Source organism: Pleurodeles waltl, chromosome 1_2, assembly GCF_031143425.1.
Source record: "Pleurodeles waltl isolate 20211129_DDA chromosome 1_2, aPleWal1.hap1.20221129, whole genome shotgun sequence".
Taxonomy (NCBI): Eukaryota; Metazoa; Chordata; class Amphibia; order Caudata; family Salamandridae; genus Pleurodeles; species Pleurodeles waltl.
Window position 1 is genome coordinate 1233124706 of NC_090437.1, and position 72089 is coordinate 1233196794.

Here is a 72089-nt window from a genome sequence, read left to right on the forward strand (position 1 = left end):
AAGGAAATTAAATTAATGGATTAAGTGACAACACATGATGTAATTAAGTTTTTAGAGGAATTGTGGGCGAGAGAAGGTGTGTCAGAAATCATTGTGAAATGCAATGGTGTACAGCCTACATCTCATGGTATGAATAATTTCTTGAAGGTGTATGGGGTAGAACATATTAGATCATCAGTATATTATGATCCCTGTAAAAAGATGATTTTAAAAAAACTTAAAAACAAAAGGTTTAAAGTAGGCAGTAAAATACGTTGGAACAAGAAACAAGTTCTATAAGTGCACTGGAATCACAGGTGGAGAGATAGCATAATTCATGTACTTCTAACAGATTAGGTATTTTTTGCTTGCTTTAAGATTCTCTCTACTCCCTGGAGGTATTTGACAGTTAGTGAAATTATTCTCGGGTCAGATGAGTTGAGGCATGTCAAAATGGCTTGTCTTAGGAGCGCTTCCCCAGCTGGTTCCAGATGGGATACAGCCATTTCCAACATCTAATGCAAAACTGCAGATTCATATGGTATGCATCAGATCTTCAGTTGCGGAGCCGCATATTCGGCAGTTCTTCTTTGCACCTCCTGTCCACAGCCAGGGGGACTGTGCATATAAGATGGCAGGATCCCTAAGCAATAGTTCAGATATCTGCTCTTGACCCTGCAGTTTAAAGCAATCCCAAGATATTCCTGCGATCTTAAGGCTTTGTAGCTGTTTAAAGTAGCCCATGCATGTGAGCGCTTTTCTAGAACTGGCTTATCATCTAGTGAACAAATAATTTTCATGGTTTTATTGACAGCTTTGTTTAAAGATAACATGGCTCAAAGCAATTGGCCACAGATTTGCTAATCCGAACAGAGTATTTGTTTTCTCAAGGTAAACCCGCGTCGATGACCATGGCCTTTTGATGATATCCTCCCATTTATCATAGTTTAGTGTGTGTGCTTCCGCGAATTTGAGCTGGTGACAGAAGAGAGCAAACGCTTCATGTCTTGCATGGGACTGCTTTACTAACCCAAACTCTAACCTGATCTGAGCTCGTGATGCGTACCTTGCGAGCTGAAAGATTTGTCTATATACTTGTGTTACTGTTGTATCCAAAGGTGTAAAGTCTCTCCCGCCAAAGGGCATCAGAGCCATATGTCAGGGTTGGTACTACCTGAACCCTGACAATTTCCAATATGGGACTAATGAGTGCCCAAGAGGAATCCCCTTTCTTTTAATTTCCTCCTTGTGCGATTTAAAATAGCCTCTGTTGTCAAACAGGAGGCCAAGGTATTTGTAGTCTTTTGTCTCCTCAAGGTTGTTTCCATCAAAATGCCAGCTGGCCTTTCCTTTTTTGACTTCTTCCGGCTAAAACCATGATCTTGTTTTCTTTGCTGTTTACTTTCAGGCCGTTGGCCAGCGAGTATTCTTCAGTCTCACCCAGAAAGTGCTGCATGCCGACCCTTCTACGACTGAGTAGCACTAGGTCTTCGGCATAGAGAAGAGATGACAGATGTGTTGCCCCTATCTTCAGAGGATCAAGTTTACCAAGTACAGAACTGGGGGAAGGTCAGCCAGGAATAAATTGAATAGTGTCTGTGCTAAGACACATCTTGCTTGAGGCTGCGTGCTGTTGGATTGGCCCTAGATAGGTGGGTGCCAGTACCCAGCTTAATTTTAACCAAAGTGTTGGAATATAGGTTTTTAATCACTCTCAAAAGGAGCGCGGGAATGCACCAGCCACTTATCCTTTCTCATAGCCTTTTGTGGTTGATACAGTCAAAGGCAGCTAAACAGTCAATGTAGCATAGAATGGCAGTTTCTTCATTTTTGTAACAAATTTGTAACAGTGCCGGTGTTCTTTGTAAAGCCTGTTTGGTGATGTTGGGCATGAGGTTGTTCGAGCTTGCCCAATTGCACAATATTTTCTTCATTGTCAATAAGGGCAATAAGCCTATAATTTCCAGGTTCGAGTTTGTTTCCTCCTTTGAAAATGGGTGCGATTATAGAGCCTCTCCAAGAGCCTGGGATCGTAGACCGTGTTGGAACGTAGTTGAAGAGTGGAGACATTGCTTCAGCCCAGGTTGTCGGATCTGTCTTATAGATGGCCTCAGGAATTCCGTTTGATCCTGGTGCGCCAGTAGTGCGCCCCTTTACTATCTGCCGATGAACATCATTGGCAGTAATAAGAGGGATGTTGGGGGAGGCCATAGGTTACTCTTCAAATGATCCAGTACCTTCCTGGTGTACTGTCCTTAGGATTTGCAGAGATGCATTTGGATTGGTCGGCGGGTGGAAGTGGACATATAGGTGGACGGCCCAAACATATTCTAGGATACTAGATCCCCGCATGCATGTAGTGTTGTTTTATAAGGCGTACGCTATTTTCCAGAACCTGTTGGAATTATGATGCTTAGGATTCCAAATGAATTTTGCTCAGAAGGTCTCGATGTTTTGCCTCTTTATTGCCCATGTGGCATTTCTCAGGTTGCCAATATATTCTTCATTGGAACATAACCTATGAACGTCAGTAGGGCCGTATTGACTTTCTGCTTTAGTTATTTCAGTACTCCTACCTTGTGCGGGTTTAACTAGACAGAGGGGTAGGTTGGTACTGGACCCGAGATGGTAAAACCTTTGAGGCAAACTGTGTCATAAAGCTTTCTGTGAAGGCCTCCCCTTGCTCTCATGCAGAGCACTCAAGTTGTTGGGCCTTAAGGAGATAGAGTGCAGCCTCTCGGACCAAGGGTTGTATTCTTTCAGAGGAGCATTTAACTCTTTTTAGGTCAGTTAATTAGGTAGACATAATAGGTCTACTGCTGGATTGTGCATGATCAGGTTGAATGAAAGTTCCAATTCCTGAGGGAGATGGTCACTTTGGGTCTTGAACCCATCGGGAAGGAGGCAACTGAGCTTAATAGGGGATAAAATACTAGTGTGAAATCTATTAATGAATTTCCGTGTGTTGAGTAAAACAAGTTCACTGGCAGGATATCCCCACTGAAACAGCCATTTAGAACCCGCAGTCCCAGGTGCTCCAGTTTTCTGAGGAGGGTTTGGCCCACTGGGTCTTTCCTACCTATGTTCATATAAATTTGCTTAGGAATGTTCCAATAACAATCCTGGGCCCTTATAACTTTGTTTCTTGGAGACTGGGCAAGCAGATTTGTATTGAAACCTTCTGTCACTATTAAGAGTGAACTTGGGTAGGATCCCTTTACTTTGAAAATGGATTCAATTCGTTTTTGGGAGACTTCACCTTGGCCCTTGCACGTCAGCGGAGAATTAATGTTTATTATAGTCACACCCTGTTTCATCCTGTTGTCATCAAATGTTATATGCAACATTTGGACTCTGTCTGAGTCTGCTTTTAGCACGTTGCTCATGGCCTCGATGCCTGTCAGTAAGTATATTCCTTTACTACGGCTGAACTTTGCATCCTTAGTAGCCAAAGTAAGATTGTGAGAGAAGTTCTGAATTGTGACTGGCTCGGACTCCCAGGCTTCCTCTAGGGCAACAACTGCAAAAGTTTGAAGGTATCTAAGTATTTCCAGGTCATCCAACTTGTCCCTCAGGCCATGGATGTTCCAGGGGCATAATCTTAATTTAGGCCCTCTATCTTCACATGCTTACCCGTTGCTGTTGACTCACTTACAGGATGGCGTTATGGGTTGCTGCTGATGTATGAAACTTGCGATCCACCCCTAGTCGTTTCTTGAAGGCTCCCCTGCGGGCTGGGGCATTGGTTGGAGATTTAGGCCTGGGCTTTTAGCTTTACCTCCTTTTGATGGCGATGACCATTTGGCACTCCTGAAGACCGAGAGGGACTAGAGGGATACCAATGCAATCTCTATGCAAGGGTTTTTAAGCTTCCTGATCGGGTGCAGATATCCGTGTTCACAAACGTTTTCCACTGCTATCCCCCATTCAATAAACTGCTTTAATTTAAGAATCTCTGGGCAGTGTCAGTTGATCTCCATGTAACTTTGGTTGAATTGCAGAAATGGCCCAAGACTGAGCTAATAAATTGAGATTCCGGCTAGTGTCAGTACCTGGCTTAGTAGTCGGAGTATGTTCCCTCGGTTTAGAATATCCTCATTGCCTAACAAGCGGTATTTGGGGCAGAACAAGGTTATGCTCGGTGGCCCTCCTCGTGGTTCCTTTAGGGGGTCCCTCTCTGCAGGTCTGCGATGGGTTAAGGTTCTGTGATCCTGGTTGTTATGGAGGCTGCCTGAGCCTTGCAAGAATTTTGGAGGACTGGTTCTGCTTGAGAGTAGTTGTCTGCATGTGGTATTGGTGGCTTCAGGCTTCTGAACATCGGTGTTGCAACCCGTGTCAAGGGGAGGTTTGTCGCTTGGGGCTCCATTATGAGTGGTGTATAGGACTTGTTGGGTGAGAAATGTATTGGGGAAGTCATCTCCAAGCCTGAGACGTGTTTACAGGGCTGCTTACGTGGGTGGCATAATTAGCCCACTAGTAGCATTTAATTTGCAGGCTCACTAGTAGCATTTCATTTATAGGCCCTGAGTAAAGGGTATACCACCTTACAAATGACTTACATGTAAATTGAATATGCCAATTGTGGATTCACCAATGTTATCATATTTAGAGGAGAAGCACATGCACTTTAGCACTATTTAGCAGTGGTAAAGTGCTCAAAGTCCTATGGCCAACTAAAAAAAACAGCAACAAAACAGGAGGAGAAAGGCAAAACATCTGGGGTAAGACCACCATAACGATGCCAGGTCGAACACGTGTTGCCCCGAGCTGAAAGTGGAGAAAGCTACTCAACCTCTAGGGAGTTATCATCACTGAGGTGGAAAAACCTATATAGACTGTCAGCATTGGTGTGGCCTACCCCAGGTCTGTGTTCCATCCCAAAGTCCATATCCTGTAGGGAAATAGACCACCTCAACAGTTTTGGATTCTCACACCTCATTTGTATTAGCCACCTGAGAAGCCTGTGGTCAGTCTGAATCAGGAAGTGATTGCCAAACAGGTATGGGCTCAACTTCTTCAGTGCCCATACCACAGCAAAAGCTTACTTTTCTATATTACTCCACCTCTGTTCCCGGGGAGGTAACCTCCTTGAGATGAAGGCATGTTAATACAGACCTTCTTCTTTTAGCTGTGATAATAGTGCCCTACACCATGCTCTGAGGCATCAGTTCGTACAATAAACTCCTTGGAAAAGTTGGGACCTTGAGCACAGGAGCTGTGCAGATGGCTTGCTTCAAGGAGTCAAATGCTTTTTGGCATGCCTCCGTCCAATTCAAATTCTGGGCTGTTTCATAAAAGTCAGCTCAGTCAAGGAGGCAACAAGGGTGCCATAACCCTTGACAGACCTTGTTGTTACCTCATTATGGGTTTTGAGGGGCTTCCAGGCCATGATAGTCTCAGTCTTGGCCTGGAGGGGCTGCACCTTACTTCTGCCCACCATGTGTCCCAAGTACACCACTGACCCCCTGCTCTATCTGGCACTTACTGGCCTTGATAGTCAGTCAGGCCTGCCTGTTGCAGGGCCATAAGCACTTTCCTGAGAAGGTAGAGGTGGTCCTCCCAGCTGCTACTTAAGACAGCTAGTTCATCCAAGCAAGCAGCAGAGAAGGCCTTCAACCCACTGAGTACTTGGCTCACTAGCATCTGGGAGGTAGCAGGAACATTTTTCAAACCAAAGGGCATCACTCTGAACTGGTAGTGGCCCTCTGGGGTAGAGAAGGCTGACCTCTCCTTGGCTCCATCAGTTAGGATGCTCTGCCAGTACCCTGAGGTGAGTACTTAAGTACTTGGCAGCCCCTAATCTGTCGATCAGCTCATCAGCCCAGCGGATGGGATGAGCATCAGTTTTGGTTACAGAATTTAGCCCTCTGAAATCCACACAGAACCTCAGTTCAGGTGCGATGCCCGGTGGGGCAGCTTTTGGTACCAGAACCACAGGAATGGGGCTACTGGAGGGTTCTATCACCCTCAGATCCAGCACCCTCGCTGTTGATGCAAGCTCTCCCCTTATCTGACAACCTGTAAGACTTGTTCTTAACAGGGAGATTGTCCCCTGTGTCCACACCTTGGGTACAAAGGTGGATAATCCCAGGAGTAAGGAAGAAAAGAGAGGAGACCTGTCCCAATACTTGGCAGCAGTCCTTCTGCAGTTCAGGAGTCAGGATGGGGGAAAGGATCACTCTTTCCACAGAGCAGAGGTTCACTCTCCTCCTCATCAGCTCCATCAGTCACCAGCAACATGGTGACCTCAGACATCTCAAAGTGGGGTTTGAGGAGATTGATTTGAAGCACCCTGTGGGGTTGCCTGGGTGGTCTTAAGGTCCACCACATAGGTGGCCATACCCTTCTTCTCAATCACCTCATAGGGCCTGGTTCAGCGATCCTGGAGGGCACCAGTTTCCACAGGTTCCATCACCCACACTTTCTGCCCAGGCTGGAATTCCACAGTGCTACAATTTTGGTTGCAACACTCCATTATAGCCTGGCAGGCTTCTAAGTTGTCAAAATCTTGCTTCCACAACTTAGCCATTTGGCTATGGAAGTCCATATTGCCTATGCCCACCCGTTTAAAGGGGGTGCTAATGACTGCAGTGGTTCCAGGGGAGCTTTCACATTTTCCCTGTTTTGCTACTGACCTGAAGATCACACAGGTCCTGCAGAATGTATCTGAGAAAGCCCTGATCTTAGGCCAATAAAAGGGGAGGACAAGCCTTGCAAATGTCTTGTCTTGACCCAGGTGTCCGGCCAGAGGTATCTCATGAGCCAGCCTCGGTAGGAAGGCCCTGTAACACTGGGGACCACCAGGGCCCTTGTCCCATGCACAAGAGCCTTAGGTTCACTGTAAAGGAGGCTGTCCTTTCAGTAAATGTGATAGCTCCCAGAGGCGTCAACTGCTGCTTGTTCTTAGGACTGTTGCCTCATGCCTTCAAGGGTTGGACACTTCCTCTGTGCCCTACAGAACTCCTCGTTGGTGGGCCCTTCTTTCACATACCAGTTAGCAGGTGATGGCGGGTCACTAAGGGCAGCAGTGCCCTCCTCAGTGGACTCCTGGGTGGCCATGCATGTGTCCCATCCTTCTTATTAGGGGTAAACTCAGGGGCTGGTTTACCACATTCTCTTTTTAACAGCTGTCTGGACCATTGTTCCAGGCAGCCATGGATCTGGTGGAGTAACCACAACATCTCCACATGAGCCTTGGTCCACCTCCTTCCAGGCAGAGGACTCTAGGTCATTTAAAACAAACAGTCTAAAGGCATGGCAGGGCTCACAGAAACCTTCAGAAGTCCTGAACCCCTCACCCCCGCCCCACTAAAATTGAACAAGAGGCACAGATAGTGACCCTCCCTGTTGTTAGCCACCACAACGTGGTGGAATGCATTGGAAATGACTTGCTCTGGGGACACCAGCTGACTCCTTACCATAGTCATACTGGCACCTGGGTCCCTCAGAGCCTCAACACCTTTCCCACTGATGGTGAACCATTGCCTATCCTTGGTAGTATTTGATGCCACATTGATCTTAGGAACCATCTCACCAGGGACACTGGAGTAACACCACTAAAAACTCCCCTTTTTCCTGGGACAAACTCCTCCACCCACACTATGCTAGACACTATGCTTGCTACCTCCAATGGGACTACTCTTTTCAGACACTTGGGGTCTCCCTTGTAGTGTCCATACTCATAGCACTTAGGTGTTTTGGGCTGCTACTTTTGTAAGGGTAGTTTTGTTTCTGGTGGTCTGTAGGAGGCTGGACTGGCTTGTAGTGAGTACCAAGGGGTACTTACACCTTGCACCAGGCCCAGGTATCCCTTATTAGTGTATAGGGTGTCTAGCAGCTTAGGCTGATAGATAATGGTAGCTTAGCAGAGCAGCTTAGGCTGAACTAGGAGACGAGTGAAGCTCCTACAGTACCACTAGTGTCATATGCACAATATCATAAGAAAACACATTACACAGATATACTAAAACTAAAGGTACTTTATTTTTATGACAATATGCCAAAATTATCTTAGTGAGTACCCTCAGTATGAGGATAGCAAATATACACAAGATATATGTCACAATACCAAAAATATGCAGTATAGTATTAGAAAACAGTGCAAACAATGTATAGTTACAATAGGATGCAATGGGGACACATAGGGATAGGGGCAACACAAACCATATACTCCAAAAGTGGAATGCGAATCACGAATGGACCCCAAACCTATGTGACCTTGTAGAGGGACGCTGGGACTGTAAGAAAACAGTGAGGGTTAGAAAAATAGCCCACCCCAAGACCCTGAAAAGTGAGTGCAAAGTGCACTAATGATCCCCAAAGAGCACAGAAGTCGTGATAGGGGAATTCTGCAGGAAAGACCAAAACCAGCAATGCAACAACAATGGATTTCCAGACGAGGGTACCTGTGGAACAAGGGGACCAAGTCCAAAAGTCACGACCAAGTCGAGAGTGGGCAGATGCCCAGGAAATGCCAGCTGTGGGTGCAGAGAAGCTGCTACTAGGCAGTAGAAGCTGAGGATTCTGCAGGAACGACAAGGGCTAGAAACTTCCCCTTTGGAGGATGGATGTCCCACGCCGTGGAGAGTCGTGCAGAAGTATTTTCCTGAAGAAAGACCGCAAACAAGCCTTGCTAGCTGCAAGTCATGCGGTTAGGGTTTTTGGATGCTGCTGTGGCCCAGGAGGGACCAGGATGTCGCCAATTGCGTCAGGGGACAGAGGGGGCGCCCAGCAAGACAAGGAGCCCTCTCAGAAGCAGGCAGCACCCGCAGAAGTGCCGGAACAGGCACTACGAAGTGGAGTGAAACGGTGCTCACCCGAAGTTGCACAAAGGAGTCCCACGCCGCCGGAGGACAACTCAGGAGGTCGTGCAATGCAGGTTAGAGTGCCGTGGACCCAGGCTTGGCTGTGCACAAAGGATTCCCTCGGAAAGTGCACAGGAGCCGGAGTAGCTGCAAAAGACGCGGTTCCCAGCAATGCAGTCTGGCGTGGGGAGGCAAGGACTTACCTCTACCAAACTTGGACTGAAGAGTCACTGGACTGTGGGAGTCACTTGGACAGAGTTGCTGGATTCAAGGGACCTCGCTCGTTGTGCTGAGAGGAGACCCAGAAGACCGATGATGCAGTTCTTTGGTGCCTGCGGTTGCAGGGGGACGATTCCGTCGAACCACAGGAGATTTCTTCGGAGCTTCTAGTGCAGAGAGGAGGCAGACTACCCCCACAGCATGCACCACCAGGAAAGCAGTCGAGAAGGCGGCAGGATCAGCGTTACAGAGTTGCAGTAGTCGTCTTCGCTACTTTGTTGCAGTTTTGCAGGCTTCCAGCGCGGTCAGCAGTCGATTCCTTGGCAGAAGGTGAAGAGAGAGATGCAGAGGAACTCTGATGAGCTCTTGCATTCGTTATCTAAGGAAATCCCCAAAGCAGAGACCCTAAATAGCCAGAAAAGAGGGTTTGGCTACTTAGGAGAGAAGATAGGCTAGCAACACCTGAAGGAGCCTATCAGAAGGAGTCTCTGACGTCACCTGCTGGCCCTGGCCACTCAGAGCAGTCCAGTGTGCCAGCAGCACCTCTGTTTCCAAGATGGCAGAGGTCTGGAGCACACTGGAGGAGCTCTGGGCACCTCCCAGGGGAGGTGCAGGTCAGGGGAGTGGTCACTCCCCTTTCCTTTGTCCAGTTTCACGCCAGAGCAGGGCTGAGGGGTCCCTGAACCGGTGTAGACTGGCTTATGCAGAAATGGGCACCATGTGTGCCCATGAAAGCATTTCCAGAGGCTGGGGGAGGCTACTGCTCCCCTGCCTTAACACCATTTTCCAAAGGGAAAGTGTGTAACACCCTCTCTCTGAGGAAGTCCTTTGTTCTGCCTTCCTTGGCCAAGCCTGGCTAGACCCCAGGAGGGCAGAAACCTGTCTGAGGGGTTGGCAGCAGCAGCAGCTGCAGTGAAACCCCTGAAAAGGCAGTTTGGCAGTACCCGGGTCTGTGCTAGAGACCCGTGGGATCATGGGATTGTTCCAACAATGCCAGGATGGCATAGAGGGGGCAATTCCATGATCTTAGACATGTTACATGGCCATATTCGGAGTTACCATTGTGAAGCTACACATAGGTAGTGACCTATATGTAGTGCACGCGTGTAATGGTGTCCCTGCACTCACAATGTCCGGGGAATTGGCCCTGAACAATGTGGGGGCACCTTGGCTAGTGCCAGGGTGCCCACACACTAAGTAACTTAGCACCCAACCTTTACCAGGTAAAGGTTAGACATATAGGTGACTTATAAGTTACTTAAGTGCAGTGTAAAATGGCTGTGAAATAACGTGGACGTTATTTCACTCAGGCTGCAGTGGCAGGCCTGTGTAAGAATTGTCTGAGCTCCCTATGGGTGGCAAAAGAAATGCTGCAGCCCATAGGGATCTCCTGGAACCCCAATACCCTGGGTACCTCAGTACCATATACTAGGGAATTATAAGGGTGTTCCAGTATGCCAATGTAAATTGGTAAAATTGGTCACTAGCCTGTTAGTGACAATTTGAAAGAAATGAGAGAGCATAACCACTGAGGTTCTGATTAGCAGAGCCTCAGTGAGACAGTTAGTCATAACACAGGTAACACATACAGGGCACACTTGTGAGCACTGGGGCCCTGGCTGGCAGGGTCCCAGTGACACATACAACTAAAACAACATATATACAGTGAAATATGGGGGTAACATGCCAGGCAAGATGGTACTTTCCTACATGGTCAGATTGGGAATTTGAACCAAACCTGTTTGCTTGCAAGTTGTTTTGGGGGACTTTCTTTTTGTCACCCCTCCTCTTTCTTCTGGTGAGAACCCTGACCACCCTTTTGGGAGTCCTTCCCAGATACCTTTGTGGACACTTTGATGCTGACCCAGACGTCCGCCTCCTCAGAAAGCTTCCTGGTATCAGTCAGCTTTCTATCCACCTGGTAGTAGCACAGCTCTATAAGTTAACTATCAGGCATGTTCTCCTTCAAAAATCAAGTTGTACAACCCATCAGAATCATTACAATTGCTGCCTTTCACTTAGCCCTTCAGTGCCTTACCAGCAGAGTCTAAAAAATCTACAGATGTTCGTGTGCTGAGTTTGCGACTGGCCCTGAACTTTTGCCTATACTTTTCAGGTGTCAGACTAATTTCTTAACTAAGGTGGCCTTCATGCAGGGTAGTTGGTCTGGTCCAACACCTCTAAAGTAAGAAGGGTGTCCCTCGCCACCGATGGCATGTACCACAAAAGACTACCTCCCCAGAACTTCTCTGGAACCCCGTGTACTCTTAAAGCCACTTCATAGGCTGACAACCACTAATTCATGTCATCCCTCATGCTGTAACTGGACACCACATCTTTTTGGATGTGGATTTTAGACTCACTTGAAGACACTGCAGGTATGCTGCCACTGTTTCTGCCTGCAAGGGTTGGGGGGGCTTTTCATGGACATGGCATTGGCAGATTAGGTTGATCACACCTAGATCTCTCCTAGGTTAGAGATTAGATTCACATTATTAGGGTATTAGGACAGACTTCATATCTAATGTCACTTCATGTCATTTCATGACATTGCAAGATGGTGGGGGTACTTGTGTTAATGACTCTTGTATTTACCATTCTGTTTCTTGCACTTTTAATTATCCTAATCATTGCAGCCCATGCAACTTATCGTAGATTGCAGTTTTGTTAAAGAAAACCTATTGAAACTTGTTAGAAATGGGATCATTGGTTGGCAGTCAGGTTACACCCTTTCCAAGAAAGGACCCTCACTCTAGTCAGGGTAAGTCACACACAATCCAAATGATCCTGTGCCCACCCTCTGGCAGCTTGACACTGAGCTGTCAGGCTTAACTTAGAAGGCAATGTGTAAAGTATATGTGCAATAAATAATGCAATAACACAGTATAACACCACAAAATAACCTACACAGTGTTTAGAAAAATATAGAATATTTATCTGGTTAAATGCAGGTCAAAACGATCAGGATTTGATAAGTAAAAGTTGAAATATCACTTTGGTAATAATAAATAGAGTCTTTAGTTCTTAAGAGCAATAAGGGGTATATTTATACTTGTTTTGCGCCGAATTTAGGTCATTTTTTGTCTTCAGAGAATGAAAAAAAAAAGAGTCTTAGGTTCTTAAAAAGCAATAAGTGTCTCTTGCCAGCACAAAGCACCTGGTTTGCGTCTAAATTATCCGTAAGGGAATGCTGAGGAGGAGATGCGTGGAAAATGGGGAGGTGTGTGTCAGTTTCTCCAGGCGCACACAGACGATGCGTCGATATTTTTCCACGCAGTCAGGACCTTGCGTTGATTTCTAGCGTGAAGACTTGAATCCTCTTCGGGTTGCGGGGTATTTGGACGTCCCAGGGACAATGCTGAGAAATCCTGGGCGTGCAGAACGAAGTCACAGGAGCTGGGCCGATCCAGTGGGCGATACGTCAAAGTTCCAGTCGCAACGCTGGTGCTACGTCGATCTCCTCTCAGGGAGCCGGGCTGCGTCGTTCCGGTTCGGCGTGCAGTGATTTTCTCACCGTGATGCAGGCTGTGCGTCGTTTCTGGCAGGCTGTGCATCAAATTTTTGGCACACAAGGAGTTCTTTGCAGGATGAGGTCTTTTTGGCCCTGAGACTTCAAGGAGCAGGAGGCAAACTATATCCAAGCCCTTGGAGAGCACTTCTCAGCAGAGCCAGAGGGCCGCAAGGCAGCAGGGTAACAGCAGGGCAGCAGTCCTTTCCAGAAAAGCAGTCAGGTGAGTCATTTGGGCAGCCAGGCAGTTCCTCTTGGCAGGTTGCAGGTTCTGGTTCAGAGTTTCTTTACCAGTGGTATCTTGTCCAGAAGTGTCTGAGTTGGTAGGGTCAGAGGCCTTGTTTAAATACTCAAATGTGCTGTTGAAGTGGGGAAGACTTCAAAGAGTGGCTTAGAAGTGCACCAGGTCCCCTTTCAGTTCCATCCTGTTTGCCAGGGTCCCAGTAGGGGGTTTGGCAGTCCATTGTGTGAGGGCAGGCCACTTCCTCCTCCCAGAGCAGGAAGACCCATTCAGTATGCACTTATGTGCAGGTGTGACTGCGCATCCTGTGTTTGGGGTTGTCTGAGTGAAATGCACAAGGAAGCTGTCAACTAACCTAGCCAGACATGGACTGTAAGGCACATAAGGTTTTAAGTGCAGAGAAATGCTCACTTTCTAAAAGTGGCATTTCTAAAATAGTAATATTAAATCCAACTTCACCAGTCAGCAGGATTTTGTATTACCATTCTGGCCAGACTAAATATGACCTTGTTACTCCTTTCAGATCAGAATCTACCACTCAAACAGTGTATGGGGGCAGCCCTAATGTTAGCCTATAAAAGGAGCAGGCCTCACAGCAGTGTAAAAATGAATTTAGGAGTTCTACACTACCACGACATATAAACTACACAGGTATATGTCCTGCCTTTTATCTACATAGCACCCTGCCCTCTGGATTACCTAGGGCCTACCTTAGGGGTGACTTATATGTAGAAAAAGGGGAGTTTAAGGCTTGGCAAGTACTTTTAAATGCCAAGTCGTATTGGCAGTGGAACTGCACACCCAGGCCTTGCAATGGCAGGCCTGAGGCATGGTTAAAGGGCTACTTATGTAGGTGGCACAATCAGTGCTGCAGGCCCTCTATTAGCATTTAATCTACAGGCCCGGGGCACATGTAGTGCACGTTACTGGGGACTTACAAGTAGATTAAATAAACCAATTGGGTAGGAACCAATGTCACCATGTTTTCAGGGAGAGAGCATATGCACTTTAGCACTGGTTACCAGTGGTAAAGTGTGCAGATCCTAAAACCAGCAAAAACAGTGTCCAAAAAGTGGAGGGAGGCAGGCAAAACGTTAGGGGTGACTACCCTAAGGCTGTCAGGTCTAACAAAACTTTACTGCATCTTCTTCATTGCCTGTTTTTGATTGAGACATGTTGTTCATGTGAGAAAGGGGTAATCTCTGTCTAACCACAACACTCCCTGAGATGTCACACTCTTGAGTGCATGTGTAAAGGCTGCCACAAATCAACTTTTACTGTTTTGGGTTTTTGGTGAGGTGCTGCTTGTGAGCTGAAAGGTTTGGGACGACAGTTACGACTTGTTGTAGGACTGGCATAGTCGCCTACAAACATAAGTATCGTTATCCTTGAACCAGCAGTCTTGCCTAGAGCAAGTGTCAAACTACGACACAATGAGGTGACTGCTTGCTGAGTGTGAGGCAGAGTGCTCCCAACTGTTTCCTGTTTGAAAGGACTCCCTTGAGCCAGTGAGCTGAAGAGCTCTGGTTGTAGCACCTGCATGCCAGTGAGTGGTACCGAGACCTGAGAGGACTTTTGGCAGCATTTCCAGCAACCCGAGAGATAGACCTGCTGCTCTCTGCTGATGAAGGGCTAAACCCAGAAACATGTGTCCAGAGATATACAGTACTAGCTGCACCTAAGAAGGTGAAAAACCTCAGACTACTTTATGAAGTAAAAACAAACTTGTACTGCATTTACCATGATGCAATGAGGGCTGGCTGCATACAAGGGAGTGAGACAGGGTGCTCTCAACTATTTTCAAGTTTCCAGAGAAACTGGACCTTGTCACCATCAGGGACACCAGAGAGGCACTGAATATCACAATAGATACAGTGGCTCGCGAGCAGAACCTTTTAAGGGAAGATCAGAAGAAAATCTCAAATGGTTAAAGACGTGGAAACCGCAAATTCAGTAATTAAGCTGGATCTTGTAGGTCTGCAGTCTCAGCTTGCAGACCTGCAAATGAGTTTTTGCTTTCTTCAATATGGAGAGGGATTAGGGGAAGGATGCTGCACGAGAAATGACCTGCACACTGTCGGTGTGTCTGAAAAAGTTAAAGGCCCGAGCTGGGAGCTTTATTTAGAGGACTGGCTAAGCAAAATTGATGCTAATATATTCGTGTCTAATTTTTATTTCCCCATTTTAATAATGCTTCATTGCAGAAAACAGTTAAAATAACAACCAAGGAAAGCAATAGCAACGTGAGGTTTTCAGTATGGCGTGTGCATCCTCCCATATATGCCATCATATAACTTTTATTTTCCTATTTTCATTCCCCTCTCCCCAATCCCACCCACTTTTTCAACACCATTATATTGCAGCAATTATTCAGTTATGCGAATAGGAAGATAAGAATTCCCTCATCCCATTTAGTCAAGTAATAAAGTGTAATCTAACAAAATGTAACAAGGGACCTGAGAACCATCACAATTCAGTGTCTTGAAAGAGGTATATGTCCCGCCGAAAGGTATTCTATCTGGTTAGGGGAGTGGCAATGACCCTCTAAACCAGCCATCAACCCACACAGGTCTGCGATGATTACAGACTTTCAATCCTGTCACAATTTGTCAGGAAACCATTCCAGGTCGTCTTGGACTTGGGCACCGAATCATTTAATTGGTAAACTATTTGTTCACAGGAGGCTACGTGGAACATTTCTCACGCCCAGATCTCTTTTTCCGGACTGCAGGCTGTCCTCCATAGTCGCAAAATACAAAGCTTTTTTTTCTTGAAACTTTATTTTGCTTTTGTTCATCAAACAAACAAGTTATGACATGAGTGACTGGCATGACTGCAAGCTTGCACACACACAGCACATAAGCAGTGACACCGGTGCATTTACATTCGGGGTGACTTGACTACAAAGAAGGTCATACTAGTACATGGGGGTGTCCAAAGTTCATTGACAATATCCATGGCAGTGTAGCGTCTCTAGAGCCACGGTAAACCCTAGGCACCACCAGATTCGAATACTTTGGCAGTAATATATGCACACATCATTTGCAACCTGAGAATACGGGGAGCAGGAGCTATCCCAGTCAAGTTTTGAATTAAGCACATACCAGGGTCCCTCAAGTCTCAGTTTAACTCCAGGTGCGCTGTCAGTGTCCACTTCAGCTGTCCCTTCCGCACTAACCCTGACTAAGTAGGCCTGATAGGGTCTCCAGGTGCTTTCAGACTGCTGCATGCCGGGAGACGCTCGCGGTATGTATCTGAGTGCGCGTTTCAATCTATCATATCTCTGAGGCATTCTTGCAGCACCGGGAGAGGGCCACGGGCCCAGCGCATTGCTTTAGTACGCCTTGCTAGAAGGAGACCAATGCTGACCAGGTGCCCTGTGGCACTCCGCACCTCCCTGTCGTGTCCCAGCAGCGCCGATAGGGGCAGCAGCTCCAAGGGCTCACCAGCGATGGCTACTAGCTTTATAAACAAAGCTTGCCAGAGCCCTTGCACTCCAGGACAAAACCACGCGGCGCCCAAATCCCGCCTCCTCTGCGTCACTACTGGGCACCTTGACCTGTCCCACAGCCCGTATTTACACAGAGGGGCCGGAGTGTAATATACCTTGTTGACAAATATGAATTGCAGCAATCTGTGTTTAGTGAGATGGATTTCACGTTTGAGCGGAAGTATGTCCTCTGCTTGTTACTATAGCCTTAGAACCCGCCGTAGCGGGCTCTACGGGCTATTAAAGGCCCGCTCCCCGCGTTAAGTGCCCGAGCCGAAGGCGAGGGCATTTAACAAGGGAAAGGGCCTTTAATAGCCGATAGAGCCCGCTACGGCGGGTTCTAAGGCTATTAGAACATTCTGCCACTCAGGGCAATGTTCTATTTAAAAAAACAAATTGCTCACGGAGCCCGAGGGGATTAAAATCCCCTCGGGCTCCGTGAGGCTTTGTTCACAGCTGCTGCTGTGAACAAAGCGAACATTGGAATGTTGGCGCTGCGGGCTTTTACCGGCCAGTAAAAGCCCGCAGCACTCCATTGTTTTCAATGGAGCTTCCAGCATTCCACTGTTCTAATAATTGTGATCCCCAGATCCCTCTGCCGTTCAAGCCTAACTTTAAAGGAGTCCGGATTTCCGCACCTCCTGGGGTTAGGCCTATAATCGCGCCGCTAAGCAGCAGGGTGTTGCCGTTTGAAACAGGAAGGTCAGCGCCGGTATTTCTGGCAGTTCTGGGACATTCTCCTCCAGTAACTCTTGCATCGTATGGCTTGCTCTGTAGTGATGGAACTCGGCCAATATAGCAGGGGTCGGTGCTAGGGTGACCAGATTTTCACAACCAAAAACCGGGACAGACACAAACATAGAAATAGGACAATATTCAGCGATATACATATGTAAATATATATTTATGTATATATACATATATGTGCGTGTGTTATATTTCTGAATTACGTGTCAGTTAGTGATATATATTTGTAGATATATAATAACCCCTCCAAGATCTGACTGTTGATGAGCTGGGTCCTAGCTCATGGGAGACCCTTTTCACCTCTCACTAAATCCTGCTGTGCTGCTTGATTAATGCCAGGCAGCACAACAGGTGACTCTGCAAATGTTCAGTTGTGTCTCTGGTGTGATAGGGCCGGATGAAACGTGAGCCTGCAAAACTCTGTGATTAATGTCCACGTTCATCCGATCCTCTCTCAAAAACCGGGACATGTCTTTGTTTTGACAAAAACTGTTGGGACAGTCTTGAAAAAACCGAGACTATCCGGGCAAAAGCGGGACGTCTGGTCACCCTATCCATGTCTCCTTCTCGGATCAAGCCCCAACTACACATCCTTCCATTGCAAAAAAAAAGTCACCCTTAGTCTGCAAACCCAGTTCCTGAAGTGCGATGACAGCCCTGCACTCCTGGCCCATGGGGAACCACAGACACCAATCTAAGGGCACCTGTGGTGAGTACAGCAGCGATCTGGTGTGTCGCTCCAGGAGGCGGTTCAGAAAATACAAAGCTTGGCTACAACCATAGCTCCATTACCATTATTGTAGAGAGACCTCAGTGGGGTGTTGATGTGTTGTGCATTAAAGCTGCAGGTCCTCTCACCTCTGCAGGGATGTTTAAGATGTCTGAAACTGAACTCAGACAAAACGGAAGTCCTCATCCTCGGAAACACCCCGTCCGCCTGGGACGACTCCTGGTGGCCCACGGCCCTTGGCACCGCACCTACCCCCTCAGACCACGCACGCAACCTTGGATTCATCCTGGACCCTCTTCTCACCATGACCAAACAAGTCAACGCTGTATCATCCTCCTGCTTCCTCACCCTCCGCATGCTCCGAAAGATCTTCCTTTGGATCCCCGCCGACACCAGAAAGACCGTGACCCACGCCCTCGTCACGAGCCGCCTGGACTACGGCAACACCCTATACGCAGGAACCACAGCCAAACTCCAGAAACGCCTGCAGCGAATTCAAAACGCCTCCGCCCACCTCGTCCTCGACATACCCCGCAACAGCCACATCTCCGCCCACCTGAGACACCTGCACTGGCTTCCCCTCAACAAAAGGATCACCTTCCGGCTCCTCACCCACGCACACATAGCCCTCCACAACAAGGGACCCGAATACCTCAACCGTCGCCTCAGTTTCTACACGCCCACCCGTCAGCTTCGCTCCGCCAACCTCACACTCGCCGCCGTCCCTCGCATCCGCCGCACCACGGCAGGTGGGAAATCCTTCTCCTACCTGGCGGCCAAGACTTGGAATTCCCTCCCCACCAACCTCAGGACCACCCAGGACCACCTCGCATTCCGGAGGCAACTCAAGACCTGGCTCTTCGAGCAGCAGTAACCCCTTCCCCCTAGCGCCTTGAGACCCTCACGGGTGAGTAGCGAGCTTTATAAATGTTTTGGATTTGATTTGATTTGATTTCCAAATGCCTACCCAATATGTTCCTAATCTCTGACAAAAACTATATATACTATTCCAAAATTAGGTTGGGTACACCTCCAACATTCATAGCCACTACAAATTCTAGCTGCCTCTAGTCTCAATGGATAGCAATGCCAGTGGTACAGAATCTTATAATATCCTAGTTGTAGCCTGGCTTCTCTCAAATAGTTATGCATCTGCAAGCATTCTGACCAGTGTTCATCAGTATGGACTATTTACAGTCTATAGGACCACCGTTCCTTGATTTGGGGCAATACTGGAAGTGAGAAGGTTCCGTCCGTCAGGACTTTGTGCAGGCCAGAAACCACCCCTTTATAGTTCCCCCACACTTTCAAATGTGCCAATAGCTTAGATGCTGATAGTGTGTTTTGATGGGTCTCTTGTAACAAAATGATGCAGTATGAAAACTGCAGATTTGGCCATTGTTGTGTCTCACACAATCCAAAGTTGCTCGCGTCCATGAATGATTTATTCTTCCCTGCAATTAAATCTTGATCTTTTGTCCACATTCGTCTTGCCAGGAAAGCAGTCTGGCAATGGCGTAACAAAGGCCCTCGCAGTGCGGGGAAGGGGGGCGAGTTCCAGGCCTTCCCCCTCGGCCCAGTGCCCGGGCCTGAGAGCACCTGAGTAGGACCAGCGGGGGCCCCCATGCACTTAGCTGGGTTGGGTGCTCAAGTTTCATTACGCCCCTGCAGTCTGGTAAGGCTCTTTGCCATCAGTGCAGAACGTTCCATTATCCCATAGCGGTGCCAGTTCGCATAACGAGCTGTCAGGCTGTAATAGACGGTGCTTTTTCTGCCAAGCAAAGGACATGGCAATCGGGATTAGGTTCCGATGCCACCTATTTCACCCAGAAGTGCATTTTCCATTTTCACTCACCGTCGTGTTTCTAAGGTGTCTTGGTAACACATTTGTGCTATTTGGATGACAGCCTGTTTGATTCAAAATGTAGTAGTCTGAGCCCTCCACATTCTACAGAGGGATGGAATTTGTCTATTTGTAAATAGGGCTTTTTTCCTCCCCAAACAACCAGTTTGACCATTGTGGATAGTTCCATCAACATTTTCCTGGGAATTCTAAGGGACAGCATCACACAGACATAAGTAAGGCAGGGCGTTCTGTTCATTTTCGTCATTTGAGTTCATCCTCATAGAGATACATTAAGACAGTGGTCTTCAAACTTTTTAATCAGTGCTCCCTCCAGCGGGGAAAAAAGTCATCGGGGCCCCTCTCCAAATGTTCACAATTATTCTATTAAATTGCCAATGTTGAAATATGTTTAGACTTACTTAAACATTGCAGTTAAGTTCTGTTACTGTTTTAAAAATGCAATCAAATACATGATGCCAAACATGTATTCACAGTGTGATTATTGGAAGTGGGGATGGGGTTTTTGAAGAGTATTTAAAGCCCCTTCCCTTTTGACAGATGCTCCCATCTTGTATATAAATGGCAAAACATGTTAGTGATGGCCTATTACAGAGCGGTTACTCCCGCTCAAGTTTTTTAGCTGAAAACAAAGCCCTGTTATCAGCAAAATGCTTCTTTTGGCCTGCGCCTGGCGCACCCCCTGGGATCATTTGATGCCCCCCCCAGTTTGAAGACCCCTGCATTCAGATCTGATCACCTGAGGAACCAGGAAAGATTTGACCCCCACCCGGGGTCTCCTTCCCAGCGGTGGAGGGACACCCTTTATGTCCTCAGGGTCAATTTAGCAGAGAGTTCACAAATCAGACGGAGTCACCAACTCGAGGAATAAAGAGAAGTTTATTACATGGATAATAGCTCGAGCTAATACAGAGTCCCAGGACAGTCAAGTGACTATCCTACGGAGGCTGCCCCTGCGCTCTGGGGCACCCAACCTTATATACACACAAAACTGCTTAGTCAGAGGACAACTCCACCCCTATCGTATTCAAGGTCCTCTGCGGTCTTCAGAATATTTCAGGGATACACGTGTGGTGGGAGAAGGTACAGATGCAGCTGGCAGGAGGTGGCAACGACCTGTACAAACTTGTTCTGGCAGTTACTGATTAAGCACGACAATTCTTTGAACTGTAATTGGAAAAAGTAATATGGCAGCGATAAGCAGATTGCAGCCCAAGGCTGCGAGCACAAGGTCAATCATCAAAGTTCAGGAGGTTTGTCAAGCACATGGCAACATAATAAAGATAAACAGATGCCTAGCAGCTATGGTGTATGATTAACTTTATGTACATTTTCTCAATCCCTCCTTTTGCCATTGTGAGGCAAGTTTGAACGTCATTCAGTGTCTATGTTAATGGACATAAGGTCTTTTATCTCCTGCTCAAGGGACAGCATAGCCGTGTGTTGAGGAGGGCGAACAGGCCAGGGGGCAAAGGATGCCATACAGCAACCGCACAAAGCAGATAGGCACTGTACACAAAGACAACAGGTGAGGAATACAGCAGCAAGCACAAAAAGGAATATTAGTATCTTCCAGCCCCATTGGGAAATCAAGCCCCAAAACCAGTCGGTCAAGGACCATGTTCCTTCGTCTTGGTGTATTGTGGAAGCTATCATATGCAGCCTTTGAATAGCTTTATACACTGAAGGGGCATTGTCTGGTATATAAATGCAGCAGCTCGATCCAATCAAAGTACACACTCCACCACGGTCTGCCAAGATAATGTCAAGAACCATTCTGTTTTGAAGAGTAACAAGGCGGTCAGCAGCGAGCTCTGCAGTGATGTTACTCAGAGCTCCTGCTGTTTCATTTATTGTTGCTCCCACAACTCGTGTGAGATGTCTGATATCCCTACTGTTCATCATAGGGCCCCAAAATGGAAGGACTCCTTTAAAGTAGTCCAATGCTTCTTGTGCTGAGGTATCTTCTGCAGATATTACCCCTCTCAGAGTCCTGTGGTGTTGAGGGCCAGCTGTGTAAGTTGGTGGTAGTAACCAAGCAATGTAACACGTGCCGGTCCAGGTGGGTACCAAGGAGGTGTAGGCATTATTACCACAAACAAAATACGAGTTTCGTGTTGGTATCATGGTAGGCCAATTAGTTCCATTCAATATTACTGTAGCATTACAGTTACTGGCACCTACACTTCTATTGCCAATTTTCTGAAAACAAAGTGGAGCCTTGACCTGTGTTACAAAAAATCTTCGGCCAATCCGGGGTGTGGTATTAAAGGATAAAAAATATATGTCAGTAGACCTATTTCGTTGGTCAGCATATTCTGACTTTTCTTCCTTTGTTCCATAAACTCTCGTTTCAGTGGGCCAGCATAACTGGTATAGGTGGGTGACCAATAGTCCGGAATTAGTAGCATCCATTGAGGTAGCCCAAATGGCTGATAGTTCATACCAGGCGCTGCAGGAGCCATCAAAAGAAAAAGGGAATGCAATATATGGCAACCTTCTTTGCACGGAACTTGGTAGCAAGCCACATATCCAACAATTTGTTCTATTTACATCCAGCTGATGTTGATGTAACATAGATATGAAGGCATTGTTTTCATATTCTTTACGTTGTCCTTCCTCATGGGGTGGTAAGGAAACATGGCTGTGTTCTGGAGGCAGTGGCGTAGTTGGTGAGACCTCTGAGTCAGAATCATGTATTACCCACCCAATGCAGGACAGAAGTACCAAAAATAGTATTGTTATGGTGAGACAAGCGATACGTGGGCCTAATATTCTTTTTAAATTACTTATTTTCTTCTTTTTCCTCTTGTCTTATTCTATAACACCCATTTCTCTTTATTGCTTGTCCCACTAGCAGTTCAGTCCAACCTAGGTGCTGCCCGTGACTGGTGGTTGCTTCACTGTGGGGTGATTCCAGCAGTCCTATTGACACACTCTGGTCCGCCCCGACAGTCAAAATCACGGCCCTGCAGCTATCGTCAGACTTAATACAGGGGACAAGCAATCAGTTCGTTGTTCATTTTCTTATTTTCGTGGGTGGGAATCGTATCTTGTGGACTGTGGTATGGTATGGTCAGGAAACAATTGTTCAGTGTGACCTAAATCTGAGGGAACCTCCTACAGCACACTGTCGTTCTGTTTTTTATCACTCCGCGTAGTGTTGCTGAAATGGTCCTCAGTCGTAGGGTGGTCACCACTTTTTATTTCATCAGAGGGTACGAGTAGGGGTACTTTCTTACAGTGGGATGCATGTATCCAATTCTTAGCTCCCTCGACTTTAACTGCTGTTCGAGTAGCAAGGAGGACCTGTTGCGGACTCTTTCCATCGAGGTTCGAGACTCTTTTTCCGCTGAAAATTCTTTGTGAGGACCCAGTCTCCAGGTAGTATCTTGTGGCCTGGATCAGTGGATACAGATGGAAGTGCTTCACGCACCTGTTGGTGAATAGAACGCGAATAATTAGTGAGTTCATTTAAATAGTCCATCAAAACAGGATGTTCTAGTTCTGAGTACTTGTGAGGTCGAGGGACCCCCCAGACATTTGCTGGCCTACCCATCACTATCTCATGGGGTGACAACCCTGATCTAGAGTGAGGCGTCATCCTGACAGACATTAAAGCCAGGGGCAACGCGTCCGGCCACCGTATACCACGTTCTGCGCATATTTTTGACATCTTCAATTTAAGTGTGCCATTATATTTTTCAACTAGTCCTGCTGACTGGGGGTGGTTAGCTGCATGAAACTTCTGGCGGAGGCCCAACCCTTCACACACCCTTTTCATCACCTGCCCTACAAAATGACTCCCATTATCTGACCAGACACACCTTGGGACCCCAAACCGTGGGAAGAACTCCTTCAGAAGTACCTTTGCGGTGGTAAGGGCAGTATTATCTTTAGTAGGGTAAGCTTCTACCCACTTACTAAACATACAGACCACAACTAGGACATATTTCAAGTTATTACACCTTTCCATCTCAATATAATCCATTTGTAGTACTTCAAAGGGATACGTTGGTGGGGAAAAATGCCCAGCGGGGACTGAGGCACCCTTCCCTATATTATGTTGTAAACAAATCATGCAGGATTGAACCAGTTGGTCAGCTACTCTTCTGATATTTTTATTACACCAAACCGGATCAAGCAAATCACAGATGCTTTACGCACTAACGTGTGCAGGACCATGGGCCATAGTCACTACTGGCAGCACGAATGCATCGGGTAACATCCATCTTTCCCTCTGTGACAGATCTGTACAGCACAGCGTATTTTCATCTAACTTGGCCTTCCCTTCTTCCCATTCCTTTCTCTCCTGTTCAGTTGCCTCATCCTGTATCTTCCTGACACTCTCTACTGTGTTCCCAAATATTTCATGGGGACGAACCTTCTCTGTACTATTTACCACATACATGTGTCCCGTCTTTGCATACGCTGTATCTTTTGCTGTCTGATCGGCTAGGGCGTTGCCCCATCCAGTTTCATCTGTCACCTTTTTGTGTGCACTACACTTCATGATAGCCATTGTTTTGGGCAACGCCAGGGCAGAAAGTAAGTTAGTTATAAGGGTCCCATGTTGAATACGTGTCCCATGTGAAGTGAGGAATCCTCGTTCTGCCCACAAGCGACCAAAATTGTGTGCTACGCCAAATGCATACTGACTGTCTGTGTAAACATTCACATTAAGTCCTTTACTTAACTCACAGGCTTGTGTTAGAGCTATTAATTCTGCGGCCTGAGCAGAGTTATTTGGTATTCTAGCTGTTTCAACTACAGTGGTAGCTGTTGTAACTGCATAGGCTGCAGAGGTAGTGCCATCGGGTAGCTTGATGCATGAGCCATCTACGTATAATATGCCATCAGGGTCTCTCAGTGGAGTGTCCTGTAAGTTCACTCTCCCTTTTGTTTCATTCTCCGTCCGGAGAATGCAGTCATGTATGTCATCATAAGAATCTTCCGTTTTTTCAGTAATTGCCAATAAAGTGGCAGGATTGAGCGTGTTGCACCTTTTTAATGTTATATGACTAGCTAAAAGTGTCAGTTCATAAGTAGTTAATCGTGCATTAGTAAGATGCTTTGTTTTTGTTTTGTTTAATAGTGCGTCAACAGTGTGTGGGACCAACAGGGTGAGGGGTGAACCCATGACTATCCCGGCCGACTGGCGCACTGCAACCGCTGCAGCGGCTACTGCCCGTAGACAGCTCGGGAGTGCACGGGCCACTGGATCCAGTAGGGCCGAAAAATAAGCACAGGGGAGTTGTTTTCCGCCATGCTCTTGGGTTAACACTGATAGTGAACATCCATTTCTCTCGCTCACATATAACTGAAAATCTTTACGATAATCAGGCGTACCCAGTACAGGTGCTGTGCAGAGTGTATTTTTCAATTCATCAAAACCAGACTGAAAATCATCATTCCATTCAATCTTTTCAGGACAATCTTTGTGGGTGAGATGCAAAAATGGTTTTATCAAAAGAGAATAATTAGGAATCCATTGATGACAGAAGGAGGTAATACCTATAAAGGCCCTAACGTCTCTCTGTGCCCTTGGAACCGGTATGTCTCGTATAGCTTGTATTCTCTCAGCCATCAACGTACGTCCCTCCTTAGACAGGAGGTGTCCTAGGTATATAACCTCCTGTCTACAATATTGCAATTTGGAGAGGGAGACCTTATGGTGATGGTGTGCTAAATGTTTCAATAAGGCTACAGTATCTGTTTTACAATTTTGTTCTGAAGTGGATGCTATTAAAAGGTCATCCACATATTGAACCAGCGTCGAGGAGCAAGGAAAAACAAGGGCATCTAATTGACCCTTGAGGGCCTGGCTAAAAATGCTAGGCGATTCAGTATAGCCTTGTGGAGCGCGACAGAACCGGAAACTGTGACCACCCAGTGAAAACCCAAAGATGTGTCTACTATCTGGATGAATGGGAATGCTAAAGAATGCATTCTTAAGATCGATAACAGAGAACCAAGTAGCGGAGGCAGGTATCATTGTTAATAATGTCGTAATGTCAGGAACAACAGGGAACTGGCGTATTACAATCTTATTGACCGCCCGTAAATCAATAACAAATCGGAGTTCTGGAGACGCAGTGCCATCAGGTATTTTTTTATGAACAGGAAGGACAGGACTGTTACAATCATTACCACGCGTTTCTTCAATGACACCCAAATCAATCAACTGGGTCACAATATTTTTGAGTTGTTGTTCAATGTGTTGGGATAATTTGTATTGGGGAAGACGAGGCAATTTGGCATTGGCTTTCAAGCGTATGACATACGGTGGTATGTCCAGACATCCAACATCGTCCTTATGTGTGGCCCATAAAATGTCTGGCAAATCTCGAAGTTCGGGTGGAAGTGGTTTTGAAAAAAATTGTGACGGGGAAATATTTGGACCTAGAGTGACATGAACTCCATCCGGAGAGCAATAAATGGTGGCGTACAATTTCTTTAATAAGTCCAAACCCAATAAATTCTCACTACAGGCCAAAGTAAGATTGAGAGGAGAGCTAATGGTGTAAGGACCTATAGCAACATGCAGCGGCTGGGAGACGGGGTTAGCCACCGGAACACCAGAAAAACCCATAGAGACGTTAATATTGCCAGACAGAGGGACACCTTGGACCTCTTCCTGTTTAACAGAACTTTTGGTGGCCCCAGTATCTACCAAAAAATCATGTGGAGTACCGTCTAATTGTACCTCAACGTGAGGGCCATTCTGCCTAACAGGAATAGAAACTGGTCCCACCCCCCTCTGTCGAAGGCTGTCCTAGTCAAAGGAGGACCCCTGACCTTCATACGCATCATAGTCATCATTAAAATATTGACGCTGGGATGAAGCATCAAAATAATTCGGGCGGGGGGTACTGTAGGACCGTGAAGGGGCCTGCGGGCGGGGTCTGTCTGCAGGACCAGACCTACCGCGTGGTCTGAAGTCCTGTTGCGGTGGGGGCATGGGGCCTGTGGAGTTGTCCTTATTGGGGCAGTCATTCTTCCAGTGGCCCTCCTGCTTTCAATAGGCACACTGATTGTAGGAGAGGGAAGAACGGGGAGGGCGTTGGGACTGCCTTCTGTCATTGGGAGGTCCTTGTGACCTTGATCTGGACTGCTGTTGACGGGGCTGACGGTAGGCCTGCTGAAATAACACCTTTGTTTTCAACTCCTTCATTTTTTTCTCGTTCTTTTCTTGTTCTTCTATCTCCCTGTTCTCATAATATTGGGCCATTGTCAGTATTCCAGTGGCAGTAGAGACTGGCCACGTACTTTCACACATTTTCAATTTTCCCTTAATGTCTGGTAATAAATTGTCCACGAATTTGTCAACAAAGAGTCTTATCCCCCCTTCAGTAGTCATGTCTTGGCCGCTGTAATCAGAAAAGACACCCTCAAACCTTGTTTAAAAGTCTGAAACACCCTCGTCCTTTTTCTGTTTACAGGCGGCCAATTTATCCTGTGTGGTGCAAGTATGGTCTTCATTAAATCCAAAACACGCAGTGGGAGAGCCAATATAAGTGGGTCTGGTTTCGCTCCCCCAAACCTGTCTCTTTCTGCTGCTTGCAATTGGTCCCACGTGCCCCCTAGTTCAGCATGGTCGTGCCTCCGTATTTTTGACCATACTTCCTGCGGGACTACTGCTGCCATTAACATGTCAATATCGCACAACGTCATAGTACATGATTCAAGAATTTGTTGCAATTCTTTATAATATCCTGCATGGTTTTTACGGGGGTCAGGTAAGGCGGCTTTTACGGTATATGTTTCAGATCTTTTCCATGCGGTGTGTACCCACATTTGTTGAAAATGCCCTGCGGTAATAACTTGGCCAGCGTCACCCGTCACCGGTTCTCGCCAAACCAGCGGAACCTCTCTCATGGGAAACATGGATGCCCTTATAGAAGGGCTACATGTCCACAGGCGGTCCCTATATACAAGAAGAGTAACAACATAATCATGTAGACCAGAACCAAACGGCAGCCCAGTAGAGGCGCGTTTTCGGAGGTCCACCAGTCCCGGGGGAGCTGAGGAACCATCATCCTCATATTCTTGTATTATAATATTGCACATAAGGGTGGCTGCATGTAACTGAACTAAACTATCCCATTGTTTCATAGTGTGGACAATGTCCCTGACCCCATAGTCATTCCAATTAGTCATCCACCTCCGTGTCATTTCTTCAATGACATCTTCCTCTTGTGAATTAGAGAACAAATGTTCACGCAGGGTGCGCTTTCGCTGGGTCATGGGGCGCGGGGAATGTGTGGTGTCTAAACAAGAGTCAGGGGTGGGCCAAACGGGGGCCAGTCGAGGGGTGGGTACAGTCAGGCAGGGTGTATCCTCTATAGGTCTGGTGACAGGAGGGGTGGAGGTGGGTGGCGGAGCACTCGCCTGAGATCCAACCGGGGGTGGCACAATAGGGTCACCTGGTGCAGGTTGAGGATGTAGTGTAGGATATATTGGTGGAGTATATAACGGGGGCTTATCTAACATATCGTTTAAAAGGGGGTCTTCCTCTTGTGGCTTATCCACTACTGTCCTGGAAGGATAGCACTTATCAGTTTGTAAGTGAAGCCTTCGGTCATGTTCTAAAATTTTCTGTTGATGTTCAGCTACGTCAGATTCATATACCTTTTCAGTCACCGTCCTGGTCTTATGTCTCTGTAATTCTTTCTCTGCCTTCCTACGTCTTTGGTCTGCTTCATTCTGCCAAGTCCGTAGTGAATCAAACATCCCTGGTCTACTTTTTGTCACAAACAAACATTCCTGTAAATAGTCTAATTTATCTTTATCAAATGTCCCGTGAATAGGCCATTGTAAATCAGAACTACCTTTGGTTCTTTTTCTCTATATATCAGACCAAATAATCGGACCTATGCCATATTTAACATATATATCATAATTCGGAGTCCCGGCCGGAGGAGCGGGGCATGTTTCCTCCAGGCGGGAGTCCCTACTGCAAAGACAACAACACAATTTCCTGAAACAACTGAACGCTGGCATTCTTCCAGTATATTTAAAAAAAAAAATTCTTACATCAGTGGTTTGAATACACCAAATAAGTGGCAAATATGCCTTTTGCTTCCTATATACTGAAATGACAACTGAGGTCAGTCTTACCACTGACGTTGGTCTTTGCAAAGAGCGATAGAAACCGTACAATACTCACAGACCTATTTTTAGACAGGAATCTTTCAACTCCCGTCCTTACCTGACACTTCTGTTATAGTCCAACAGTTGGGGACTCCAGTAGTTCACGGAAAACAGAGACCCGAATTCAGACAGCGCCAGGAGAAGTCGAGCCGGCTGGAAGACACACAGTGGGGATCCGCAGGTCCACGACAGAGAACGAAGCTCAGAATCTGGTGTGGGGCGCCTCCCTTGGAAATCCAATCGTGAGTCCTCCGTCACCTGGTCGGTCCCCTGGATACCTGACTCGGGTCCCTGTTCGGGCGCCAACTGAGGAACCAGGAAAGATTTGACCCCCACCCGGGGGCTCCTTCCCAGCGGTGGAGGGACACCTTTTATGTCCTCAGGGTCAATTTAGCAGAGAGTTCACAAATCAGCCGGAGTCACCAACTGGAGGAATAAAGAGAAGTTTATTACATGGATAATAGCTCGAGCTAATACAGAGTCCCAGGACAGTCAAGTGACTATCCTACGGAGGCTGCCCCTTCACTCTGGGGCACCCAACCTTATATACACACAAAACTGCTTAGTCAGAGGACAACTCCACCCCTATCGTATTCAAGGTCCTCTGCAGTCTTCAGAATATTTCAGGGATACACGTGTGGTGGGAGAAGGTACAGATGCAGCTGGCAGGAGGTGGCAAGGACCTGTACAAACTTGTTCTGGCAGTTACTGATTAAGCACGACAATTCTCTGAACTGTAATTGGAAAAAGTAATATGGCAGCGATAAGCAGATTGCAGCCCAAGGCTGCGAGCACAAGGTCAATCATCAAAGTTCAGGAGGTTTGTCGAGCACATGGTGTGGTACTGAAAATTCTGGACCCGTGTTATAAACATCGTCGTATCACAACGATTTTGGTATCAGCAGACCGGGAATGATTAGAATAGTATGCACAAGCATTGTATTCATCTTCGGGTAACGAAATCACCCGAATATCAGAGTTTCCGTCTTGAACCCTCGTGTTCCATTTAAACGACAGCCATTTTATGATTGCCCTCACATAGGCCAATGTCTAATGCTGAACACGAGTCTGAAGGACATGTACACCTTTGCTGACTCCTCTGTGACCTGGGCAAGCTGACTCCACTGCCTGAAGCCAAACCTGTTCGGCCAGTTTCTTTCCCAGTGGCCGAATGAGATTAGTATCAAGGCACAACACATCATAAACCTTTCATCACACACAAACCATGCCTAATCTTACACACACCTGTCCCTGTTTCTTTCTTTATGACTTGCTTTACAAGGAGGAGGTGCCCGTTTATATTGGGGGTCCGTCGATATCTGATGAAAGTACTAAGCCTTTCCGGGTAATTGATTGAGGGCTGGACAAACTGGAATATGGGCTTGTCATCATAAACCTGCTATTTCTTTGTAGTGAAAATATGTGAATGGTCAACTGTAAAATAAGGAATGTTTGCCCAAAGCATAATATTTTGTATAAAAGAGGAGGTTAGCTTTGCAAAGGGAGCAGTCTCCTGAGAATATACACTGTGTTGTACTTCTAGGATACCTGTTACTGGCTGCAGCCAATAAACAAGATCTTTGACTTCACCAAGAAGACTCTGTGTTTCTGTAGTCTGAAACAGGAAGGACTCGAAGTCTTAGGGTGTGTTCCCTGGCACCGCTGGGTTCTAAAAACCCAGTACTTCATTTGGCGCCCAACGTGGGGCCATTTCAGCGGTACCGGTCCAAGCCAGAGGTTCGTGAGGAGCTTTGTGTGAAAATTCTGGAGGAAGGCCGCCACTTCATCGACCCCTGTATGTCGACGTGGTCCGAAAGTCTTTGCTGCAAGGTTCCCCGCTTCCCGACGGCTACGAAGGACTGCTGCCCTGACTATTGGCCTGTTTTGGACCCTTGATGATTTGGTAGAGCGAAACGATAAACGAGTCTTCTGGTGACGTCATCGATACCTCAGTTAAGTATAAGTGGAGCGTCTCCCAGTCCTTAGTTTGGTTCTTAGTTTGGTATCCCCTTGGGATCTTTGATTTGGAACTTGCAAGTACCAAAGCCGAGGGATTCGTGTATTCACGAGACTATCGTATTCGATAATCCTTTGAAGTTTGAAGCTAGACTAGAGAGCGAAGATGCCTGGTCTTAGCAGATATGGAAATTTGTTTTGTCTTGGTTATAATAGGGATTCCGATTGGAGGACTCGTGTCCGGTTCCTCCGATTGGAACTCCAACCTATGAACTATATGTGAAACATGGCATAGGCCCCCTCACATATAATGAAGTATGGATCTGATACACCAGGAAAGATGGTGTTTTAAAATGGCCCCAATATGGTAGTTTTGACACAGAGATTCTGAATAATCTGGAGGTTAAACTTTTTAAGAAGAAAGCCCGGCCGGCGATGTTTGACTCTTTCCGCCTATGGCGTAAGGAAGCCAAACAGAAGGAAATTAAATTAGCAAAGAGAAATAAGAGGGAAGAGGGTATCTCGATAATGCAAGCTGCCATGCAGTTTAAAGATGATGAAGAAGAACAGATGAATGAGCAGTTGCACAGGCAACGTAAATTGGTGACCGATAAATGTTATCCAGTTCTTCCGCTTCTTCAGCAAGATGCAGCAAAAGAACTTGAGAAAGATCCTTTAATGTCACACTTGTTGAGTTCGCCACCCCCTTATGCGCAGAATGCTACAGCACCTCCGCAACCTTTAGCTGTGCAACCTCCGGTTATTGTGCCTCAGGTTCTTCCACAGCCGCCAACTCCTTTTCAGTTGGCTCCTACTACTATGGTGCAGCCCCTTCAAGGGCCGCCGACTTCGCTACCTTCTCCATCTGTACCTCCTACAACTTTATGTACTACATCGACTGCCTCTTCTGGTGTTCTTCCTGATACTGCCTCTGTGTCTGCTTCTGCGTCTGCCTTGCCTCCCTCTGTTTTTCCTCCTGTTCTTTCATCAACTTCTCCTTCTGTCCGACAGAGAATGACAGATACTGTTGCCAGCCTTATATTTCCTCTCTTTGGGTCGTCTGGTGTGACCCCAGATTCGGAGCGTAAGCAGTCGCGTAGTCAACTGCCTAATTCTCAAGAGAAAGAAATGTTGGACCGTATGGCGCGTAAATGGGTTGTTTACCGTTTAAGATACGATGTAGAGTCTGTTATGGATGTCTTCCGTCAATGGGGAGCACCAAAACAAAGATACGTTTTTGAGAAAATGTGTGCTTTCCTTTGTGAGGAATTGGAAGATAATGATTTGGAAACAAATCCGCCTGATTTGTGCCGTGTACGGTTTGAGTTTGCAAAGGGCACGATTGTGGGTCCCGATGTTGAGACAGCAGTTGCAACGTTGTTGTCCTTTAGGAATAAGGATCCTTCTCAGTCATTGTTCCAACATGACTCCTCTGTTAAAAAAAAGGTGCGACAGTACCCAATGAGAGAAGTCCCCCCGGTATGGGAGGACGCTGTTGAGGCTGATGATGCTAATCACATTGATGCTGTCCCAGCTCATTTTCAGCGTGTTTGGGTACATGTTCCGTGGAAGCGAGCTGAAGTTTTAGCCCTTAAGCAGACTTTGCCTGATCCCCGTAAAAACCCTGCAGGGTATTATAAGGAATTATCACAGACTGCAGACTCATGCATTATGAATTTAGCCGACATAGACATGTTATTTGGGAATGTTGTTCCGCAGCCTTTGTGGGGATTGATTCGCCATACAGATCATGCGCAAGAGTTAGGTGACTCATGGGCTAATATTAGTGCTGCAAATGATAGACAAGTTGGTGGTGCCAAGCCTGAGCCTTTGGTAGCAGAACTGCCTGCTAGGATCATTACTTACATGAAGACTTTAATGCCTGCGATGCGTGTGAATTGGGATAAATTGTCTGCGTGTAAGCAGAAGAAAGATGAAACAGTGTCTGATTTCTTCACCAGGTTTGAGGAAACGTTTATCGACCACAGTGGTCAAGATATGAGTACATAAGGTGGTCACCGGTTGTTCGTTGACAAGTTTGTGCACAATTTGCTTGCCGAGCTGTGTAAGAAATTGAAGGATTCAGAGAGTTCTTGGGCCGTTTCCTCTTCAGCACAAATATTGGCTACTGCACAGTACTACGAAAATAGGGATAAAGATGAGAAGGATAGAGCAGACAAGAAAACTAAAGAATTAAAGACGAAGGTTCTTTTACAACAGGCGTATCCACCACGTGGTGGTCAGAGTAACTATCAGCATCCTCAACAGTTCCAGAGAAACTCGCAAAGGTTCGAGTTTTCTCAACCACGTGTTCCTGTAGGTCCCAATCAGTGTTCATATTGTAAAGAAGAGGGTCATTTCAAGTATAGTTGTCCTATTTTGTTGCAGCGTACGAATGGTGCTTCTGGCGCAAGAGGTCGAGGTGTTCAACAAGCTCCTAGAGGTAGAGGACGTGGAAGTTTCCCCCAGAACACGCGTTCCTTTCCGTCTCAAAACTCAATGCATAGTTTTGACCAGCAGCATAACGCGTCTGGTAGGATGGCTCAGTACTATGCTGACGACTACTATGCAGAAGATGAGAATCTGGAAGGTAATAATTGCTCGGACAGCCATAGACGAAGAGAGGGAGTTTTTTTAGTTCCAGTGGATCAGAATGGACCTTATGTTAAGGTGATTACCTCAGGTGTGTCGGAGCCTTTTCTGTTGGATACTGGTGCTACAAAGAGTTCTATTATGCACTCAAAACTCCCTGGCGCACCTTTGTCTGGCGAGATGAATGTTTCAGTAGGTTTTTCTGGCGCCCCGGTTAGAAACCCGATTTCTAGTCTTATGTCCCTTTTTGTTGGACCTTGTGAATTGGAAGCACCCCTTATTCTGACGACAGGTTGTGGTGAAAACTTGTTAGGATTGGATTTGTTGAAAAGATTGTATGCGACATTATATTGTTCTCCTTCGGGAGTACAACTTACACTGGGTAGGAAAGTGGTCTCTCCAATGTATTTGTCGAAGGATAAACTTCCGACCGAATTGTCGTTTCTTCCTGATACCATTTGGGCTACTGGTCCTAATGACGTGGGTCTGTTGGAAATACCGCCTTATGTTGTGACATTGAAAGCCAATGTTAAATTACCACGCATTCAACAATACAAGATCTCTAGTGAAGGTGAAAAGGCGTTGCTAGCGATCATTTATGATTTAATTGAAAAAGATGTAATTGAAGAGACAAGAGGCAACCTTTGTAATAGTCCTGTTCTGCCTGTTTTGAAATGTACTGACCCCTCTAAGCCACCTGTTTACAGGCTCGTGATTGATCTTAGAGAGGTAAATAAAATAGTTGTGCCACAGTTTCCAGTTGTTCCTGATATCACTGCTATATTGACTATGATTCCAGCTTCCGCCACCTGGTTCTCGGTTGTCGACTTAAAGAATGCTTTCTTCAGCATCCCGATTGCAGAGGAGAGCAGGGATATTTTTGGCTTCAGTTTAGGAGGCCGAAGTTTCCGCTTCAAACGCGCTCCTCAAGGCTACTGTGAAAGTCCATCAATATATAGTCAGGCTTTAAAAACACAGCTTGATGCAATTGTTTTACCTGACGGCGCTACCCTTATTCAGTACATTGATGATTTGCTAGTCGCTACAGATACTGAAGAGATTTGTAAAGAAGCCACCTTGTTGTTGTTGCGTCATTTGTCTGATTTACATCACAAAGTGTCCCTTTCATAACTGCAATATTGTCGACAAGAAGTGACCTACTTAGGTCATCTCTTATCGAAGGAGGGAAGGAAACTGACCTCAGAAAGAATTCAGGCAATTGCAAAATTGAGTGTGCCAAGGACACAGAGAGAAGTACGTGCTTTCTTGGGCATTACCTCATACTGCAGACAATGGATACTGAATTTTTCTTTGCTGGCCAAACCTTTGGTAGCATTGACCTATAAAGATACACCAAACCCCGTTCCGTGGTCTGAAGATTGTCAGAAAAGTTTTTCCGAATTGCGTAATGCATTGTGTTCGGCTCCTGTGTTGGGTACCCCCGACTACAGTAAGCCCTTCACACTGTATGTCCATGAGAAAGAGGGTTGTGCATTGTCAGTGCTGACACAGTCTTTTGGAGACAAGCAGCGCCCATGTGCATATTTTTCGTCGACTTTGGATCCGGTAGCTAAAGCATTGCCGAGTTGCTTGAGAGCCACAGCGGCAGCAGCTGTTTCTATTCGACAGTCTGCTGGGTTAGTGATGAATAATATGTTGATTGTGATGGTTCCACATGCAGTGGACACGTTGTTAAACAGGACCAAGACACAGCATTTAACTAGTGCTCGATTGTCAGGTTACGAGTTGACACTGTTAGCGAGTCATGTGCACATAAAGAGGTGCAATACGTTGAATCCAGCCACGTTATTGCCAATTTCAGTAGAAACAGATGATGTTGAACAACATGATTGTTTTCTTAGGACAGAAGAAGAAACGAAAGGGAGAGTAGATCTTAAAGATACTCTTCTTGTAAAGTGTGATGGTACCTTATGGGTGGATGGTTCATGCTTCAAGCTTCCGAATGGTGATACGACTGCAGCATATGCTGTCACGACTTTGCATACGATTGTTGAAGCTGCACGTATACCACATAATTCAGCTCAAGCAGCAGAGCTGATTGCACTTACGAGAGCGTGTGCGTTATCGAAAGGAATGAAAGTGACCATATATACCGACAGCCAGTATGCGTTTGGTGTGGCCCATAGTTTTGGACGATTGTGGAAAGAACGTGGGTTCCTGACTTCGCATGGAACTAAAATTCAGCATGGTCAGTTGGTGAATGAGCTTCTTGAGTCACTGACCTTGCCATTACAAGTTGCGATTGTGAAATGCAGTGCACACAAGAAGGTTACTGATGATGTCGGTCGTGGCAATGCATTTGCTGACAAAATCGCAAAAGAAACAGCAAAAGATGTGATGAATCGAATGTATTTTGCAGGCCCCGCAAGATGGGTTGGTGACGTTGGAATATGTGAAGATACGATAGAGGGTGTGAAGTCTATTCAAGCTGAAGCTTCAGAGAAAGAGTTGAGTGTGTGGAAAGAAAGTACGGGTAAATTGGATGAAAATGGTTGTTGGGTTGACTTGTCAGAACATCAGCGATGGTTGTTACCCGATGCGTATGTGCTTGCAGTGGTGACAATGGCTCATGGAATGGCCCATATCAGTGTGAAAGGGATTTGTAAGTTGTTGGCTCCAGTATGGCAAAATGCTGGAATTCCTAAATGTGCAGAGAATGTGGTCAAGAATTGCATGGTGTGTCTGAAATACAATCCTGGTAGGGGAACCCCAACTCCAGCTGGTCATTTTGCGCCTCCAACGTATCCGTTCGAGGTTTTGCAGCTAGATTTCATCCAAATGGAAAGGTGCAACAATCTGAAATACGTACTCGTTGTTGTTTGTGCCTTTTCAAGATGGGTAGAAGCATATCCCTTAAAAGACAACACTGCCTTATCCACAGCTAAAGCCCTTGTCAAAGAATTCTTCCCTAGGTTTGGAATGCCACGAATGGTCTGGAGTGATAATGGGAGTGAATTTGTGGGTCGAGTGATGAAAAAAGTATGTGAAGGGCTAGGGATCCAGCAAAAATTCCACGCTGCAAATCACCCCCAATCAGCTGGACTAGTAGAGTGCTATAATGGCACACTAAAACTGAAGTTGGCAAAGATACAAGCGAGCTCTGGTCTTAAATGGCCTGATGCTCTGCCTCTAGCACTCCCATCAACAAGAATGACTGTGCATTCGCGAGTGGGACTTAGTCCATATGAAATTGTGTTCGGCCGCCCGGCCAACATATGGGGAGTGCCAAGACCAACAAAATTCAGTGAGATCGAACACCCTGTACTGCTTGATTATTTGTATGAATTGACGGCTAAATTGCGTGTTCTACACCAACAGGTTCACGATACTCTGCCTCAGGTCTCTGAAGCTCCAGGACATCTTATCGATCCTGGATCATGGGTACTGGTCAAGAACTTCCAGTGGACAAAGAATGACCAGCCCCGTTGGACCGGCCCTTACCTCGTCCTTCTCTCAACAAGATCAGCTGTTCGAGTGGAAGGGAAAAAGAACTGGATCCACGGCGTACACTGCAAGAAGGTCCCTTTTCCTCTACCGTACGACCGGTGGGTCCAGGAGGGGATCGCTGACTCTGAGACTGAGACTGTGCCTCGTTTTTTGCCATTTAGCGATGCACGTGTAAAAGGAACAATTTCTGAACAAGAAAGTGACAATAATTTGCAAGAAGCTGTGTGTAAAGAAATGGCTCCCTGTTGCAGTTACCCCCCACTTTTTGCCTGATACTGATGCTGACTTGACTGAGAAGTGTGCTGGGACCCTGCTAACCAGGCCCCAGCACCAGTGTTCCTTCACCTAAAATGTACCATTGTATCCACAATTGGCACACCCTGGCATTCAGATAAGTCCCTTGTAACTGGTACTTCTAGTACCAAGGGCCCTGATGCCAAGAAAGGTCTCTAAGGGCTGCAGCATGTCTTATGCCACCCTAGAGACCCCTCACTCAGCACAGACACACTGCTTACAAGCCTGTGTGTGCTAGTGAGAACAAAATGAGTAAGTCGACATGGCACTCCCCTCAGGGTGCCATGCCAGCCTCTCACTGCCTATGCAGTATAGGTAAGACACCCCTCTAGCAGGCCTTACAGCCCTAAGGCAGGGTGCACTATACCATAGGTGAGGGTACCAGTGCATGAGCACTGTGCCCCTACAGTGTCTAAACAAAACCTTAGACATTGTAAGTGCAGGGTAGCCATAAGAGTATATGGTCTGGGAGTCTGTTTTACACGAACTCCACAGCACCATAATGGCTACACTGAAAACTGGGAAGTTTGGTATCAAACTTCTCAGCACAATAAATGCACACTGATGCCAGTGTACATTTTATTGTAAAATACACCCCAGAGGGCACCTTAGAGGTGCCCCCTGAAACTTAACCGACTGTCTGTGTAGGCTGACTAGTTCCAGCAGCCTGCCACACCAGAGACATGTTGCTGGCCCCATGGGGAGAGTGCCTTTGTCACTCTGAGGCCAGTAACAAAGCCTGCTCTGGGTGGAGATGCTAACACCTCCCCCAGGCAGGAGCTGTGACACCTGGCGGTGAGCCTCAAAGGCTCACCCCTTTGTCACAGCCCAGCAGGGCACTCCAGCTTAGTGGAGTTGCCCGCCCCCTCCGGCCACGGCCCCCACTTTTGGCGGCAAGGCTGGAGGGAACAAAGAAAGCAACAAGGAGGAGTCACTGGCCAGTCAGGACAGCCCCTAAGGTGTCCTGAGCTGAGGTGACTCTGACTTTTAGAAATCCTCCATCTTGCAGATGGAGGATTCCCCCAATAGGGTTAGGATTGTGACCCCCTCCCCTTGGGAGGAGGCACAAAGAGGGTGTACCCACCCTCAGGGCTAGTAGCCATTGGCTACTAACCCCCCAGACCTAAACACGCCCTTAAATTTAGTATTTAAGGGCTACCCTGAACCCTAGAAAATTAGATTCCTGAAACTACAAGAAGAAGGACTGCCTAGCTGAAAAACCCCTGCAGAGGAAGACCAGAAGACGACAACTGCCTTGGCTCCAGAAACTCACCGGCCTGTCTCCTGCCTTCCAAAGATCCTGCTCCAGCGACGCCTTCTAAAGGGACCAGCGACCTCGACATCCTCTGAGGACTGCCCCTGCTTCGAAAAAGACAAGAAACTCCCGAGGACAGCGGACCTGCTCCAAGAAAGGCTGCAACTTTGTTTCCAGCAGCCTTGAAAGAACCCTGCAAGCTCCCCGCAAGAAGCGTGAGACTTGCAACACTGCTGCACCCGGCGACCCCGACTCGGCTGGTGGAGATCCAACACCTCAGGAGGGACCCCAGGACTACTCTGATACTGTGAGTACCAAAACCTGTCCCCCCTGAGCCCCCACAGCGCCGCCTGCAGAGGGAATCCCGAGGCTTCCCCTGACCGCGACTTCTTGAATCCTAAGTCCCGACACCTGGGAGAGACCCTGCACCCGCAGCCCCCAGGACCTGAAGGACCGGACTTTCACTGGAGAAGTGACCCCCAGGAGTCCCTCTCCCTTGCCCAAGTGGAGGTTTCCCCGAGGAACCCCCCCCTTGCCTGCCTGCAGCGCTGAAGAGATCCCGAGATCTCTCATAGACTAACATTGCGAACCCGACGCTTGTTTCTACACTGCACCCGGCCGCCCCCGCGCCGCTGAGGGTGAAATTTCTGTGTGGACTTGTGTCCCCCCCGGTGCCCTACAAAACCCCCCTGGTCTGCCCTCCGAAGACGCGGGTACTTACCTGCAAGCAGACCGGAACCGGGGCACCCCCTTCTCTCCATTCTAGCCTATGCGTTTTGGGCACCACTTTGAACTCTGCACCTGACCGGCCCTGAGCTGCTGGTGTGGTGACTTTGGGGTTGCTCTGAACCCCCAACGGTGGGCTACCTTGGACCAAGAACTAAGCCCTGTAAGTGTCTTACTTACCTGGTTAACCTAACAAATACTTACCTCCCCTAGGAACTGTGAAAATTGCACTGTGTCCACTTTTAAAACAGCTATTTGTGAATAACTTGAAAAGTATACATGCAATTTTGATGATTTGAAGTTCCTAAAGTACTTACCTGCAATACCTTTCGAATGTGATATTACATGTAGAATTTGAACCTGTGGTTCTTAAAATAAACTAAGAAAAGATATTTTTCTATATAAAAACCTATTGGCTGGATTTGTCTCTGAGTGTGTGTACCTCATTTATTGTCTATGTGTATGTACAACAAATGCTTAACACTACTCCTTGGATAAGCCTACTGCTCGACCACACTACCACAAAATAGAGCATTAGTATTATCTCTTTTTGCCACTATCTTACCTCTAAGGGGAACCCTTGGACTCTGTGCATACTATTCCTTACTTTGAAATAGTGCATACAGAGCCAACTTCCTACATTGGTGGATCAGCGGTGGGGTACAAGACTTTGCATTTGCTGGACTACTCAGCCAATACCTGATCACACGACAAATTCCAAAATTGTCATTAGAAATTCATTTTTTGCAATTTGAAATTTTTCTAAATTCTTAAAAGTCCTGCTAGGGCCTTGTGTGTTAAGTCCCTGTTTAGCATTGTCTTTTAGAGTTTAAAAGTTTGTTAAAAGTTTGAAATTAGATTCTAGAAACAGTTTTAGATTCTTTAAAAAGTCTTCCAACTTTTAGCAAAATAATGTCTGATACAAAGATGAATGTGGTGGAACTCGACACCACACCTTACCTCCATCTTAAGATGAGGGAGCTAAGGTCTCTCTGTAATATCAAAAAAATAACCATTGGCTCCAGACCTACCAAAATTCAGCTCCAGGAGCTGTTGGCAGAGTTTGAAAAAGCCAACCCCTCTGATGATGACATCACAGAGGAAGAAATTAGTGACTTGGAGGCCAATGTCCCTCCTCCAGTCCTAAATAGGGAGAACAGGACCCCTCAAGTCCTGTCTCCAACTGTGTTAGTCAGAAATGGTGAGTCCCTCACAGGAGGGTCCCACATTTCTGAAATCACTGAGGATGCTCTCAGTGAAGATGACCCCCTGTTAGCCAGGATGGTCAAAAGATTGGCTTTGGAAAAGCAGCTCCTAGCCATAGAAAGGGAAAGAAAAGAGATGGGCCTAGGTCCCATCAATGGTGGCAGCAACTTAAATAGGGTCAGAGATTCTCCTGACATCCTAAAAATCCCCAAAGGGATTGTAACAAAATATGAAGATGGTGATGACATCACCAAATGGTTCACAGCTTTTGAGAGGGCTTGTGTAACCAGAAAAGTGAACAGATCTCACTGGGGTGCTCTCCTTTGGGAAATGTTCACTGGAAAGTGTAGGGATAGACTCCTCACACTCTCTGGAAAAGATGCAGAATCTTATGACCTCATGAAGGGTACCCTGATTGAGGGCTTTGGATTCTCCACTGAGGAGTATAGAATTAGATTCAGGGGGGCTCAAAAATCCTCGAGCCAGACCTGGGTTGATTTTGTAGACTACTCAGTAAAAACACTAGATGGTTGGTTAACTGGAAATGAAGTGTGTGACTATGTTGGGCTTTATAATTTGTTTATGAAAGAACACATTTTAAGTAACTGCTTCAATTAAAAGTTGCATCAGTATCTGGTAGACCTAGGTCCAATTTCTCCCCAAGAATTGGGAAAGAAGGCAGACCACTGGGTCAAGACTAGGGTAACCAAAACTTCCACTGGGGGTGACCAAAAGAAAGGGGTTACAAAAACTCCCCAGGAGAAAGTGGGTGACACTAGAAACAAAGAAAAAGAGTCCTCTGTAGGCCCCCAAAAACCAGAACAGGTGGGTGGGCCCCAAGACACAACCCAAAACAAAGGTGGGTACCAGGGTAAGAACTGGGATGCCACTAAGGCATGGTGCCACAACTGTAAACAGTCTGGGCACCACACCAAGGACACTTCTTGTCCCAAAAACAAACCCCAGAACAAAATTCCTGGGGTAACCAGTGTAGCCATGGGAGATGACTCCTCAGATGAGGAGGTCTTCCTAGCCTTCCACTGGAAACAGGGCCCAACAGGTGAGTTGGAGATTCCAGAGGGAAGTAGACACTTCCACCACCTACTGGTGAATGGAATCCCAACCACTGCCCTGAGAGACACTTGTGCCAGTCACACTATTGTGCATGACAGGCTGGTGCTCTCAAACCAGTACATCCCAGGTGAGACTGCCAGGGTAAGAGTTAGCCTAGACAGGGTCACTAAGAGGCCTGTGGCTTTAGTGCCCATAGAAGTGGGTGGCACTCTTAGCTGGAGAAGGGTAGTAGTCAGTACCGACCTCCCCCTTGATTGTCTCCTTGGAAATGACTACCCAGAGGTTAGTCAGAGCCCAAGAGAGGAACTGGTCCAGTGCCAGTCCTCTCCCAAGGATTCTGGAAGTCCTGCCTCTGCAGTAAATGCAAGCAGGCCCCAGAAGAAGAAGAAAAGAAAACAGAGTAGGAAGGGTGGACAACCTTTAGCCAAGGTTACAGCAAGCCAGGGAGATTCTGCTCCAGTAGGGGAGAACTCCAAAAATGGCCCTGATAAAGTCCAACCTGACCCACAAGAAGTCCTGGCTAGTCAGGCAACTGTTAAACCTGAGTGGGTGGCTCCTCAGCTAACAGAAGAAAGAGTGGAAGAAGGGTGTTTACTACAAGATGTGGTAACCCCCCACTCTAATACAGCAGACAGGCAACCTGAACCCAAAGAAGCCTGTAACTTAGCCCCTTCCCTTTTAGGTGAAGAGCTAAAGGTGTGGTTCTGGGCACTGACAGCTGTCAGTGGCCTCTGCTGGGTGTTAGCCTTTATGGCTGCACTATCCTTAGCATGGTGGTCTGACCCCATGCCAAATAGCAAGTTAGGCCCCCTGACCCTATTGGTCATGGTGGGGTTACTCCAGCTCTGGGTAACCTCTCTGGGTAAGCTAGGGGTAACCCTGGCCAAGATAAGGTTAGCAGAGGTGGATACCTCTAAGACCAAAATAGAAAGAATGGGTGGAGACATTGAAGAGGCAGACAAGAGGCAATTCAGACTAGGTCCTATCACTGTGGAAGTAGGTCAGTTCCCCAAAGGGAATGACCTGAACAGAAGGATGTAAGGCAGAGTAGGCCCTGCAACTAACCAGCCTATTTCTCCTACTCTTCCTCGCCTGACAGACTAGGAAGACTCTCCCAGCTTGGGCTGAGTCTCCTGGCCTGTGGGCTGGGGGGGGCTTGTGTAAAGAAATGGCTCCCTGTTGCAGTTACCCCCCACTTTTTGCCTGATACTGATGCTGACTTGACTGAGAAGTGTGCTGGGACCCTGCTAACCAGGCCCCAGCACCAGTGTTCCTTCACCTAAAATGTACCATTGTATCCACAATTGGCACACCCTGGCATTCAGATAAGTCCCTTGTAACTGGTACTTCTAGTACCAAGGGCCCTGATGCCAAGAAAGGTCTCTAAGGGCTGCAGCATGTCTTATGCCACCCTAGAGACCCCTCACTCAGCACAGACACACTGCTTACAAGCCTGTGTGTGCTAGTGAGAACAAAATGAGTAAGTCGACATGGCACTCCCCTCAGGGTGCCATGCCAGCCTCTCACTGCCTATGCAGTATAGGTAAGACACCCCTCTAGCAGGCCTTACAGCCCTAAGGCAGGGTGCACTATACCATAGGTGAGGGTACCAGTGCATGAGCACTGTGCCCCTACAGTGTCTAAACAAAACCTTAGACATTGTAAGTGCAGGGTAGCCATAAGAGTATATGGTCTGGGAGTCTGTTTTACACGAACTCCATAGCACCATAATGGCTACACTGAAAACTGGGAAGTTTGGTATCAAACTTCTCAGCACAATAAATGCACACTGATGCCAGTGTACATTTTATTGTAAAATACACCCCAGAGGGCACCTTAGAGGTGCCCCCTGAAACTTAACCGACTGTCTGTGTAGGCTGACCAGTTCCAGCAGCCTGCCACACCAGAGACATGTTGCTGGCCCCATGGGGAGAGTGCCTTTGTCACTCTGAGGCCAGTAACAAAGCCTGCACTGGGTGGAGATGCTAACACCTCCCCCAGGCAGGAGCTGTGACACCTGGCGGTGAGCCTCAAAGGCTCACCCCTTTGTCACAGCCCAGCAGGGCACTCCAGCTTAGTGGAGTTGCCCGCCCCCTCCGGCCACGGCCCCCACTTTTGGCGGCAAGGCTGGAGGGAACAAAGAAAGCAACAAGGAGGAGTCACTGGCCAGTCAGGACAGCCCCTAAGGTGTCCTGAGCTGAGGTGACTCTGACTTTTAGAAATCCTCCATCTTGCAGATGGAGGATTCCCCCAATAGGGTTAGGATTGTGACCCCCTCCCCTTGGGAGGAGGCACAAAGAGGGTGTACCCACCCTCAGGGCTAGTAGCCATTGGCTACTAACCCCCCAGACCTAAACACGCCCTTAAATTTAGTATTTAAGGGCTACCCTGAACCCTAGAAAATTAGATTCCTGAACCTACAAGAAGAAGGACTGCCTAGCTGAAAAACCCCTGCAGAGGAAGACCAGAAGACGACAATTGCCTTGGCTCCAGAAACTCACCGGCCTGTCTCCTGCCTTCCAAAGATCCTGCTCCAGCGACGCCTTCCAAAGGGACCAGCGACCTCGACATCCTCTGAGGACTGCCCCTGCTTCGAAAAAGACAAGAAACTCCCGAGGACAGCGGACCTGCTCCAAGAAAGGCTGCAACTTTGTTTCCAGCAGCCTTGAAAGAACCCTGCAAGCTCCCCGCAAGAAGCGTGAGACTTGCAACACTGCACCCGGCGACCCCGACTCGGCTGGTGGAGATCCAACACCTCAGGAGGGACCCCAGGACTACTCTGATACTGTGAGTACCAAAACCTGTCCCCCCTGAGCCCCCACAGCGCCGCCTGCAGAGGGAATCCCGAGGCTTCCCCTGACCGCGACTTCTTGAATCCTAAGTCCCGACACCTGGGAGAGACCCTGCACCCGCAGCCCCCAGGACCTGAAGGACCGGACTTTCACTGGAGAAGTGACCCCCAGGAGTCCCTCTCCCTTGCCCAAGTGGAGGTTTCCCCGAGGAACCCCCCCCTTGCCTGCCTGCAGCGCTGAAGAGATCCCGAGATCTCTCATAGACTAACATTGCGAACCCGACGCTTGTTTCTACACTGCACCCGGCCGCCCCCGCGCCGCTGAGGGTGAAATTTCTGTGTGGACTTGTGTCCCCCCCGGTGCCCTACAAAACCCCCCTGGTCTGCCCTCCGAAGACGCGGGTACTTACCTGCAAGCAGACCGGAACCGGGGCACCCCCTTCTCTCCATTCTAGCCTATGCGTTTTGGGCACCACTTTGAACTCTGCACCTGACCGGCCCTGAGCTGCTGGTGTGGTGACTTTGGGGTTGCTCTGAACCCCCAACGGTGGGCTACCTTGGACCAAGAACTAAGCCCTGTAAGTGTCTTACTTACCTGGTTAACCTAACAAATACTTACCTCCCCTAGGAACTGTGAAAATTGCACTGTGTCCACTTTTAAAACAGCTATTTGTGAATAACTTGAAAAGTATACATGCAATTTTGATGATTTGAAGTTCCTAAAGTACTTACCTGCAATACCTTTCGAATGAGATATTACATGTAGAATTTGAACCTGTGGTTCTTAAAATAAACTAAGAAAAGATATTTTTCTATATAAAAACCTATTGGCTGGATTTGTCTCTGAGTGTGTGTACCTCATTTATTGTCTATGTGTATGTACAACAAATGCTTAACACTACTCCTTGGATAAGCCTACTGCTCGACCACACTACCACAAAATAGAGCATTAGTATTATCTCTTTTTGCCACTATCTTACCTCTAAGGGGAACCCTTGGACTCTGTGCATACTATTCCTTACTTTGAAATAGTGCATACAGAGCCAACTTCCTACACTGTGCCACCGTCAATTCGATTGAACACTACAGAGCCTGAACTCTTGTTCCAGAACCAGACAGTTCCTGGAAAAAGCCGTTATAATTTGAGACCAAGAACTAAGGACAAATAATTTTTTCCCGTTCCTTTGCTATTTTTTTTAAAGTGCGGCTCTCTCATCTGAGAAACTTTCTTATTTTTGTTTTTTTCTTTTCGAACCGCCATCCGGGTTCAGCTGTAGGGTCATGGTTGCCCAAGTCTTTGGAGTGCAGCTGAAGACGTTAGGTCGACAGTTCTGGTCGGTCTAAGGGAGTTGCCCTGGACTGACAGAAGCATTCCCTAGCATAGAACACCCTACCACCACGAGCAGCAATTAGAGAGGATGGAGTTTTTCAAGAATGAGAGACCTGCCAGACAGATGGACTTTAAAGCCAGAATGGGTATAATAATGACAAAGAAACGATTTTTGATATTATGTATTTTCATGTTGCTTAGTGTAATGACGTTTTTAATAGGATATGTTTTATTCTCTTTTCAAGTGACATTTGCACCCATTACTCAGCCCATACCTCCTTCTACTGTTTCCTCGCATTCTTTTCACCCCCTGCCTGAACACGAGTCTGCCAGAAGATTAGAGTTTGCCAACAATTCATTCATTCAGCTTCTACACCAACACCAATTAGTAGTGAACACAACTAACTGTTGGGTGTGTGGTCTTATGCTTCATACTACTGATAAAGGTATCCCTTATCTGGTCCTGCCTTTCAGCCATAATGGTTCTGTATGGGCATATAGAACTGTGTTCATATACGTGTATGAAGCCAACCCCCTACGTTCTGTGAAAGATAATCCTAAGAATAGTGCTCTAGCTAAGGGTATAATAGATATGATTAGGGAAGATATTTCCTATGAGACTATCCCGAGAGATGAGACACTAGCATATATTGGATGGAACATAACAGGATATGGAGTTACTCTGAGTGGGAACCAGCGAGCAAAGAGATCCTCCCCGATTTGGATTGTACCCCATCAGGGTCACCTATGTCTGCAAGGTAATGGCAAGAATCCCAGAGCTCAGTTAGGGAAAAGTATCTGCACTGAAACATATGTTTTTGCGTCTCAGACTTCTCCTTCGTTCTTAGCAGCTAAGGGTACCTATTTCATCTGCCATAATAGAGCCTATACATGGTTGCCTCCTGATTTCTCAGGCACATGTTTTGTTTAGTTCCTGTTACCTCCCACCTACACGGCCGCGGCAGATTACCATAAGACAAGGATGGTTCGAGGTGTCATAAGTAAAGAAGACACTACAGGACAAGAATTTGGAGATTTTGCAAAGGGTTTTCTGCCGTTTTGGGGCCCTATGGTTAACAGCAGGAACATAAGGCAATTGACAAGGGTGGTTGAATCCACGGTAGTTGAAACCACCGGTGCCCTTAGTAATTTGACTGCTGAGCTCCAGTCGGATCGCCTTATGACTCTTCAGAACAGGGTCGCATTAGACGTCATACTTGCAGACCGAGGTGGGGTATGTAAAGTGATCCAATCAAGTTGCTGTGTTTTCATCCCAGATAACGCTCCGACAGTCTACCAGGCCATTTCCAAACTGCATAAGATCTCCGAATCTATTCACGTGGATAAAGGAGATTGGTCATTGACGGGGTGGTTCTGGGAACTGATATCCGCCTGGGGATGGAAGACTCTGATAGTCATTGGGATGATCTTAGCCATTCTTTTCCTGTCCTGTCTGTGTGTACAGTGTGCTCCTGCAATATGTGGCCTCTGTGCTACATCGTGTGTAAGGAAACCTGTATCAAGGGACGAGCTAAGTAATAGGATGATGCTACAGCAACATCTCAACGACTTTATGAATATAGACCTGGACTCAGATTAGCGTGAGTATAGGTTATTGCCTATGTAAGGGCTAAAGGAGGGTCTGTGGTACTGAAAATTCTGGACCCGTGTTATAAACATCGTCATATCACAACGATTTTGGTATCAGCAGACCGGGAATGATTAGAATAGTATGCACAAGCATTGTATTCATCTTCGGGTAACGAAATCACCCGAATATCAGAGTTTCTGTCTTGAACCCTCGTGTTCCATTTAAACGACAGCCATTTTATGATTGCCCTCACATAGGCCAATGTCTAATGCTGAAAACAAGTCTGAAGGACACGTACACCTTTGCTGACTCCTCTGTGACCTGGGCAAGCTGACTCCACTGCCTGAAGCCAAACCTGTTCGGCCAGTTTCTTTCCCATTGGCCGAATGAGATTAGTATCAAGGCACAACACATCATAAACCTTTCATCACACACAAACCATGCCTAATCTTACACACACCTGTCCCTGTTTCTTTCTTTATGACTTGCTTTACAAGGTGGAGGTGCCCGTTTATATTGGGGGTCCGTCGATATCTGATGAAAGTACTAAGCCTTTCCGGGTAATTGATTGAGGGCTGGACAAACTGGAATATGGGCTTGTCATCATAAACCTGCTATTTCTTTGTAGTGAAAATATGTGAATGGTCAACTGTAAAATAAGGAATGTTTTCCCAAAGCATAATATTTTGTATAAAAGAGAAGGTTAGCTTTGCAAAGGGAGCAGTCTCCTGAGAATATACACTGTGTTGTACTTCTAGGATACCTGTTACAGGCTGCAGCCAATAAACAAGATCTTTGACTTCACCAAGAAGACTCTGTGTTTCTGTAGTCTGAAACAGGAAGGACTCGAAGTCTTAGGGTGTGTTCCCTGGCACCGCTGGGTTCTAAAAACCCAGTACTTCAATGGCAACATAATAAAGATAAACAGATGCCTAGCAGCTATGGTGTATGATTAACTTTATGTACATTTTCTCACACCTTCTAATGTCTTTTGTATCCTGTCTAATAAAGGACAGAAGTTGTCCTATAACATCTTATCAAGACGTCTATGTTTAGAAATATCCCTAAATATTTCAGTTTAACTGCATTTCATCGAAAGGAGTGCAGACCAAGGGTGGCTACCATAGTAGATCTGGTTAATTATAAGGCTATGCATTTCTCCAAGTTTATATGATAACCATAACGCATTGAGAATCTAGTGATCAGTGCTCCGAGATGTGTGATGGAGTTTGTGGGATCTGATAGTGTCAATAGAATGACATCTGTATAAAATAATGCCTTGTGCTCAGCTACTTGAGTTGCAATGCCTTTATTGTCTATGGTTTGCCTGATAGTAATCACCACTGGTTCTAGGGGAAGGACAAAAAGTAATGGTGACAATGGTCAGCCTTGTCTCATTCCACTATATAGCTCAAAAGATTGCAATGTATATACTTTACACTATACAATTGCTATGAGATTTGAGTAAACCCTTTGGATTCTTGATAGATAGTCTGGTCCTAGACCCTTGCATGCCAAAGGGCTAAACTGATATTCCCATTCTACCTGAACAAACATTTTTTCAGCATCCAAAGAGATCACAATTTTTTCGTCCTCGTGGACGTGTAACTGCCACAGGATATCCAATAGTGATCTCAATTGGGCAACAGAAGTGTGATGTGGGACAGCCCTCATGTGGTCAGCATGGTTCAGCGAAGGTAAGATAGCTTTCAGAGTATTAGCCAATACTTTGGCCAATATATTCATGTTGACAACAGTGATACAAGCTTACTGTCAGAAAATCGTTTTTTACATGGTGCAGTTGTATAACCCCACTGTGTAATAAACTCACAAGCTTGTATTGGGTCCAGTCAGGTTTGTTTGCAAAATCTTAGCCCAGCCGTGGCTTCGAGCAGACAGGCTTTGTCAAAGAAACAAATATGAATCATTTGGAAGTACCAAAGCAGGTGAATAAGCAAGAAAACAACACAGAAAATTCAACACCAATTTATAAAACTAGCTTTTAGTTTTATGAATCTTTCGATACAAAAATGAACCAATTGCACAGGCGAGTTCCAGAGATGAAAATTATTAACCAAATAATAAATCTCTGCTTTTCAAACTACAAACAAGAATTGGTAACTACTGCAGTTAGTGGTTACTTTGAAAACTTTGGTAAAGTTGTTTTCAATTACTCCGGCTGGCTTTAAGTGAACTACTCCGGTACGGAACAAATCACCTGGGTCAATAGGGCTTATCAGGACAGTTACTTTGCAGTCGCAGCAGTCTCCAGTCCGTTCCAGGCTCTATGAGTGAACCACCAGAGGCATCAACGGAGTGGTCCTGATGCAAGAAATACAGGATGCTGAAGAATGCTGTTGATGCATATCCAATTGACGGGGTTGTTGCTGGGGCCACCTTTTGCTCCATTAGCACGGTGGGGCGACTTTGGCCACATAGGTTGATGTCCCTCGAAATCTAGTTGAATACCTGCTGAAAACCATTTGCCACCAGTCTCCAGTTGCAACAAGATGGTTCCCTTTAAATAGGGATAGTGTCCATCTTGGGTAACCAAACTGCACTCCCGGTGACTCCCAGATCCAGCAGACTCAGGTGCAAATTTTGAGCATCGAGACTCAGGCCCTCATTTTGACCTCAGCGGTCTTTTGGAAAGACCGCTGAGCTACCGCCGTGCTGAAGACCGCCAGTGCAGGCGGTTTTCCGCACGGCGTATTATGACTGCTGGTAGCCCTCCGTCCTTTTTCGGACGGAGAGCCGCCAGCAGCCATACTGGCAGTCGGCGGGGAAGTGGAGGCTGCTCCACCTCCACTGCCCCGTCATCAGAACAGAGCGCCCACCGAATCACGTTCCATGATTCGGTGTGGCGGTGTTCTGGTGACGGGGAGCTGGCGGCGGCGCAGCCCCCATGGATCCCGTCCCCTCACAGAGGATCAACGGACAAGGTAAGTTGATCGTCCGTTAGGGGAGAGGGGTGTTGTGTGTTGTGTTCATGCATGGGGGTGTGCGTGTGAGTATGTAGAGGAGGTGTGTGAGTGCGTGTATGCATGTGGGGGGTGTGTTGTGTGTATGGGAAATGTCTGCGGGTCGGTCTGTGTGCATGTCTGTATGTATGCGGGTATGTGTTGTAGTGTATGTGTGCCTGTAGGGGTGTGTGTCTGTGCATGTTGGGGGTGGGGAGGGGGTGTGTGTCTGTGTATGTTGGGGGTAGGGGTGGGGAGGGGGTCCTGCCCCCTTTGGTGGGTGGCAGGGGGGTGGGGTGTGGGGGGAGGACTCGGGGGTGGGGGAGACCCCTATCGGTGCCAGGGAAGGAATTCCCTGGCACTGATAGTGCCTACCGCTATGGATTTCCTGGCGGTTCCAAACCACCCGAAATCCATGGCGGTATGCAGGGCCTGATACCGCCGGCGGTCTGGTGACGGCAGCTGGGCTGGAGACCGAAGTCTCCAGCCCAGCGTCAGTCACCGCCCTGGCGGTCGGAGTAGAGAAGTGGAGGATGAACACGGCGGTAACCGCCATGGTCATAATTCATTTTATTTTCTGCCGGCCTGTTGGCGGTTTTACCGCCACTTCCCCCCGTCCGCCAGGGTCATAATGAGGGCCTTAGTCTCCCAGGCTGCACTTTGGTGGTCAATTGATTACGGCTACCAAATCTCCAACATAAGCTTCTTCAGCTTTTGTGGCCCAGGAGCTGTAACAGGAAGTTCACCTCATCTGCCTGGGGCTCGGGGATGGTGTTTCCTCGAGCAGGCCGCCACAGTCACAGTCCTCTCTTTGCTAGCTCAAGGATCAGCAGGTGTAGCCATGTCTTTGGTGCAGCCTGTCTTTGCCAGGTACTGGGAACAGGAGAGCAGTCATTCCTCTGTCCTCTCTCCACAACAAGAGTGCCACTTTTATGCCTACAACTTGCCCCTGGGGGATGCGGTTAGCTAATGGGCTACCAGGTCCTCTCCCATCTCATGATTATTTCCTGCAAAGTACAGCATCTAGCTAACCCAGAATGCAATATTCTGGTGGTTCCCAAGAAGGAAGAACCCATCTCTCAATGTGTGGAGCTTGGTAGCGTACCCTACGAGTATTGCTACCTGAGCTCTACACGCCCATGGAAATGCCAGTTTGGCAACTGTTTCCCCGTCTCAGTCCTCAACACTACCCTGTCTGCCAGAACAAAAGAGCAGTCTTCCTTCTATGTGTCCATCATTTGTCCCACAAATGCGGCTTCCCCTTTGAACCTCACATTTTGGGCTTACACTCTGTTTCTGTGTGGCCTTCCTGCCAGGGAGAGCTAACTCCTCTTCTAACAACAGGCCTTTTGTATTTCGTCCTGAGAGTCATGGATTTCCTGGCGGTTCCAAACCACCCGAAATCCATGGTGGTATACAGGGTCCTGATAACGCCGGCGGTCTGGTGACGGCCGCTGGGCTGGAGACCGAAGTCTCCAGCCCAGCGGTCGTCACCCACCTGACGGTCGGAGTGGAGAAGTGCCGGATGAACATGGCAGTAACCGCCATGGTCATAATTCAAATTTTTTTTTTCGCCGGCCTGTTGGCGGTTTTACCGCCACTTCTCCCCTGTCCGCCAGGGTCATAATGAGGGCCTCAGTCTCCTAGGCTGCACTTTGGTGGTCAATTGATTATGGCTACCAAATCTCCAACATAAGCTTCTTCAGCTTTTGTGGCCCAGGAGCTGTAACAGGAAGTTCACCTCATCTGCCTGGGGCTCGGGGATGGTGTTTACTCGAGCAGGCCGCCACAGTCACAGTCCTCTCTTTGCTAGCTCAAGGATCAGCAGGTGTAGCCATGTCTTTGGTGCAGCCTGTTTTTGCCAGGTACTGGGAACAGGAGGGCAGTCATTCCTCTGTCCTCTCTCCACAGCAAGAGTGCCACTTTTATGCCTACAACTTGCCCCTGGGGGATGCGGTTAGCTAATGGGCTACCAGGTCCTCTCCCATCTCATGATTATTTCCTGCAAAGTACAGCATCTAGCTAACCCAGAATGCAATATTCGGTCCATTCCCAAGATGGAAGAACCCATCTCCCAATGCGTGGAGCTTGGTAGCGTACCATATGGGTATTGCTACCTGAGCTCTACACGCCCATGGAAATGCCAGTTTGGCAACTGTTTCCCCGTCTCAGTCCTCAACACCACCCTGTCTGCCTGAACAAAAGAGCAGTCTTCCTTCCATGTGTCCACCATTTGTCCCATAAATGCGGCTTCCCCTTTGAACTTCACATTTTGGTCTTACGCTCTGTTTCTGTGTGGCCTTCCTGCCAGGGAGAGCTAACTCCTCTTCTAACAACAGGCCTTTTGTATTTTGTCCTGAGAGTCATTCACACATCTCCTCAGGGGGCAGAAGATTGTGTCATAGCCAGCAACTTTCTAAAGTTGCCATCTTAAAAGTTACATGAAATTTGATTCTGGTATTGCTAGGTTTAATAGAACATTATGTTTGATACCTTAAAGTATCAACTTTAGTAGTCATATTCAGAAGTTACCACAGCTGAGTTTGCAGCGTGTAACCCTGTAGTTGCCAATGGGGCCACTAGCATTTCTACAATGATGGTTCAGATTTTTTGCTGTTAGGACACATAGAGACACATGCCCTACTTTTTAATTTACAGCACCCTGCATTTGGGTTCATTAGGCATACAATAGGGGTGACATATATAGTAGAAAGAAGATCTAGACATTGTCATTAGTTTAAATGGCTAAGTCGAGTTAGCAGTTTAAAAACTGCTCTGCCAGGCAGCAATGGCAGGCTGGGAGTCTTGCTTTCATTTGTCACACTTGTGGGAGCACAATAAGTGCTTCAGACCACAAGGGGCACTTTAATGTACAGGCCTTCAGTACCCCTGGTGCCCTATACTATGGAATTATAAGTAAGTCAAATTATGACAATAGTGCATGAGTCAATCAGACATATATGATTTAAGGGTCAGAGCACTGGCACCAAAGTCTGGTTAGCAGGCCTCTGTGCACGCTCTGAGCTGGAAAAACCAGCAGCATCAACGTTAAACTTTGAGAGTGATCATCCAAAAAGAGGCATTGCTTTACACCAATAACTAGAGCAATTTAAGAGATATTTGTCTGGTTTGAGAATTTGGATTCTGTTCATTTTTAAAGCAGGAAGGTGGCCTTTCTTCACCTCATTCAACATTTTACACAGAATGGAAATACAAAATGTTTCTGTTAGAAATGGGGTCTCTGGTTGGCAGTCAGTTTGCACTCTGTCCAAGCAGGGACCCTCACCCTAGTCAGGGCAACGGAGATACACACTTAAGATAACCCTTGATCACCCCCTTCGTAACTTTGCACAAGCAGTCAGGCTTATCTCAAAGGCAATGTGTAACGTATTTGTACCAACACACACAGTAATACAGTGAAAGCACTACAAAATGGACACAACACCAGTTTAGAAAATAGGCAATATTTATCTAAATCAAACAAGACCAAAATGACAAAAATCCAACATACATAAGTCAAGTTATGAATTTTTTAAGTAAACAGAGTCTTACTCCATAGAAAGCAATAGAAGCGTTGTTGTTACACAAAGTACCTGGTTTGCGTACAAAATAAAGCCGCATCGGAAAAGTCAACAATGCGTCCATTCCTTACTTGCAAGTGAGGCCGTGTGTCGTTTTTTCTCCGGTTGGATAGGCAATGGGTCGTTTTTCTCTCCTGCAAGAGAACGATGTATCGACTTCCGGACAGGGCACCCCAGATCCACGCAGGTTTGCAGTGATTTTGACGCCCCACGATGATGCCTGAGAAATCTGGCCACACAATGATGGAAATCCGTGCTGCATGGGGTTTGCATCGATTTTAGCAGTCGCAAGCAGGTGTTGCATCAACATTTTCCAAGCACGATTTCTTGTGTGTGGATTTCAGTCCTCGTTCCACCAGCTTCACCTTTCAAGGGCCCAGGGACTGGATAGGGCACCACTTGGCAGGGCAGGCATCTCCGCAGAGAGTCCAGATGCTGGCAGAGGAAGTCTTTGATGGCCCTGAGACTTCAAAACAGGAGGCAAGCTCAATCCAAGCCCTTGGAGATTCTTCACAAGCAGGAATATGCCGCAAAGTCCAGTCTTTGTCCTCTTTCAGGCAGAAGCAGCAACTGCAGGTTAACCCAGCAACGCACAGTCACAGGCAAAGGGGCAGTACTCCTGCTCTTCTCCTTGGCAGAGGTTCCTCTTGCTTCCAGAAGTAACCTGAAAATCTGGGGTTTTGGATCCACTACTTATACCCCTTTCTGCCTTTGAAGAAGACAAACTTCAAAGGAAAGTCTCTGTTGTTCACAAGATCCTGTGTTGCCCAGGCCTGGTTCCAGACACACACTAGCAGGGTGAAGACTGCATTGTGTGAGGGCAGGCACAGCCCATTCAGGTGTAAGTGACCACTTCTCCCTGCACTCTAGCCCAGATGGCCCATCAGGATATGCAGGCTACACCCCAGCTCCCTTTGTGTCACTGTCTAGTGGAGATTCCCAAACAACCCAACTGTCAGTCTGACCCGGACAGAGAATACACAAGTAGGCAGAGTCACAGAATGGTTTAAGCAAGAAAATGCCCACTTTCTAAAAGTGGCATTTTCAAACAGACAATTTAAAAAACAACTTTACCAAAAGATGTATTTTTAAATTGTGAGTTTAGACCCCAAACTCCACATCTCTATCTGCTCCCAAAGGGAAACTGCGCTTAAAAGATATTTAAAGGCAGCCCCATGTTAACCTATTAGAGGGATAGGCCTTGCAACAGTGAAAACCGAATTTGGTAGTATTTCACTGTTAGGACGTGTGAAAAACATCAGTATATGTCCCACCTTTACCACACACTGCACCCTGCCCATGGGGTGAACTAGGGCCTACCTTAGGGGTGCTTTACATGTATAAAAAGGGAAGGTTTGGGCCTGGCAAGTGGGTACACTTGCCAGGTCGAACTGGCAGTCTAAAACTGCACACACAGACACTGCAGTGGCAGGTCTGAGCCATGTTTACTGGGCTACTCATGTGAGTGGCACAACCAGTGCTGCAGACCCACTAGTAGCATTTGATTTACAGGCCCTGGGCACCTCTAGTGCACTTTACTGGGGACTTACTAGTAAATCAAATATGACAGTCATGGAAAAGCCAATTACACATACAATGTACACAGGGAGCACTTGCACTTTAGCACTGGTCAGCAGTGGTAAAGTGCCCAGAGTACCTAAAACAGTAAAAATAGAGTCAAGCACACAGTCAAAACATGGGAAGCAGAGGAAAAAAGACAGGGGAGACCATGCCAATGATGTCAGGTCTAACACATGCCCCCCAAGCTGAAAGTGGGGAGAACTACCCAACCTCATGCGAGTTCTCTTCACTAAAGCGGAAGAATCTGGATAGACTATCAGCATTGGTGTGTTTTGTTCCAGGGCGGTGTAAAGTCCTTTCCCTGTATGGAGATAGACCACCTAAACAGTTTGGAGTTCTCACCCTTCATCTGTATTAACCATCTGAGGGGCCTGTGGTCTGTCTGAACCCGGAACTGATTCCCAAACAAGTAGGGCCTTAGTTTCTTCAGCGCCCAGACCACAGCAAAAGCTTCAAACTCAATTGCACTCCACCTGCGTTCCAGGGGAAGTAACCTCCTACTGATGAAGGCTACAGGCTGGTGTAGGCCCTCTACATTTAGCTGTGATAACACTGCTCCCACACCTTGCTCTGAAGCATCAGTCTGCACGACAAATTCTTTAGAGAAGTCAGGTCCCTTCAGCATGGGTGCTGTGCACATGGCTGCCTTCAGGGCATCAAAAGCTGTCTGGCAAGCCTCAGCCCAGATCTCTTTCTTTGTTAAGGTAGCAACAATGGTGCCATACCCCTTAACACACCTCCTATAGTAACCTGTGAGACCTAAAAAGGCTCTCATCTCAGTCTGGGTCTTGGAAGGCTCCCAAGCCAGAATGGTGTCAATCTTGGGCTGTAGGGGTGCCACCTGGCCACTCCCCACCTGGTGTCCCAAGTACACTACAGAACCCTGCCCTATTTGGCACTTACTTGCTTTAATAGTGAGGCCTGCCTTCTGCAGGGCCTCTAACACTTTGCAGAGGTGCTGCAAGTGTTCCTCCTAAGTGGGGCTGAACCCAGCAATGTCATCCAGGTAGGCTGCACTGAAATCATCCAGTCCAGCCACCACCTGGTTAATCAGCCTCTGAAAGGTATCATAGGCATTCTTTATCCCAAAGGGCATCACCCTGAACTGGTAGGGCCCATTTGGCATAGAAAATGCAGACCTCTCCTTGGCCCCCTTAGTCAGAGCAATCTGCCAATATCCAGAGGTTAAATCAAATGTGCTGAGATATTTGGCAGCCCCTAACCAAACAATGAGCTCATCAGCTCGGGAGATGGGGTGCATGTCAGTTGTTGTGACCACATTGAGTCCCCGGTATTCCACACAGAGCCTGAGTTTTGGAGTGGTACCAGGAGCAGCAGCCTTTGGGACCAAAACCAAGACCAAGGGCTACTGGAAAGCTCAATAACCCCAAGAGCTAACATTTTGGATACCTTAGCCTTAATGCCAGCTCTAGCCTTGTCAGTCACCCTGTAAACTTTATGTTTCACAGGTGGCCTGTCCCCAGAGTACATACCATGTGTACACAAGTATGTGACTCCTGGGATCAAGGAAAAGAGAGAGGCAAACTGTTCCAACACTTGGCGGCAGTCCTTTTCTTGTTCTATTGTCAGTGAGGGGGAGAGGTTCACACCCTCCACTAAACCATCTTTCTCTTTGGCAGGCAGGAGGTCAGGAAGAGGCTCACTCTCTTCCTCCACCCCCTCATCTGTTGCCAAGAGCACAGTCACGTTTGTCCTCTCAAAAAGAGGCTTGAGGTGGTTCACATGCAGGACTCTCAAAGGGTTCCTGGGAGTCTGCAAGTTCACCAGATAGGTGACATCACTCTTGCGTTCCACCACCTTAAAATGCCCAGTCCACTTGTCCTGGAGAGCGCGAGGCTCTATTGGGGCCATCAACCACACTTTTTGTCCAGAATGAAACTCAACCAGACTGGCATTCCGGTCAATCCACCATTTCATGTCTTCCTGACTGGCTTCCAAGTTCTCTTTAGCGAGCTTCCTGAATCGAGCAGTCTGGTTCCCAAAAGCCAGCTTGTAACTGAATACATAATGGGGGGCTTACTGTAGGCTTTCTCCAAGCCTTCCCTAACCAGACTCAAAGGTCCCCTGACAGGGTGGCCATACAGCAACCCAAAGGGCTAAATCCAAGATCCTTTTGTGGCACCTCCCTGTAGGTGAACAGAAGGCATGGCAAGAGGAGATCCAACTTACGCCTCAAGGGCTCTGACAGACCCATGATCATGCCCTCCAAGGTGCAGTGGAATCTCTCAACCAGACTGTTTCCTTGGGGATGGTAAGGAGTGGTAAACTTGTATGTTACCCCACACTCCTTCCACAGAGACTTCATATATGTGGATATGAAGTTGGTATCCCAATCAGATACTACATCCTTGGGCAAACCCATGCGGGTAAAACCCCCCATCAAAGCACGTCCCACTACAGGGGAGGTGATTGACCTCAAAGGAATGGCTTCTGGGTGGCATGGGATAAACCTGTTGCCCCTGGATGTCTTGGGATCCAGAGGCTTCACAATGTCAATAACAACCCATTCAAAGGGGGGATGACAACAGGAAAAGGTTGGAGGGGAGCCTTACATTTCCCCCACTCTTGCCACTTGCCTGACAAGTTTGGCAAGACCTACATTGTGCATCTGAGTGCCTGCGCATTTGGGGCTAGTAAAAGTGGGTGACAAGCCATTCAAAGGTCTTGTCCTGCCGCAAATGTCGAGCTAAAGGCACATCATGAGCCACACCCAGTAGGAAGGCTCTGAAGCACTGGGGAACCACCAGCACATGGGCTGGCCCAGGCTCAGCAACCTTAGGCTCGCTATATAGGAGACCATCCTCTCAATAAATCAAGGGTGAACCAGACTCCTTGCCAGACGCCTGGTCTGCATCCTGCTGCTGCAAACCCTCCAGAGTAGGGCATTTTTCTGTGCCTCACAGAATTCTTCCCTAGTGGGTCCCCCTTCCTGCTGCCACTGAGTCAGCTCAGGGACCTCCTCCAGCTCAGCCACCTGTTCCCCTGTAGGCTTCCGGGCATGCCCCTCAGGTTCAGCCTCCTCTTGGACCATGGGAACTTATGGAGTGTGTTTCCCGCGCCCCTTGCCCTTTCTCCTTCTGGCAGACACCTGGGCCACTATTTCAAGCTCCAGGGCCTCCTGATCACCCTGACGGGCTTCCGTTGACTGGGTGGACACACACACCCACCCAGGCAGACCCAACACCTCGAAGTGAGACCTGTGTTCCACCTCCTTCCAAGGGGAATCCTAAAGCTCATTGCCAAGCAGGCAATCTGTAGGCATGGTTGGACTCACAGCTACTCTCAAGGTACCTGAGACCCCCCCCCATTCAAAAGGAACCTGCACCACTCTGCACAGGCGCTCTGAGTTGTCTTGTCTACCGCAACTACTTGGTGAAATGCATGGGTAACTACCATCTCTTCAGACACCAGGTGACTTCTCACAGTAGTCACACTGGCTCCTGTGTCTCTCAGAGACCCCACACTCTGTCCATTGATGGTCACCCACTACCTGTACTTCTTAGTGTTCTCAGGCATGAGGGGCCTCTGGATCATCGCACTGTCCCCTAGTGAGTCAAGGGTCATCTCAGCTGGCACCCACCCACCTAGAACCAACTCCTCCCCAAGAGCTACACTGGCCAAACTCTGTGACTGAGCACCAGTGGGTGCCTGTGTCCCCTTCGGACATTTGGGATCCCCCCTCATGTGACCCACCTGATCACATACATAGCGCTTGCAGGGACCCCTCTCTGCAGGTTTCCTTGCAGATATCTATGGTTTCTTTTCAACTGGGCGCTAGGAATCTTTACCCTTGGAACTAGGTTGGGGCCCTTTAGAGAAAGCACCCTGTTTCCCCTTTACCCCCCACTTCTTCTGATGGGGCACCTGCCCACCCTTGACGGAGTCTCTCCCATACCTCTTCTGGGCCCTGGTGCGCTCCTAACGGTCCACTTCCTGAGCAAGCTTTCTGGGGTCAGTCAGCTTGCTGTCAATTAGGTGCTGGCGCAGCTCTGGAAAACAAAGACTGTACAAGTGCTCCCAAGCAATTAAGTTGTAAAGCCCCCCCATAAGTTGTCACCTTACTGCCCTTCGCCACAACCATCCAGTGACATGCAAAAAGAGTCAACACATTCTAACTAGGTTTGGGATTCCTTCTTTTTGTAGGAACTAAACTTGTCCTTATACTGCTCTGGGGTGAGACCATATCTTGTGAGTAGGGTGTCCATCATGATAGAGTAGGTGAGCCCCTGAGGATCCCCTAAGGATGTCAGAGTGTCCCTCCCCTCTACCTCAATGTGCTTCCACAGACCAACCCCACCCAATGTGCTTCAGGGACCATGTTCATGTGGAGAGCAGACTCATACCCCTTGAACCACAGATAGATGTCATCCTCCCTCTTGTAATACTTCACCAGATCTTTAGGAATGTGCACCCTCCTCTCAGACTGCACTGAGATACTGCTGCCACCATCTCTACTGGACTGGCTCCTCTGATCCAGCTCCCTTAATCTGAGCTCATGAGCCAAGAGCATATTTTCTATTCAATTTTCAGCTTCCTTTCTTCCATCTCCATCTCCATCTTAAGCTTCTCTAACTCAAATGGGTGCAATATTTCTGCCTGTCTGTCTTGCAACTCCTCAGGAGTCAGGCCATTAGATGATACACTGCTACCTGCCATAGGGACCCTCCCCCCAGGCAAAATAGGTACATCCACTACACCAGCTGGATTACTCTGCACTTCCTCACCCTCCCCCTCTGTGTGGCCCCTAGCCTATTTGGCTGCCACCCAGGACCTCAATGCCTTTTGCAGCTCCTCCTTCCTGATGGAGCTCCTGATTGGGCAGGCAAGATCTTTACTAATATGCTTCAGTTGAGCTACTGTATACTCCTTCAGTTTCTCCAACCCAAAAACAACCTTTGTAGCCACAGCTGGTGCATCCCCAGATTGAGATATGTTGGTAAGGTTCACTCAAAAATGCAAAGTTCCAAAAAGTAGTTTAGAGAGTTCCCAAGAGAACTTAAAAAAAGCACAAAGAAAATGGAAGCAGAAAAAGTCCAAAAAGAGAAAAAGCAAAAACAAGTAGTATGCGGCCACATAGTGGTCTGCACTGAAAACAGTAGCGTGCATTTAATCACTGTATGTCAAGTACAAATACAAGTTCTATCCCACCACTGCCACCATTGTTAGAAATGGGGTCTCTGGTTGACAGTCAGTTTGCACTCTGTCCAAGCAGAGACCCTCACCCCAGTCAGGGCAATGGAGATGCACAGTTAAGATAACCCCTGCTCACTCCCTTGGTAGCCTGGCACAAGCAATCAGGCTTATTTCAAAGGCAATGTGTAAAGTATTTGTACCAACACACACAGTAATACAGTGAAAGCACTACAAAATGGACACTACAAGAATTAAAAAAAATAGGCAATATTTACCTAAATCAAAGAAGACCAAAACACCAAATTTCCAACATACACAAGTCGTTATGAATTTTTGAAGTAAAAAGAGCCTTACTCCATAGAAAAGAATGGAAACGTTTTTGTTACACAAAATACCTGGTTTGCGTCAAAAATAAAGCTGCACGGGCGAGCATGCGTCGAAAAAGTCAGCGATGTGTCGATTCCTTACTCGCAAGTGAGGCCGTATGTCGTTTCTTCTCCGGTTGGGTAGGCAATGCGTCGTTTTTCTCTCCCGCAAAAGAGCGATGCATCGATTTCCGGACCGGACACCTCGGATCCGTGCAGGTTCCCAGTGATTCTGACACCCAGCGACAATGCGTGAGAAATCCGACCGCACGGTGGAAATCCGCAGTGCGTGGGATTTGCATAGATTTTAGCAGCTGCAAGTGGTTATTGCATCAAAATTTCCTCTGCACCGCTTCCTGCGCATGGATTTCAGTCCTTGTTCCACCAGCTTCACCTATCAAGGGCCCAGAGAATGGATAGGGCACCACTTGTAAGGCCAGGAGTCTCACCAGAGTCCAGGTGCTGGCAGAGGAAATCTTTGATGGCCCTGAGACTTCAAAACAGGAGGCAAGCACAATCCAAGCCCTTGTAGATTCTTCACAAGCAGGAATATACCACAAAGTCCAGTCTTTGTCCTCTTTCAGGTAGAAACAGCAACTGCAGGACAACCCAGCAAAGCACAATCACAGGCAAAGGGGCAGTACTCCTCCTCTAGATCTTCTCCTTGGCAGGGGTTCCTCTAGGTTCCAGAAGTAATCTGAAAATCTAGGGTTTTATAGATTGAGCAGAAGACCAAAAGAATTTCCATTGGGTGCACCACTGCCCCTCTCTGATCATCTTTTATTACTACTATAGTGTGGAAGGCATCTAGTTGGTGAGCCAGGAGGCAGCCCACCTTTTCTCCTTCTTCATAATGTCATCGTGTCAGACAGAATAGGATTTTCCTGGTCTTTGATGTATGTAACTTTTAAAAGGATGATTTCGATTTTAAAAACTGACCCAGATTACCAAGTGAGGGTGTTGCGATATATCGCACCATAATAAGTGTTATTTTCATTTTTAGGCCTTCAGGTCGAGAACACATGTTGGCTCAATATTGAGGAATCATACTTTATCTCACCTAGCACACAGGCCTTGCCCACTTCCAACATGTTAGGGGGTATGTACGTGAACATTGGTTTTCCTTCAGATATGTGCTTAGAAATTTCTGCTGTTTCAGTTCATCATGGGGGAGTTTATACTAGTGACATTTTAAGACACCAATGTCCCTGTGGAAGTGCTAACAAGCCTATAACAATGCAAATCTGTATTGCCTTGTGGTCTGAGATCCAGTTCAGGATTATATTCGACTTAGTGATACAAGGCAACAAGGAGGATGATACTAAGACAGATTTTGTACAAATACATATACTGCATGTGCAGGAAGTGAAAGTGTACTCCTGAGTAGTTGGATGGGATAGCCGATACTGATCCAATAATATATGATCAGTCATTCAGACACCTGGCACATGCCTGTCTTCAGAACAGTATGTTGTGTGATGACCTGATATATCTATTAAAAGATCCAGAACTAAGATCCAGTCCCCTTCAGTCAACACCTTGGCTCATGAGAGAGGAGCAGTAGTCTGTCAGCTGCCCTGCAAAAACATTTTTATACCCAACTGGGACATAGATGCTCATATATTATTACTTTTATGAATGCATAGTGTTCTTCTGGATCTGATCATTTCTGACTTACTCATAAGGGAAGTCTCTTCTGGATTACAATATCTTCCTCGGCTTTACAGTAGGCCTCAAAGATACTTGCCTCCACAATCTGTTGAGCATCTTTACGTGCATGGTATCCTCGCCCCATCGCTCCTCAGCTTCTCACTTTCAGTTCATGCGGGGTGCATCTCTTGAATCTGTGAAATGTCTGGCCGGGCATCATGGAGAAAGGATAGTATTTTTGCACTTGTGAAGATGGGCAAGGTTAACATTGAGTGAAGCAACCACTAGGTCTTGTGGGCCTGCATGATAAAGAAGCAAGAGAGGTTGGGCCAATAAAGAGGATGTATAGTTTTCTGGGCTGAAGTAGAGATCCACTGGGAGTTTTAGGGCAGGATCAGCCTATCATTTGTGCTTGAGGCAGAGTGGGATGGTATGGGTATGTAGTCAGGGTCCAATCACAAGAGTGAAGGGCCTACTCAGCTAAACTTACGTAACCTGGGGCTGCTAAGGAACAGCTTGCGGTAATGTGGGTGCGTACTCTTACAGAATGTTTCGATTGCAGCCAAGGGTCCCAGTCTTTACCCCCCTGGCGGCCCTCGCGGGGAAGTGCCTGCAACCTGTGCTGCACTTGTTCAAGCTGGGTGCCTCACACTCCAGGTCAAGAATGTGTCTGGAATGGTGGCGACTGGACATTATTTTTCCTTTCTGAGTGTCTCTTGACACTTTTAACTGTTGCTACTCGCATTCTTTTATAAATTACACCTTTTGCAGGTTTTCAAAGGGGTGTTAATGTTAGCCCACTAACATTGAGAGGCTTGCCATTGCATCTGAAAGACAACCTCTGCTCTCTCACCCACTGGACTGTTTAGCACTTGCTTTTCTATAAGATTAAAAGGAGAAAACCTGGAACTAAAGTTTAGTTTATATTTCACAACTCTGCGCTTTGGCAGTGTGAAAAAGCATACCATCATCTATTTTCATATTTTTCAACCAACAACCTGTTGCATTATGGGGCTTGTCGTTTTTTTTTTTTAAGAGTTTCACCATGGGTTCAGAACACCAGCATACAAAGTGCTATTGGCTAAAATGTCTGAATTGGCCACTTGCCAGCTATGTTTTAACATTTTACAACATTTTCTTGTCAGCTGTTTTAAAGTTTTACAAGGTCATCTTCTCAGCTGTCTTAAATGTTTGGAAAGTTGACTACTCCATTTAAAAAAAATGCCTGTTTTACACGTAAATCCAAAAGTAAACTGTTCGTATATTCTGTGACGTTCACTTTTTCACTTGCATCATGCATTAGGACAAGCATTGATAATGTAAATAGTTTTTTCTTAAATCTCTCACGCATACACAATAGGTACAACACAGGTAGCTAGCACCCAAAAGAGTGAGTGAGGTGGTAAACAACTATTGTGTGATTTCAGTAACCATCCGCAAAGTATAGAACTCCTGAAGAAACAGCCAAACATCTTATGGAATTAAAATACATTCATGCACTTTTAAAATAGGATGAACGCTCACCTACCTAGTGTACTGGGTTTCAGATATTTGATTGGGAAGCATTCAAGAGTAGTACTGGTCACTGGATATACAGACTCTTAGTATGGGTTCCCCAGTTTGGGTGCTGGTACATCACTTAAGTCAACTTTTATTTTCTTCCTTTGTTAAACTGTCAGACCGATATTAAAACTGTATGTGGGTGAGATAAAAAATTGTGTTTACTTGTACTCCCTACCACAAGATTAAAATAAGCAGGTCTGGGCAACAGACCCTTCTTCTCTTTTCCATTGGCATGTGTAGGTGCTTGAATATTGCCCCTTGGGGTCAGGCGTTTTCCCGTAGAATACAGGCATTTCACAGCACATATTGTGAAACTGTCCCTGCTCCCTAGTGTATGATCAGTAGCCTCAGAAGGGAGGTGGTGGGAGGAGGGCAAGGGGGCAAGTTTCCTCAGTCCGCCCTGCTTGAAGAGGCCTGCTCTTGGTGAGGATGTCCACACCTGCACCATGTTTCACATGGCGAGTCACTGTAATCAAAGCTTGTGCTATGAAAAAAGCGGCGCCCACACACCAATCCACTCTAGTAGCTAACTGGGTGTGAGAGGCAGAGTGCATATGCCCAGTGACTGCGGACCACATGCCCAACACAAAAGCATCTTCTACTTCGCTACTAGGCAGCGGTAGTAAAGCAGTGATGGCTTGGTCCCATAATTCTCCGCTGTCTCGTCGTGTTGCATGCCGTCTAGAAAAGCAGCGCCAGGGAGGCTGGTCCTCAAGCCTCCTGAAAGTTCCATAGACTGCCGCTTTTTTTTATCTCTGAGATTCACACTTTTGCATAAAAAGTGTATTTTTTACATTTGCTTCACTTTAGCACCTTATATTATTTCACTGCTCTGAGTGGCCTTTCATAGAATCAGTGAACCCGTGACAATTATATTTATGACCCTTGAAACCTTGAAACCGTGACAATTATATTTATGACTCAGGAGGCAAGTTAGTTGTCTTGTTACATCTATATAAGCCTCTGTTTTTATAGATAGAGCAACATTATGGCATTTTAAGCCATACACAAGATAGATTGTTGTACAGTTTGCACCCTGAACTGAATTATTTAAAGGTGCTCACAAGGAAGAAATTTAATCACCTACGGCCACACTGATTGGTCAAATTTGCATGCAAGGATTGAAACTAGGTTTCTTGATTAGACAACATGCAACTCTGTTCTTAGATATGTATCAGATTTTTTCCCCTTCTGTACTGATGACAATTTCATTAGTGAACCTAGACGCAAGTCAGCTGTCTTGTGCCACCTATACAAGGCCCTTATTGTTGTTATTGATTAAACAACATCAAGGTCTATTGAACATTACAAATGGCAGTCTTATGCATAGCGCCCATCATGAACTGATGAGGCATTTGGAAATAAACATTTTCAGTTCATAGCCAGTTATTGCTGACAGTGGAATGGGGTTGACGTTGACATGTATACAGTTATGCAATTACAGCTAGTGGCATGTCAAGACACTGCCAAGGGACCACAATTAGGGAAGCAATGATTGGGCATAGAACCGGTTCGTTGGGCCATCTAGGCATGACATGGGAAACATTCAAAGAGGTATCAAGAGTAGTCTGTACTAAGACTTCTTGGCCTGGTACTCAACCCGAGGCAACACTGCTCGAAGACAGGGCAGGATGAGGCTTTTGGAAAATGAGATCATGTCAACCCCAATGCAGATCAGGGTGGAAGACTGTTGTAGTGTATGTCTGACTGCTCTTTTATGGAAAGGGTGCCTTATTTGAGGTATGTTTTTTTATTTTTAAAGCGCATCAATGCAGAGGTCAAGCGGATTAAAAGAAGGAATTAATGATCAAAGTTTAATAACTTTCGCAAAGGCGATTAAGAGCCTGATTTAGATCTTGGTGGGTGGAATACTCCATCACAAACTTGACGGATATCCCGTCCACCCTATTGCGCTCACCATAGGATATAATGGGATTGTACTACAGCAGAAGGGATATCAGTCATGTTTGTGATGGCGTATTCCCCTCCACCAAGTTCTAAATCAGGCCCTAAGTTGGATTCTGCACTGAGAACTCCTGGAAGGTAATTCCACAATTTTGCTGCCACAGTAGAAGCATTTTGGATAAGCTGGAGACAATGAAAGAACTTCTCTGGAACAGCCAGGTAGACTGAGTTTGCTTAGTCCAGCCGGGACTGAATCAAGTTTTGCACCAGGGGTACATGCTAGCTGTTTTCTGAGGGTTTTCTTGACTGACACATTGATTTAACAAAGTTACCTTTAAATCAAATGAGTGGTTGGCCTCAAGGTAACTGTTTACATACAACTTTAGGTGGACATGGAATGGAATTCATATATTCAGGGCAGTAAGCATTGAGTCAGGACGAGGGGGACTTAAGGATGAATACCACCTTAATCTTTGCTATCATTAGCTTGAGAAAATTGGCAGACATCCACCAGAAGTTTAGTATTAAATACCAGTAGTTGGTGAGAGTTTTAACGTCCTCATCTGAAGAGACATCGCTACTTGGGTTAGATAAGTCAAATATGGGTTGTGTGTCATTTGTATTAATGTAGATGTGGCGTGTTAGGAGAATTATAGTAGATGCTCAGAGGAGCATGTACTGGTTGAAAAAGAAGCTGGAATGCATTGACCCCTGCATGACACTACAAATTCCGTAGATTTTAAAGAAGGTAGAGAGACAATTTGTGAAAGACATAGAAGAAGAAGCGCATAATCCATTTGATAACCTGTGCTCCAGGGCACTGACGCATCCATCATCCACTAGTTTGGTGTTCTGCACTGGTCATAATCAAGCCTGAAAAGCCTTCAAAAGATTATTCTCTTTGGCCCAAAATTTTGAGATCCTGTTAGCTGGGAGGGTGATTTTTTGTGGAGATCTTTGGTAATGGCAGTTTTTTTTGTCACAAAATAAATAATATTTTAAGAGTTTGAGAAGCTGAATTTTTCAAAACCGAGGAAGTTTCATAAACCTAGCTGGGCACCTATTTTGTGGGGAACCGGAGGGGTGACCAATTGCAACTTTGTCACTGAGATCAAAGTCAACCTTGGTAAGTTGGCTTTGGCTGAAGTGTGAGTAGTAACAGTAGTGAGGTTACTTAGGGTAGGGATTGTCTCAATCTGAGTATTGTTGCATGGGAGGAGTATTTATTGATGTTCAAATACTTGGGAGTGTACATCTGTCAAACAACCAACAGTATCATTTTTATAAACATAATAATACGAGCCATAGCAAAATTACAATTGTGTAGTGCATTCTACAAGTAACTGCAATGGTCATGGGGAGAGTGGCCCTCTCTAAAATGATTATACTAAAGATATTTCTCTACATTTTCACAAATACCCTTTGTAGGAAGTTGGCTCTGTATGTACTATTTCAAAGTGAGAAACAGCATGCACAGAGTCCAAGGGTTCCTCTTAGAGGTAAGATAGTGGCAAAAAGAGATAATTCTAATGCTCTATTTTGTGGTAGTGTGGTCGAGCAGTAGGCTTATCAGAGGGTAGTGTTAAGCATTTGTTGTACACACACAGGCAATAAATGAGGAACACACACTCAAAGACAATTCCAGGCCAATAGGCTTTTGTATAGAAAAATATATTTTCTTAGTTTATTTTAAGAACCACAGGTTCAAGATTTACAAACAATACTTTAAATGAAATGTATTTCACTTAAGAACTTTAGGAACTTTGAATTAGCAAAATAGCATATACAGTTTTCACACAAATGGCAATAAGCTATTTTAAAACTGGACACAGTGCAATTTTCAACAGTTCCTGGGGGAGGTAAGTGTTTGTTAGCTTTGCAGGTAAGTAAACCACCTACAAGGTTCAAAGTTGGGTCCAAGGTAGCCCACCGTTGGGGGTTCAGGGCAACCCCAAAGTTACCACACCAGCAGCTCAGGGCTGGTCAGGTGCAGAGGTCAAAGTGGTGCCCAAAACACATAGGCTTCAATGGAGAAGGGGGTGCCCCGGTTCCAGTCTGCCAGCAGGTAAATATCCGCGTCTTCGGAGGGCAGGCCAGGGGGGTTTTGTAGGCCACCGGGGGGGACACAGGTTAGCACAGAAAGTACACCCTCAGCGGCCCGGGGGCAGCCGGGTGCAGTGTGAAAACAGGCGTCGGGTTTGTAATAGAGTTCAATGGGAGACCAAGGGGTCTCTTCAGCGATGCAGGCAGGCAAGGGGGGGGGGGCTCCTCGGGTAGCCACCACCTGGGCAAGGGGGAGGGCCACCTGGGGGTCACTCCTGCACTGGAAGTCGGATCCTTCAGGTCCTGGGGGCTGCGGGTGCAGTGTCCTTACCAGGCGTCGGGCTAGCAGTCACCGGGGAGTCCTCCCTGTAGTGTTTGTTCTCCACAAGTCGAGCCGGAGGCGTCGGGTGCAGAGTGCAAAGTCTCACGCTTCCGGCGGGAAACGTGTATTCTTTCAAAGTTGCTTCTTTGTTGCAAAGATGCTTGTTTCTTGGAGCAGAGCCGCTGTCCTCTGGAGTTCTTGGTCCTTTTAGATGCAGGGTAGTCTTCTGAGGCTTCAGAGGTCGCTGGACCCTGTTGAACACGTCGCTGTTGCAGTTTTTCTTGAAGTGGGGAGACAGGCCGGTAGAGCTGGGGCCAAAGTAGTTGGTGTCTCAGTCTTCTATGCAGGTTTTCAGCTCAGCAGTCCTTCTTCGTCTTAGGTTGCAGGAATCTAGTTTCCTAGGTTCTGGGGAGCCCCTAAATACTGAATTTAGGGGTGTGTTTAGGTCTGGGAGGGCAGTAGCCAATGACTACTGTCCTTGAGGGTGGCTACACCCTCTTTGTGCCTCCTCCCTGAGGGGAGGGGGGCACATCCCTATTCCTATTGGGGGAATCCTCCAAAATCAAGATGGGGGATTTCTAAAGGCAGGGGTCACCTCAGCTCAGGACACCTTAGGGGCTGTCCTGCCTGGTGGGTGACTCCTCCTTGTTTTTCTCATTATCTCTCCTGGACTTGCCGGCAAAAGTGGGGGCTGTGTCCAGGGGGCAGGCATCTCCACTAGCTGGAGTGCCCTGGGGCATTGTAACATGAAGCCTGAGCCTTGGAGGCTCACTGCTAGGTGTTACAGTTCCTGCAGGGGGGGAGGTGTGAAGCACCGCCACCCAGAGCAGGCTTTTGTTTCTGTCCTCAGAGAGCACAAAGGCCCTCACCACATGGGGTCAGAAACTCGTCTCTCAGCAGCAGGCTGGCACAGACCAGTCAGTCCTGCACTGAACAATTGGGTAAAAATACAGGGGGCATCTCTAAGATGCCCTCTCTGTGCATTTTTTTAATAAATCCAACACTGGCATCAGTGTGGGTTTATTATTCTGAGAAGTTTGATACCAAACTTCCCAGTATTCAGTGTAGCCATTATGGAGCAGTGGAGTTCGTTTTTGACAGACTCCCAGACCATATACTCTTATGGCTACCCTGCACTTACAATGTCTAAGGTTTTGCTTAGACACTGTAGGGGCATAGTGCTCATGCACCTATGCCCTTACCTGTGGTATAGTACACCCTGCCTTAGGGCTGTAAGGCCTGCTAGAGGGGTGACTTACCTATGCCACAGGCAGTGTGAGGTTGGCATGGCACCCTGAGGGGTGTGCCATGTCGACTTAGTCATTTTCTCCCCACCAGCACACACAAGCTGGCAAGCAGTGTGTATGTGCTGAGTGAGGGGTCCCTAGGGTGGCATAAGACATGCTGCAGCCCTTAGAGACCTTCACTGGCATCAGGGCCCTTGGTACCAGGGGTACCAGTTACAAGGGACTTACCTGGGTGCCAATGATGTGCCAATTGTGGAGACAATGGTACATTTTAGGTGAAAGAACACTGGTGCTGGGGCCTGGTTAGCAGGGTCCCAGCACCCTTCTCAGTCAAGTCAGCATCAGTATCAGGCAAAAAGTGGGGGGTAATTGCAACAGGGAGTCATTTCCTTACCCCCTTGTAATGATTCCAACATAAGTAGTTATAGAGATCTGTTCATTACTGATGGAGTCTTTGTGGGAGTTCAGCCACCGGAGAGTGGCATTAAATAAGCTTAATTTGCCAGACAAAGAGGACAGATTAACTGGCAGCCCAACTACAGTGGGCTGTTCGATGGTTAACTGGAATACAATCCGAAGAGACCTGTTTGGTTAAATTGGGCCTGGGGCTGAAATTGATTGCTGAGGCAATGTTAAAGGGGCATCTCAAACCCACTGGGTTTTCTATATTGGGGCATATGGCTCAGCGTTGTTGTAGAAAGTACTTATGGAGATTGGAACAAGAAGTGGCTAATAGTTATATACATTGAGATCTTATAATGGGTGGCAAGAGGAAGAAAGTGTTCTCACTGTGCAGTCAGGCAGCGTATCAAAGTATGCCACACTTGGCAAGCTACTGGTAATCATTACAGCCTAGATGCTCAGCATTTCAATGGTTGCAGTCTTCTAGAGAGGTGCAGCGCAACAACCGAGGAGCATTGGACAGCAATGGGACCACAGAGATCTGCATCGGATAAAAGATGTAGGAAATCTGCTGTTTCTGCGTGGTTACCCCAGTCTTTTTGCCTTTTACTGGACCTTATATTTTTGCTAGCTTTAGAACTCTATTCACATTTCCCCTGCAAACATTAGTACAGTGCCTGTGCTCTTCCTTCAACCATCGTTATATTGACATACTCATAAATGGTATGTTTAACTTGCCTGTAAATCCATAGTACATGGTAGAAAATGTACTCAGGGCTTGGAAGTTAAATGTCACTAGTGTACTACAGCGCCTATGGTACCATCCACTATGGTGTCAGTGCAACCATGGCTTCAAGCCTACCACTGTAGCCTGGCTGTAACAGTGCACACAAAACATGTGCTGCAGCCTTTTCGACAGGTAAAGTCCACCCTCATAAATATCTAGTAAGTCAGTCCTATGCGCCCACAAGCTAAGGTGCGTGGTATTTAAAAGGGAGACATTTTAAAAATGAATATTAGCATGTCCCTACAGTAACAAGCCCCTAAAAGCTATTTTCACTATGGCACACCTAGCTGCCCTATGTAGAAAATGAGAGTACAGATTAAAATACTAACAGGGTGTCTCGGGAATAGGACTATCTAGAACAATAATTAAACAACTATTTTTAATAATTCTATTCCAATTCAGTGCTGAGGTTCAATTTTTATAAATATGAAGGAAAAGTAACATTTAGAAAGTTACCTTTTCCCTGCCTGCAGGTCATGGTGGCTAATTTGGATTGTCTCCAAAGCTTCTTCCAGCCAGTGATTAGTCTTGATTAAGCATGAAAAAGGTATAAAATACTTCCCAGAAGCAAACAATTGTCTGGCTTGAATGGGTAGAGAGGACTCCTCTTAGTTCTGCAGAGCATTCAGGAGGGGTGCTGTGGTGCCTCATTTTGACAGCACACTGTCAAGTCCTGCTTGGCAGGTCTCTTGAGCCACATGTAATACTTGGGGGCACACTTGAATGGGTGAGAACAGGATATCTGCATCATCTGTCTGGTTGCTGATGCACCTTGCTTTTGTCCTTCCAGTCCTCTGTCTCTGGGTTTGTTGTGGGTACAGTGCCTGCCTCAAACTGGATTTTAGTTTTAGATGTAAAAGGACACTAGGATAACCATAGTACACTCTCCTCTCTCACACACACTCCTAGACCTCACAACCCAAGTTTAGTGTGGCTGAAGACCTTCTCTGTCTTGAATATGCCCTAACAAATTGCATTTTGGCCTGTTCCCAATAAGGCAAACAGAAACTACTGCAAATGTAGGTAGGTCAGGTCCTGGGAACTGTAAGCCCATTGTTTACGGAGTGGCCAGGAGTTACCCCACTTCAGAACACGTTTTGGACTTGCAGAAGATCAGAAGAGGACTGGATCTGCTGTCTGTGACCTGAGAGGAGCACTAAAGGTGTCTTTAAGGACTGCACCTGCTCCCTCCTGTACCCAGAAAGATGAAGTGGCTGTAAGGGTCAGTTCGCTGGCCTCCTGTATGGCTACATGGAAACAGCTAGCTGCAAGAGGGCTTTTCCTGTCGTATCTACCTAACCTGCTGTTGGCCTCTTCCAAGATATGAGTCTCTAAGTGTCTCCTCTGAGGTGCTGGGGGAGGTTCTGATGTGTAGTTCTGCGGTGGACTGAAAAAACTAAGTCAGACAGTGAAATCTTTGACTGATATGAACTTGGTTGGTGTATCTGACCCGTGCTCCATCTTTCTCAAATTACAACTACAAACCACTCTGCTGTGACTGTTGACTATCA